General features: G+C 48.4%; 26 non-coding genes across 26 annotated transcripts; 11 read left to right on the top strand and 15 right to left on the bottom strand.

Moving 5' to 3' along the window:
- Positions 1 to 37,510: 37,510 nt before the first annotated feature.
- On the top strand, positions 37,511 to 37,583 carry TRNAV-CAC (transfer RNA valine (anticodon CAC)). The gene has a single exon. It is a non-coding gene; the product is annotated as a tRNA-Val (tRNA).
- A 534-nt stretch (positions 37,584 to 38,117) lies between these two features.
- Positions 38,118 to 38,189, bottom strand: TRNAW-CCA (transfer RNA tryptophan (anticodon CCA)). Its single transcript has one exon. It is a non-coding gene; the product is annotated as a tRNA-Trp (tRNA).
- A 736-nt stretch (positions 38,190 to 38,925) lies between these two features.
- Positions 38,926 to 38,998, top strand: TRNAV-CAC (transfer RNA valine (anticodon CAC)). The gene has a single exon. It is a non-coding gene; the product is annotated as a tRNA-Val (tRNA).
- A 534-nt stretch (positions 38,999 to 39,532) lies between these two features.
- On the bottom strand, positions 39,533 to 39,604 carry TRNAW-CCA (transfer RNA tryptophan (anticodon CCA)). Its single transcript has one exon. It is a non-coding gene; the product is annotated as a tRNA-Trp (tRNA).
- A 506-nt stretch (positions 39,605 to 40,110) lies between these two features.
- TRNAG-GCC (transfer RNA glycine (anticodon GCC)) lies at positions 40,111 to 40,181 on the bottom strand. The gene has a single exon. It is a non-coding gene; the product is annotated as a tRNA-Gly (tRNA).
- Positions 40,182 to 40,341: 160 nt separating this feature from the next.
- On the top strand, positions 40,342 to 40,414 carry TRNAV-CAC (transfer RNA valine (anticodon CAC)). Its single transcript has one exon. It is a non-coding gene; the product is annotated as a tRNA-Val (tRNA).
- A 534-nt stretch (positions 40,415 to 40,948) lies between these two features.
- On the bottom strand, positions 40,949 to 41,020 carry TRNAW-CCA (transfer RNA tryptophan (anticodon CCA)). Its single transcript has one exon. It is a non-coding gene; the product is annotated as a tRNA-Trp (tRNA).
- A 506-nt stretch (positions 41,021 to 41,526) lies between these two features.
- Positions 41,527 to 41,597, bottom strand: TRNAG-GCC (transfer RNA glycine (anticodon GCC)). The gene has a single exon. It is a non-coding gene; the product is annotated as a tRNA-Gly (tRNA).
- A 160-nt stretch (positions 41,598 to 41,757) lies between these two features.
- On the top strand, positions 41,758 to 41,830 carry TRNAV-CAC (transfer RNA valine (anticodon CAC)). The gene has a single exon. It is a non-coding gene; the product is annotated as a tRNA-Val (tRNA).
- A 534-nt stretch (positions 41,831 to 42,364) lies between these two features.
- Positions 42,365 to 42,436, bottom strand: TRNAW-CCA (transfer RNA tryptophan (anticodon CCA)). The gene has a single exon. It is a non-coding gene; the product is annotated as a tRNA-Trp (tRNA).
- Positions 42,437 to 42,942: 506 nt separating this feature from the next.
- Positions 42,943 to 43,013, bottom strand: TRNAG-GCC (transfer RNA glycine (anticodon GCC)). Its single transcript has one exon. It is a non-coding gene; the product is annotated as a tRNA-Gly (tRNA).
- Positions 43,014 to 43,173: 160 nt separating this feature from the next.
- On the top strand, positions 43,174 to 43,246 carry TRNAV-CAC (transfer RNA valine (anticodon CAC)). The gene has a single exon. It is a non-coding gene; the product is annotated as a tRNA-Val (tRNA).
- A 271-nt stretch (positions 43,247 to 43,517) lies between these two features.
- TRNAR-ACG (transfer RNA arginine (anticodon ACG)) lies at positions 43,518 to 43,590 on the top strand. The gene has a single exon. It is a non-coding gene; the product is annotated as a tRNA-Arg (tRNA).
- A 190-nt stretch (positions 43,591 to 43,780) lies between these two features.
- TRNAW-CCA (transfer RNA tryptophan (anticodon CCA)) lies at positions 43,781 to 43,852 on the bottom strand. Its single transcript has one exon. It is a non-coding gene; the product is annotated as a tRNA-Trp (tRNA).
- A 506-nt stretch (positions 43,853 to 44,358) lies between these two features.
- On the bottom strand, positions 44,359 to 44,429 carry TRNAG-GCC (transfer RNA glycine (anticodon GCC)). Its single transcript has one exon. It is a non-coding gene; the product is annotated as a tRNA-Gly (tRNA).
- Positions 44,430 to 44,589: 160 nt separating this feature from the next.
- Positions 44,590 to 44,662, top strand: TRNAV-CAC (transfer RNA valine (anticodon CAC)). The gene has a single exon. It is a non-coding gene; the product is annotated as a tRNA-Val (tRNA).
- A 271-nt stretch (positions 44,663 to 44,933) lies between these two features.
- TRNAR-ACG (transfer RNA arginine (anticodon ACG)) lies at positions 44,934 to 45,006 on the top strand. Its single transcript has one exon. It is a non-coding gene; the product is annotated as a tRNA-Arg (tRNA).
- Positions 45,007 to 45,196: 190 nt separating this feature from the next.
- TRNAW-CCA (transfer RNA tryptophan (anticodon CCA)) lies at positions 45,197 to 45,268 on the bottom strand. Its single transcript has one exon. It is a non-coding gene; the product is annotated as a tRNA-Trp (tRNA).
- A 506-nt stretch (positions 45,269 to 45,774) lies between these two features.
- Positions 45,775 to 45,845, bottom strand: TRNAG-GCC (transfer RNA glycine (anticodon GCC)). Its single transcript has one exon. It is a non-coding gene; the product is annotated as a tRNA-Gly (tRNA).
- Positions 45,846 to 46,005: 160 nt separating this feature from the next.
- TRNAV-CAC (transfer RNA valine (anticodon CAC)) lies at positions 46,006 to 46,078 on the top strand. The gene has a single exon. It is a non-coding gene; the product is annotated as a tRNA-Val (tRNA).
- Positions 46,079 to 46,612: 534 nt separating this feature from the next.
- Positions 46,613 to 46,684, bottom strand: TRNAW-CCA (transfer RNA tryptophan (anticodon CCA)). Its single transcript has one exon. It is a non-coding gene; the product is annotated as a tRNA-Trp (tRNA).
- Positions 46,685 to 47,190: 506 nt separating this feature from the next.
- TRNAG-GCC (transfer RNA glycine (anticodon GCC)) lies at positions 47,191 to 47,261 on the bottom strand. Its single transcript has one exon. It is a non-coding gene; the product is annotated as a tRNA-Gly (tRNA).
- A 160-nt stretch (positions 47,262 to 47,421) lies between these two features.
- Positions 47,422 to 47,494, top strand: TRNAV-CAC (transfer RNA valine (anticodon CAC)). The gene has a single exon. It is a non-coding gene; the product is annotated as a tRNA-Val (tRNA).
- A 534-nt stretch (positions 47,495 to 48,028) lies between these two features.
- TRNAW-CCA (transfer RNA tryptophan (anticodon CCA)) lies at positions 48,029 to 48,100 on the bottom strand. The gene has a single exon. It is a non-coding gene; the product is annotated as a tRNA-Trp (tRNA).
- A 506-nt stretch (positions 48,101 to 48,606) lies between these two features.
- TRNAG-GCC (transfer RNA glycine (anticodon GCC)) lies at positions 48,607 to 48,677 on the bottom strand. The gene has a single exon. It is a non-coding gene; the product is annotated as a tRNA-Gly (tRNA).
- Positions 48,678 to 48,837: 160 nt separating this feature from the next.
- TRNAV-CAC (transfer RNA valine (anticodon CAC)) lies at positions 48,838 to 48,910 on the top strand. Its single transcript has one exon. It is a non-coding gene; the product is annotated as a tRNA-Val (tRNA).
- The last annotated feature ends 19,791 nt before the right edge of the window (positions 48,911 to 68,701 follow it).

The following is a 68,701-nucleotide window of genomic DNA, read 5'->3' as shown; positions in this document are numbered from 1 at the left end:
GAGCAATTTAATGCAGGTTGGAGCTTGCACATTGCAGGCATACTGTAAATCTCAGCTTTCTGCAGCAGTGGGTATTGAGATGCTCTTCACTGAAAATGCATACACCAACATAAACATAAACAAGCTTGGCAGCTGCCTTCTGCCTCATATCTGGGGTCTCTTTAGAGCTTTTTAGCCTTATTGGAATCAAGTGAGAGGCCAAACTGGTGCTTTTCAGAGCTCTGCCCCCAGTTCATTGCTGTGGAATTTTCCTCATGAGGCTGCTCCCATTACAACAGGATGTTTGCCTAATTGAAGAGCACAGCTTGTAGCAGTCATCATAAGCCACCTTACACATTTAACTTAAATGGTGTTGATTAAAAACAACATCGGGGAGTGGGAGCAGTGGCTGAATCAATTATGTTGCAAATGCCCAGACAATTCAAGATAAATTAAACATTGAAAAATTCATCTTAAAGCAGAGAGGAAAGCCAACTTGATATTCACTGTGTGTTATTGGCTCGGTGCAAACACAGGCTGATTACTACCAGGAACTTTAGGAATCAGTTCAGAAGCAAAAAAGCTCCTCTTCAAAAAAGGTGAGTAAATTAGAATGAAAGAAACCTCTCTTAAGAAATCCTCTTCCACTTATTTGTGGTCCAAGTGGAGAAGGATCTACAAAAAGGCAGTTTGTATTCAGTATAACAGTTATTGTGACTAGACTCAAATGAAAATTAGGCTATTAAGGGCAAGATTCTGCTTGGAAGTTGGCCGTTCTGTTTGTGCACAGTCAGGGGGGAAGAGAGAGTAAAGAGCCACCAGAGGTTTCATTTCAGAAGAATTCTGGGGGGAGGGGGAAAGTTATGTCAGCATGTAGAACATGATATGTGATTATATTCTATCCTTCAAAATCTGGACGTAGCAAAAATGGAGCATATAGACCTATGAAAAGTCTAGGGATGCAACTGTTCCCCTTGCCCCATAGCAAATGATGCCCCTGATAGGGGCTCCCACCCACATACAGAGTAGGCAAGGGCTGGCCAAAACTGCTTTCCTTGTGCTCAGGGGATCGTAGGATCATTCTCTAATTACTTCCTTGGGGGGCCCATAGGGGAAGATGTTCAAAGGCATTTGTGCATCTAAAGTTCCCGGTAGCATCTAGTGGGATTTTCAAAAGCACCTAAGTATCAGTCAAAGTTAGGCACTTAACCTACTTATGTTGGATTGGGAGTTAGGCATCTAACCTATTTCGGCACTTTTGAAAATCCTGGTAGGTCCCAGATCTTTCAAGGTACCTAACGAAATACCTTGGGGCTCTGGGCCTAGATGCCTAACTGCATAGTTAGGCACCTAAATACCTTTGAGAATTTGACTCTGGGCTCCTTAAATGGCTGAGAATAGATGGAAACATGGCTCTGCTTCCCTCCCCTGCACTGTTCCCTCCCACTGGCCAGCAGAGTTGTGTGCTGACCCTTGTAAAGAAGGGGAGTAATTGGTGTCCTCCCTTGCACACCTCTTGGAGGCAGAATGGGGCAGTGCAGCTCCACACCATCTCCTACACCTGGCACAATCTAGCACTAGACACTGATAGTGTTATTTGTATCAGACCAACTCTTGAAGTCCTCCCTCAAGGGCCAGCTCTGCCAACCACACTCCCATTGTGCAGTAAATTCCTCCACAGCAACACCTTTGAAATTCATTGCACTACTTGAGGAGTGAGCAAGTACTTCACGTAAGTAAGGGGGGTAGACTTGGGCCCCGGGTTTGTTCAGTCCTTACTCAGGCCAAACTTTCATTGAAAAATTGATGGAAATCTGGTTGAGGGAGGAGTGATTAAGGATTTCGGGTTTCGGTCTCTTTTAGGGTTACCATATGTGTGGGTTTTCCTGGACATTTCCTCTTTTTTGATCCTCTGCCCTTGTGGATTTTTCAAATAAGAGGAAATGTCTGGGATTTTTGCAGAGCACAAGTTGCAACTCAGAAAGAGCCATCTCTTTGTCCTGATTGGTCCCTCCCCTGCATCTGCAGCTGCCGGGTCCTGCCCACTGAGGCCCCTGCTCCTGACCCTGGGAAGTGGGAGAGGCAGAGAGACGCTGATGGATTGGTTGGTGCTGTGTCCTGGGTCTGCACCAGTCACCATGACCGGGAGTGACACTGCCCCACACCTCGAGAGTGAGGCTGGAGAGTATCTCCTCCAGCACCCCCCAAATACTTCTCCCAGTACAGACACTCCTCCAGCACCCCACAAATACCCCACCCCACAAATACTCCTTCCCTTCCCCTCCTGGCAGCGTCCTCTTTTGGGAACCTGAAAGATAGTAACCCTATGATTAATCCTGTTCTAGATCATTCTGGCTCAAATAATACTTCACACAAATGTTGGTAGAAAAACACTGTAGTTTAGTCTATTGTATTCTCTCTCTCTCTCTCTAAAATATATATATATATATATATATATATATATATATATATATATATATATATATATATATATATATATATATATATATATATTTAGATGGAAGGCACTCAGATCCTACAATGATGAATGGCAGTATAAACCCTAACATCCATATAGTCATCTGTATTTTACTCATTTTTCTATCAAGCTATTTTTTTCCAATTGCATTGATAGCCCATAACTTAGCATATCATTCTGGGCTAACTGGGCATTTCTAGTGAATAGCTATTGTGTTTGTTGCTGGGACTGTGAGGCATCCTTATGCTGTTGGCCAATCACAGCTTCATTGGCCCAGGATTTCACCAAGGCAGTAGATCTGCTGGTGCCACATCTACACAGTCAATTTCCACTGTAGAAATGCAATTTAAATATGTATATTTAGCATATAGTATGTGAAGGTAGGCAAATGAATCACGTATGATTCGTATTGTTTGAGTCTGATCTTAAGTGATTTGAAATTCAGGAATTTTTAAATTTATTCGGTGAATTTTAAGAACTCTAAAACATGAATGAATAAATTATTGGATCAGCTCCCACCTCCTGTTAAACAAATAGCTCAGAAACATCCCAGCTGAACTGCACACTGATGACAGGCATGGCAGATGGTGAATAATCTGTTCCCATATGAATATTTTTCGATGGCTACTTGACCCTTGATAGACACCTTCTCTTTGTGCTAGAGCTAAATTTCTGTTTGTAATGGCCTCCTCATTCCCTACTCTGATGCCATTTCCCTCTCAGAATCTGGAAAACCCAAAAGAACAAAATGACAAGCAAGAAAAGAATTAAAAAGGACTGTTAGTTTTAAGAGAGACAAGGTAGGTGAGGTAATATCTTTTATTGGACCAACTTCTCTTGGTAAAAGAGACCAGCTTTTGAGTCACACAGAGGTCTTCTTCAGGTCTGGGGCATCACCATCTATTACTTTTAATGCTGTTTCGGGCAGGGATTGTTTTAGAACAGCACCTACTACTATAGAGTTCTGGTCTACGACTGGGACTTCTAGGTCCACCACAATACAAATAACTACTACTAATAAAAGTATTGATGACCCTGTAGTCATTTTCAGATTTACTTGAACTAAAGCTGTTACCTCATCACATGCACCAGTAGGTGGCAGGATAGTGCTGCCAATGCAGCTGCTGCGGCTATGACTGGTAGGTGTCTATCCTATGCCTTTTAAGGACCAGATTTTTAAAGTTCTCCCAGGAATTACTGTATCATGTTCAGAAGACGTGCGCCTATGGCAGGCATTCATGAGAGAGATCCAATATGCGCTCTCTCAATTTATTAAGGAACCATCACTCCGGACTAGAGATTGACCTGAACCAAATTCCCCAATTGCAAATACCCTTAAGCATTGGGAAAGTTCATATCCAGGTCATGATTTTCAGCTCAGGCTACATCTATTCTCCTGACTGTTCAGTTGCTAGCTCCTTAAGAAGCTAGAACATTCTTGTGCAGTTCCCATACACGATGCCAACCCACCTACCACCTGACCCTGGTTTTATCAACGCTGCTGTGCCAAAGAAGGTTGTTAGGATCCCTTTGTTAAAATTCTGCCACTGGATTTCAGAGAAGAGTGGGAAAAATTTGTGTCCTTTTGGACACAAAATCATCTCTAGTGGAGAAAACAAATCCCCTGTAGCTCAAAATAGTTTGAAATACAAGAAGAGGGGTGTGTGTGTGTGTGTGTGTGTGTGTGTGTGTGTGTGTTTTTAACCCGGTAATAATCTTCAAATATATTCAGGGCTGCGATAAAGAAAATGGTGATCAATTGTTCTTCATGTCTAGTGAAGGTAGGACAAGTAGTAATGGGCTTAATCTGCAATATGGGAGATTTAGATTAGATGTTCTAACTATAAGGATAGGTTGGAATAGGCTTCCAAGGGAGGTTGTGGCATCCTCTCATTGGAAGTTTTTAAGAACAGGTTGGACAAACACCTGTCAGAGATGGCGAAGGTTTACTCGGTCCTGCCTCAGCACAGGGGGCTGGACTTGATAATCTCTAAAGGTCTCTTCCAGTCTTACATTTCTACAGTTCTGTGATTGATTTAAAAATTGCTGGTGATGGAGAATCCACCATGTTGCCAGTAAATTGTTCCTATGGTTAGTTACTCTCATGGATAAAATTTATATCTTATTTCCAGTCTGAATCTGTATAGGTTTCAACTTCCAGTCATTGGATTACATTATGCCTGTCTCTGCTAGATTCAAGAGCCCATTAGCAAATATTCATTTCCCATGTAGGTACTTACAGAGTCACTGTAATCAATTCATCCCTTACACTTCTCTTTGTTAGATGCGAGGAGCTCAATATATTTAGTTTTTCACTGTAAGGCTGGTTTTCTAATCCTTTAATCATTCTCATGGCTTTTCTCTGAACCCCGTCCAGTTTGTCAGTATCCATCTTGAACTGTGGACACCAGAACTGCACGCAGCATTCCAGCAGCAGTCACACTAGTCTCAAGCGCCTACTTGAGATTCTCCTGTTTATGCATCCCAGGATAGCATTAGCCCTTTTGGGGTCATTTTCAGCTGATTATCCACCAGGATCCCCAATGACACCCATCAAATTCACTTCTACCTATGATCCAGGTAAGGCTATGGTAACCTCAGGTCTCCGGAAGTCAAAGGGAAATTTTTTTTTTAAATGTATGCTGATCATTGTTTTTTAACCCCTTCACTGGTGTGCTCACCTGGAGCAAGAATCACCATAGATTCTGAGGCTTCAATGGAAGGGAGACACTGTCAAATACTTCACCTTATACATGGGACAGCACCCTGGGTGATTAAGCATTCAAGAAGGTAAAATCTTCCGCTGTCTGATATTGTTATGGGATGGGTTACTTTGTCTGGATCAAGGAAGAAGAAAATGTGCGGTGCACATTTTTCAGCCCCAGTCAAGAAATGAATTACACAATAAGGTGAATTTTCAACTGCAGAATAAGTGTAAGGTTCCGGATGGATTAATATTTTTGCCAGATTGGACACTTGATAAATTAGGCCGTGCAGACAATTTGGAAATCTTGATTCAATTATATTTGTTAGGCACTCCCAGGCATTTGGGTGTGAGCGCCTTAGAAATCGGCCTCAGACCACATAAGGTGCCCCTTAATATCCTGGACGAGCCCCCAAAAATGTAACCCTTCTGCCTCTCTGAATTGGCAACAAGGGCTGGGTTCAGTATTTAGGGGTTCCGTTTCAATAACCCAATGCAAAACCGGCTTGAGCCCCCACCCAGTGACCTGGGACAATTACATACCACCCCCTGGGTGCCTCTTGGAGGCAATACTTCCCCTCTCGCAAGCATGGAGTCTGAGTGTAGCAAAAGCCTTTTAATAAAAGAGGGAAACAATGCGGCATTATGTTGGGGAAACACCACAAACAGGATTCATAACACAAACCATGAGCAAAAGACCCACCTCCAAGTAAGTTTGGCAGTGTCCTTTTCCCCTCAGGGGAATCACCCCAAAGTCCAACAACCCCAAAGTCTCTGTCCCGGTCAGTGCCACCCCAGAGTTCAAAAGTTTATCTGCAGAGTTTTACCCCCCCCCAGCCTGGGTGGAAATGGGGGGGGCACACGGGATGTTAAGGGGCACCTTACGCGGTCCGAGGCCAACTGCCCCACCTCTCCATGGAGTTCTGCTGCAGCTTTTACCATGAATGGCTCCGCTCTACCAGCCGCGCCGCTCCGCTCCTCCAGCCGTCCCCGCAAACTGCTCCGCTCTGCTTCCCGTTCTGTGGGCTGCTCCAACCGTCCCACAAATTGCTCAGCTCTGCCAGCCACTCCACTCCACTCCACTCCACCAGCCGTCCCATAAACGGCTCCAGCTGCCCCCACAAATGGCTCAGCTCCGCTCCACGCCGCTCCAACCGTCCCACGGGCCGCTCCAACCGTCCCACAAACTGCTCAGCTCTGCCAGCTGCTTAGCAATATATCTTCAGGCTCCCTCACTGGTTAACACAGCACTCAGTGATCTCAGCTCAGAAATTTTAGCTCTTTTAGTGATTTCAGCTTGTAGTAGGGGAGCCCCAGTGCTGGTGCACCATTGGCCCAAAGTGAATTCAGTTCAGCAACTTCTAGCTAGACTCCTAATGGAAGCAAACTTAGCTCTGCTATTCAACAGTGGAGAGAGGGGATAGTGCAATTGGTGTTCCAGGCCCTCAAAAGGGTCCCATACCATCAGGTACACATACCTATCCCCAACCTCTCTCAATTCACTGGGTTTTGTAACCCATGCCCCTTGTCTAGCGAGTGCTACTTAGTTACTGGTGAGTCCTTCTGTCATACAACAGTTCCACTGGCAATGGTGGGGGGGAATCAGGGAAACAACACTTTATTCTTCCTGCCTCAATAACAGAGAAACTGGGGATCCCACAGCAGCCAAAGTAACCACTTTCAGTTGTTGTTCCAGGCTAGGCGGGTGGGTGCGCCTATGCAAACAAGATCAGCCCCTGAAGTTCTTTTCCACCCTCGCCATAATTCACCACCAGATGTCAGGGTAGAGCTTATCCTGACCCTGCTTACAATTATATAGCAAATTATTAGTTACAATGAATAAGACACAAAAGGTCTGATTCCTGAAAATCACAGGGCACTCTTTGAAGGCACTCTTTGAAGCCAATGAAAATTGAGGGTTCTTGGCTCGAAGGACCTGATCCTTGACGTTTGAGACTGTAGGGCATTCAGCACCTTGCAGCGAAAAGGTCCAAATTAACAAACGCCTTACTAAAAAGAAGGGAGGCTTTTAGTATTATGTGCTTGGAGGGGACCTTACATGGGCAGATCTCCCCTCTCCATGTAAGAGGAGGAAGTGCTGACTCAGGGGCACTGCTCCCCCTTCACACTATGGAAGGCCCTCCCTGGGACTCCACTGGGTTTAGTGGATAAAGAGGTGGAGACTGAACTCCATGGCATTCTTCCTTGCAAAACCCCTTGATTTCTATGCAGAAATCCATATTGGAGCTAGTGCAGCTTCACTGAACCATCTTTCTTTGGGTCCTCTCTGTGACTGCTAATGGGGCAGCTGTATGGGGACCCAGCCAGTGACAGGATGATTTGATTGGGGGGGGGGGAAGAGGACCAGTTGAGTCACATGGAGGGACATGTTAACAGGGGCTTTTATAGCAGAGCAGGGAGCTCCTTCCCTGGCCCAGCATCTCTGGAGTTGGGGGACTTCCCATTAGAAATTCTCCTTTTTTGCAAGAAGATTTTTACAGGATATCCAATGCAGGGAGGCTGATGGAGTTTCCCAGCTGGTCCACAGTTTTATCTGTCTGTAAAGCAGCTATTTGGATGACCTTATGTCGCCAGGACAATAACAATGACTATCTGACAAAGAAGGATTTATTGACGGTTCTTGCTGGTATTACAGTACACACTCTGACACTTGCAAGAGTTATGATAAGACACAAGCTGTACATTTAGTTCCTAAGCACTGCACATGTTTATAGCTGCCACCTTTATATTACCCTCCTGCCAGAATCAGCACACAAAACCAGGGGTGGCTCTAGGCACCAGCAAAGCAAGCACGTGCTTGGGGCAGCCCATTTGCAGGGGCGGCAGGGATCCAGGATGGGAGCTGAGAACCAACAGGGGGCCCTGGGAGCTGTAGTTCCTTGGTTAGCTCCCTGCCTATAGAGCCAGCCCTGGAGCAGGGAAAGAACTACATTTCCCAGCCACTACCAACAGAAAAGAGGGGGAGGGAGTGGGGAAGCTGAGACCTCATGCTACAGTCTGCTATGAATGGAGAGCTGCACTGTGAAGGGTAGGGATACCATATTTTAACATTCAAAAAATAGGACACTCCACAGGGAGGGAGGGTAGCCCCACCCTGCCCCCATCCACTCCCTCCGACTTCCCCCAACAGAAACCCTAACCCATCCAACCCCCCTGCTCCCGGTCCCCTGATCACTCCCTCCTGGGACCCCTGCCCCAACTGTCCCCCAGGATCCCACCCTCTATCTAAGCCTCCCTTGTCCCCAATTGCCCCCTCCTGAGACCGCCCCAACTTCCCCCCTAGGATCCCACCCCCTACCTGTCCCCTGACAAATCCTCAGGATTCCCATGCCTATTCAACCTGACTGCCCCCCTGACCCATCTAACCCCCCATTCTCCCTGCCATTGACTGCCCCACCGAACCTCCGCCCCATCCAACCCCCCAGACCCCTTACCGTGCCACTCAGACCAACATGTCTGGCTCCGCACAGCGCCAGACACACTGCTACATACATGCTGCTGTGCTCCCCCGCGGAGCCACAGCCCCCTTCCCCCGGCCAGCACCTGCCTTCCAGATTTGAACACCTCAAAATTCAGGAGTGCTCAAGCTCAGTTTGGGCAGCTGTTACTTCATTTCTCCCAAATCAAATATACTGATCCACTGTAACTTGCTGTAGAAAAAGTAGGATAAAATTGAGCAAGAAATGCTTCCCAGTGGTTATTAGGATTGGAATTGCTATTTTCAACAGTGTTTGTTTGTTTAAAAGGGAGACAGTGATATTGCATTGGCAAATTCCCCATAGAAAGAAAGAGTGGAAGAAAAGAATAATAAAGGCAGCTCAACTTTTCCTCATTTATGTAGGACAGTCTTATAATATGCATCCAGATATCCTCCAATCACACAAGCTGAAAATTGTTCCACTTTACTGCAGTTCTGTAACCATATGGGAAACAATCCTGTCTGTGTTCTGTGCACATCTAAAATTCATGCTGAATGACCTGCCGTGGGAGCGAGTTACCAATGACCCAGGGCTGCAGCGGAAGGAGGGTGCAGGTGGGGGGTGGGGGAGAGAGCCCAGGGCTGGGGTGGCAGGAGGTGTGTGTGTGGGGCAATGGTGGGGGGGAATGAGGGAGCCCAGAGCTGGGGCGGCAGGGGGTGTGGGTGGGTGGGGAGAGCCCAGGGCTGGGGCAGCAGGGGGGTGCGGCGAGGAGCCCAGGGCTGGGACGGGGGGCAGCCAAATTTTTTTTTGCTTGGGGCGGCAAAAAACCTAGAGCCGGCCCTGCACAAAACTGCTCCTAAGCTCAGCATTAAGGCATTGACGATCATATTCAACCGAGTGGTGAGCACAGCTAAACTGCTCTGCTGTAGGAAAGGCACCAGGGCCCTTGGCAAAGGGAAAGCCTGTAGTAACATTAAAAGGAAATAGAGTTGCCAGCATGTCAACTTGCTTTAAATAGCCCAATTTACCAAATAGCCAAAGTCTAGCAGTAACAAAGGTAACCCCAAGGTGAGGAATACATAGATTGGGACATGGGTAGAAACAGTATTTCCTGTCCCCAAATAAAAGAGATCCCTGAAAAGACGCTCACATAAAAGGGTGCTTCTATTACACAAGTCAGCTGAAGTTAAATTGCCGGTAGTTATTGGAAAGACTTGTTTTGTCCCTTAATTGCTGGGGCCCAGTGGTGTTTACACTATACTAGGAACCCAAACTTAATTGTATTCCTATTTTGCTCTTGCACACAGACAGATTCAGGAAAAGGGAGAGGTTGTAAGAGTCAATTAGGAGAGCTCCTTCTGCCAGTACATAATGAAGGGGGCTGTATTCCACACTGGCCCTGGAAATCAGTTCATTAGCATGATCTCTGAGTTTTGTCTCAGCAGCACTTTCTTTTGTTCTGCTGCAGTTCTTTTTTGGTAAGCTTGCTCTTACTTTATTCAAAGGAATAGCCGTGCGTGCTTCTAAAAAGCGTGCAATGTTATTTGAGAGTAATTGCCCAAACCATGCTAGCATGCAAGTGATGTTGCTCTGTTTTGGGCAATGATTGGAGCGAATACTAGAATTTGTTTTATAAAGGATAAACTTGGGGAATTTCAGGAAATCTGTCAGTTGGGGAGCCAGCTCACATAAGTCATAAAAATTTGACTTACTGGTCATTTTTAAAGTACCAGAAAGTCAAGTCAGTCAGTGGGTGGGGGAAGGAAGCACTTAAATGTGGGGTTTTGAATAGATCAAAGTAACTAACCCAAGAATTGCACCTCTCATTAACATTCACCCATATCTTATGGCTAGATTCAGTACTGCCAACCGCAAGCATTCAGAAATCATGAGTCTAACATCCAAAATCCTGAGATTGGCTTAAAAAACACAAGATTCTTTTCAATTAAAAATAACTTTTTAGGTATTTTTATTTGGTGTCATAGCCTTTATAAGTTATATTTTCAAGCTTTTCTCTGCCACAGTAAGGGCTAGAAATCTGCATTCTTATGTAATCACATGAATCCTGGATTGTGAGCTTTAAGAAAAGTACAATATATCATAAACGATGGGAAAACTGTCTATTAGAATACAGAGGAACTCATTACTACGGCCTATGCCTAATCCACTAGATGAAAACAGTCCCACCCGCGGCAGGTAATTTTTTCTTTCAGCCTATTTTTCCAGCTGTAAACAGGGACAATAATATTTACCATTGGTAAATTCTTGAATGCACACAGTATTTAGCTATCTAATAATGACAGAAGATCAATGTGGCTGCTCTGAAAGACCCCAGCAAATAAGCGAAGTTTGTACAGACATTGGAGACCGAGTTATCTGATGTCCCAGAGAACTCCACAGATATTGATGCAACCTGGCAGAAGTTCAGAGATGTGACATATAATACGGCATCCAAGGTTTGTGACTTTGTAAGGTGGAAACACCAAGACTGTTTCGATGAGAATGATCCTGAAACAGACCAGCTACAGGAGACCATACATGCCACACACAAGTTCTACTCCTTGGACAAGAAATCAGCAATGAAGAAGGCCAGGTACCATTGGCCAAACATGCACTACAAATCTGATTAAGGCTAATGAAGAATCACTGGTGGGAGCAGAAGGCTGCAGGAAGCCATTGACAAGCATGACATGAAAGCCTTCTACGAATGTCTCCGTGCTGCGTATGACCCCAAGTCAAGTGGTACAGCCCCTGTCCTCACAGCAGATGGTAACCAGCTGCTCACAGACGAAAGTGATATTCTCTCTCGCTGAGCAGAGCACTTTGAAAGTCTCTTGGACAGTCAGTCCACTATATATGACAAAGCCATGACTGCATCATCCTATCCTGGAGGAACTGTCCATGGACGCTTCTTTAGACGAGGTTATTAAGGCCATCAAGCCCCTGTCCATGGACATGTCTCCAGGCCCTGATGGCATTCCATCCGAAGTGTACAAATGTGGAGGTATCCAGCTGGTCAGGAAACTCACCAGCCTTTTCAAGACTATATGGGAACTGGATATCATGCCCCAGGGGTATAAGGATGCCTTCCTAATCCCTCTATACAAAAGGAAGCATATCTAGCTGTGACAACCATCGCAGAATCTCACTGCTGCCTATAGTGGGGAAGATTCATGCATGGGTTGTCCTCCAGAGGCTTGTCTCTAACCTAGTGGACTTGGTGTATCCAGAGTCACAGTATGGCTTTCATGCTGGCCATGGCACCATGGACATGATTATTGCAGCCTGACAAACACAACAGAAGGCTCATAAACAGAACAAGGATCTGTACATGGTGTTTTTTGACCTGTCCAAGGCCTTCGACATGATGAATCAGGAGGGCCTATGGAAACTCCATAAATTTGGTTGCCCAGAGAAGACAATTGCAGTCATCCCCTCATTTCACAATAGCATGATGGAGTGTGGTGACTCATCAGAAACCTTCCCTGTCATCAACGGCGCCAAACAAGAATGAGTAATGGCTCCGGTCCTCTTTGCCATTGTCTTTTCAGCCATGCCCTTGTTCTCATTCCAAGACTTTGATCGAGGTATATACATCCAGTTTAGATTAGATGGGGGCCTATTCAATCTACAGCAACTCAGGGGCCATATCAAGGTAAATGAACAGCTATTGAGAGAACTTCTGTTTGCTGATGACTGTGCCCTCATTGCGCACACACACTCAAGGACATTCAGCTTTCATAGACTGCTTTGCCTATGCTTCAAAATGCTTTATTTTCACAATCAGCCTGAAAAATATGGAGGTCATGTACCGGCCAGTAACAGAGCACCAGCATAACTAGCATCATGATCCCATTGTGACAATTGACAAAACACCCCTCAACTCAGTCATGAAATTTTGCTACTCAGGTAGCATACTTTCCAGCAACACCATATTGGATGATGAGATCATTCATCGCCTGGCAAAGGCCAACTTAGCATTTGGCAGGCTCACCTACAGGCTCTGGAAGGAGCATGGAATTTGCCTCAGAACCAAGATAAAAATCTACCACATTGTTGTTCTCACCTTACTCCTCTATGCCTGTGAGACTTGGATGCTCTACCAATGTCACATCAAACAGCTGGAGAGCTTCCCCTTTGCTGCCTAAGATCCATCTACAACATCAAGCGGCAGGACAGGATTCCCGACACTGAAATCCTTGAGAGGTGCCAAATTCTTGGTATTGAAAGCATGATGATCAGGACTCAATGTCACTGACCCTTCACTGGGTCAGACACATGGTCTGCATGGAGGCTTCACATATACCAAAAGTGGTGCTTTACAGCCAACCGAGCATGGGAAGCTGCTCTAAAGGTTGACAAATCCTCATATTCAAAGATACCCTGAAGGTCAACCTCAAAGCATGCAAGATAGTTGTTAAAACCTGGGAACTCATTTTACTGGACAGACCCAGATGGAGAGGTATGTGCCATGAGGCTGTGTCCGCTTTTGAGGAGTGGCATGTGAGGTCTTTGGAGGAGAAGAGAGCACACTGTAAGGCCAACACCTTAAACCCGCCCCTCAACAATGACTACACTTGCAAGACTTGCAGCTGCATTTGCAAATCCAGGGTTGGACTTGCTTCCCAGGTGAGAAGCCATAAAAACAAATAAACCAACAACTTAAGTCAATACTATCTGAACACCCCTCCATCGAAGCGATGGGAGACTCCATCATCCTCAAGCACCTACTTCTCTGACAAGCACTTTCACACTTTCTACCAGGCCACCCATTATAACTGGAAAAAAAAATCCCAGTTCAAGTCCATCAAGCCACCAAACTTGTCCCTCTTCAAAAATGCATGCAATAAACTACAACTTGATAACAGCTAGGCAGATGGCAAATTGTGATTATTGCTCTTGATTGGCTAAGAATTGTACACAGTTTATTATTTGTTACTCTCTGTCCCTCATGCCCCAACCCCTTCTTCATCTCATCCACTTGTTATGTCTAGTCTTTTAGACTGTACAATATATAGGGCTTGGAGTGTCATCTTCTATATATTTATATAATTGCTAGCACAGAGGTTCTGACCTGGCTGATGCCCCTAGGAGCCATCACAATAAAAAGAATCCATAGGTATTTTCATGTGTTTACATATTTGAAAACTGATCATAGAATCATAGAATATCAGAGTTGGAAGGGACCTCAAGAGGTCATCTAGTCCAACCCCCTGCTCAAAGCAGGACCAATTCCCAGCTAAATCATCCCAGCCAGGGCTTTGTCAAGCCGGGCCTTAAAAACCTCCAAGGAAGGAGACTCCACCACCTCCCTAGGTAACGCATTCCAGTGTTTCACCACCCTCCTAGTGAAATAGTTTTTCCTGATATCCAACCTGGACCTCCCCCACTGCAACTTGAGACCATTGCTCCTTGTTCTGTCATCTGCCACCATTGAGAACAGCCGAGCTCCATCCTCTTTGGAACCCCCCTTCAGGTAGTTGAAGGCTGCTATCAAATCCCCCCTCATTCTTTTCTTCTGGAGACTAAACAATCCCAGTTCTCTCAGCCTCTCCTCATAAGTCATGTGCTCCAGACCCCTAATCATTTTTGTTGCCCTCCGCTGGACTCTTTCCAATTTTTCCACATCCTTCTTGTAGTGTGGGGACCAAAACTGGACACAGTATTCCAGATGAGGCCTCACCAATGTCGAATAAAGGGGAACGATCACGTTCCTCGATCTGCTGGCAATGCCCCTACTTATACAGCCCAAAATGCCGTTAGCCTTCTTGGCAACAAGAGCACACTGTTGACTCATATCCAGCTTCTCGTCCACTGTGACCCCTAGGTCCTTTTCAGCAGAACTGCTACCTAGCCATTCGGTCCCTAGTCTGTAGCAGTGCATGGGATTCTTCCGTCCTAAGTGCAGGACTCTGCACTTGTCCTTGTTGAACCTCATCAGGTTTTTTTCTGCCCAATCCTCTAATTTGTCTAGGTCCCTCTGTATCCGATCCCTACCCTCTAGTGTATCTACCACGCCTCCTAGTTTAGTGTCATCTGCAAACTTGCTGAGAGTGCAGTCCACACCATCCTCCAGATCATTAATAAAGATATTAAACAAAACCGGCCCCAGGACCGACCCTTGGGGCACTCCACTTGAAACCGGCTGCCAACTAGACATGGAGCCATTGATCACTACCCGTTGAGCCCGACGATCTAGCCAGCTTTCTATCCACCTTACAGTCCATTCATCCAGCCCATACTTCTTTAACTTGGTGGCAAGAATACTGTGGGAGACAGTATCAAAAGCTTTGCTAAAGTCAAGAAATAACACATCCACTGCTTTCCCCTCATCCACAGAGCCAGTTATCTCATCATAGAAGGCAATTAGGTTAGTCAGGCACGACTTCCCCTTCGTGAATCCATGCTGACTGTTCCTGATCACTTTCCTCTCCTCTAAATGTTTCATAATTGATTCCTTGAGGACCTGCTCCATGATTTTTCCAGGGACTGAGGTGAGGCTGACTGGCCTGTAGTTCCCCGGATCCTCCTTCTTCCCTTTTTTAAAGATGGGCACTACATTAGCCTTTTTCCAGTCATCTGGGACCTCCCCCGATCGCCATGAGTTTTCAAAAATAATGGCTAATGGCTCTGCAATCTCACCCGCCAACTCCTTTAGCACCCTCGGATGCAGCGCATCCGGCCCCATGGACTTGTGCACGTCCAGTTTTTCTAAATAGTCCCGAACCACTTCTTTCTCCACAGAGGGTTGGCCACCTTCTCCCCATGCTGTACTGCCCAGTGCAGCAATCTGGGAGCTGACCTTGTGCGTGAAGACAGAGGCAAAAAAATGCTCTGATGCTCAAGAAGGCTATTGGACTTGTCTAGGGTGACATTGTGGTCTAGGGCATTAGACTTGAGTCAGGATACCTGGGCTCATAATGCTAACTTTTACTATAGTTGTTTGAATAATATTTGTCACCCAATGTACTGATATTACTATGGTTTTCAAATACATTATTCTACAACCCTCCCAAAAATTACTGTTCACCCAGCTCTAGTATTAACACTGTCTCACTGTGTAGCCCAAGCAGTTCAGGGGAGGGATAGCTCAGTGGTTTAAGCATTAGCCTATTAACCCTAGGGTTGTGAGCTCAATCCTTGAGGGGGTCATTTGGGGATTGGTCTTGCTTTGAGCAGGGGGTTGGACTAGATGACCTCCTGAGGTCCCTTCCAACCCTGATATTCTATGAAAAGCAAGAAATTTTGTACTACTCATGTAACAAACATGTTATTCTTATAAAGAAATGGATATTTCAATACAACACACTTAAATCTGACTCCAAATACACACTATTTCTTCACCGGTAATCTCAAAATATAACCACTGCCAAAATATAAAAAAAATCCTCTTTTGTGTGAAAAAAATCTCGACCTGGTTCTTCAAAGTTTTGCACTTTGCATGGCCATTTTTGCTTGCGCAATGTGAGTGCAGAGTCGGTGTAAAATTCTACTATTCTGATTTAGTAGAGTTTTACCTCCTCTGTGCATGGAGGTAATGGCTACGGAAGGCACAAGACAACAAAGAATTGGGTTCTCCGTATGTACCTATTAATAATGCATTACCCAGACCCGCATGTAAATCCACATACATAAATAAGTTTACCATTAAGTAATGATATTCTGTGCTGTTTCTGTTGAACGCCATCTGTTTTCAAGAAATAGCATTGTTATCTACCAAAAATTATACCGTTCATTTATAAATATATTAACTGTAGAGATGCATAGCTCCCGAATCGCCAGTCCACAGGCACGGCAAACTGCTCCCATGGCTACGAGGCAGGAGTGACCTTCAATCCAGCGTTTGTGTTTGGGAAACTTATTTGGCTGATTTGATTGTACCCTCGCAGCTGGTGTTCACGCGCTCAAGAGATGGGTTCGTTATCTTATGTGCATGTATACTGCCTGGCTCTTCTATGCGCAAGAATGTAACCACTAAGAAGAGTTGTAAACAAAGTAAGGAGAGAAATAAAAACCCCAGGAAAAGTTTTCCTGGGAGGCTTTTTGCAAGAGGCTTGTAAAGCTCTCTAGCTACCACAGACCTGGCGTTCTGTTTCCTTTCCTGCGTCGTCACCACAGCTGGTGACCCCGACGTGATACCCCTCTACTCACCGGCTGGATACGCCGAGCGCGCCCGCGGCTGTTTGCCGCCCCTTATTCGTGAGTATGGGGGGGAAACTTTCCAGTGCCCAGAAGGAGCACGCAAGAGAGTTACAAGAGATTATACGACAGCGATCATGTGTCGCTGTCCCGGTCGCTCATATTGAGGACCTCCTAAGGGAAATAGATCGCCAGTGCCCCTGGTATCCAGACTGCGGGTCATTGCAGCTTTTTGATTGGATACAGATTGGGATCACCTTGTATAGTAAACCCCGTGCCCCAGTTCAGTGCCTGCTGCTCTGGCAGCGTTGTAAGGAGGCACTGGAGGGGATCGGCCCCAACAGCCCCAAGCCGGTCCCCCTTTCGCCCCCAGGTGATGGGCCACCCCCCTCCTGCCCACAGCTGACCCTCCCTGCGCCGCCGCCCGTGGCGGCGCCCCCCTGCCTACCGGTCGGGCAGGGGGGCGCTGTCGCCGCGGCGGTGCGGCAAGCGCGTGAGGCCGGTCTCTTGACCGATGAGGAATCCAAGTGTGGGTTCGAGGCGTTTCCCGTCTCTTGGCGGGATAATGGAAATGGGGGGCAGATAGTGGACTGGGAGGCTCTCCCCTACTCAGTTCTGCACGAGCTCCGCAAGGCAGTTCGTGAGACCGGGGTGCGGTCCACTTTCACCCTGGGGATCTTGGAAGGTGTGTCAAACGGTTACTTCTTGCTCCCCCAAGATTGGAAAGACATGTGTCGCATGGTGCTGTCTCCCGCGCAATACGTTGTGTGGGATAGCGAGTACCAGCGAGAGGCGCTTGCAGCAGCAGCGCAAGGTGGGGGGGCTTATCTTGCTGAGCAGTTATATGGCACAGGGCAGTTTTCGAGCATCCCCGAGCAGGCGGCGGGCACGCCCCGGGTAGCTTTTCCCATCATTGGCCAGTGTGTCCGTCACGCGTTCCGCAGGGTCCCCGCTGCAGGCGAGTCCTCTAAGTCCTTTGCGGTTACTCGGCAGGGTGCCACCGAACCATTCCACCAGTTTATTGACCGCCTCCAAGAGGCAGTCCAGAGGCAGATTGATAACCCGCAAGCCCAGACTGAACTAATGATAAAATTGGCTTACGAAAATGCCAATGCAGACTGCCGCCGTGCCATGCAGGCAGTGGTCGGGCGCCCCGGGTATACCCTGGCAGAATTGCTGCAGGCGTGTGCTGACGTAGGCACTCAGACCCATCAGATGGCCCTGCTGGCAGCTGCCCTGCACAAGGGGCAGAAGCCTCAGGGGAACTGCTTTAACTGCCAGAAGCCCGGACATTTTTGGCGGGAGTGTCGGGCCCCTGCGGGGGGCATGTGTAAAAACAAACCCAAGCCCCGGACAGACCAGAGGCCCCGCACGCTGTGTCCGAAATGCAAAAAGGGCTACCATTGGGCTGCGCAGTGTCGCTTGGCCGGGGGTGACAGCCGGGTCTTGGCTGCTAACCGAGACAACCCCCCGGGAAACTAGTAGGCGGGCCTGCGACCAGCCCGAGACCCAAGGCCGCGCCCCTCTCCGTGCACGACGCCCCCGCCGCCACAAGGGGCAGTGCGGGGATTGACCTTGTTAATCAGGAAAATATGGATATCACTCTCCCCGGGGAGGTCCTCCTCATGCCGTCCCAGATTCAGGGCCCGCTGCCGGAGGGCATGGTGGGCCTTGTCCTACCCCGCTCGTCCGCCAGCAAGTAGGGCCTGTTTGTGGTGCCTGGGGTGGTGGATTCGGACTATGGTGGAATTATCCATGTTCAACTGTGGAGTCATCTCCCGAAACGGCTGTTTCAGGGAGATGCCTGGGCGCAACTCATACTTGTGCCCTACTCCCTTCCGGCAGGGGGAAGAAACGTTCCCCGAACCGGAGGCTTCGGGTCCACCGACCAGCGCACTATTCACCCACAAGTGGCAGCAGTTGTTAAAGACATTGGAGCACCCCAACCCAAACGCATTTACTGCCTCAACGATCAGCCGTTCGAGGGTGTTATCGACTCTGGGGCAGACATTACCGTCATTGCCGCTGCGCAGTGGCCCGCCCATTGGCCCACAGAGCAGGCTCCGGCAGTTTGGGGTGTGGGCGGGGCACAGGACTCACAACGAAGTGCCCGATGGTTGGAGGTTAGGGCGCCCCAAGGCATCCGCCGCGCCCGTATCCGGCCTATCATTCTCCCCGTCCACCTCAACCTGTGGGGCCGTGATTTATTGACACAGTTCACTGCCACCATCCATATCAATGATTAGGCATACGGCCCTCCCCCTCCGTTGGCTCACTGACGAACCCGTATGGGTTGCGCAGTGGCCGCTTCCTTTAGAAAAGCTGGAGGCCCTCCAGCACTTGGTTAATGACCAGCTGAAGGCAGGACGTTTGAAGGAGTCCACTAGCCCCTTTAATACCCCCGTGTTTGTGATTAAAAAGAAATCTGGCAAGTGGCGCCTCCTGCAGGACCTTCGCGCCATTAACAAAATTATACAGCCTATGGGTCCCCTGCAGTGTGGTACCCCTAATCCCAACCTTATTCCCTGTGATTACCGGTTATTTGTAATAGATTTAAAGGATTGTTTTTTTACCATCCCCTTGCACCCTGAGGACCGGGTGCACTTTGCCTTCACTGTTCCGGTTTTGAATCACTCCCAGCCCACTCCACGCTATCAGTGGAATGTGCTCCCTCAAGGCATGTTGAATAGCCCCACCTTGTGTCAGCATTTTGTTGCGCAGGCCCTACGGCCCTTCCGCGCAGCACACCCAGATGCCTTAATTTACCACTACATGGATGACATCCTGGTGGCTCACCCCGTCCTCCCTGATGACTGGCTGGACGAACTGCGCCACCAGCTTGCGGCGTGTGGCCTGGTTGTGGCACCGGACAAGATCCAGCGTCAGCCACCCTTTTTGTATCTTGGTTACCGCATGCTCCAGTCATATGCCCGTCCAGTTTGTCCCGAGTTGGTATTGCCCAACCCTCTTACGTTTGTACAGCTTCAACAGTTATTGGGGTCCCTTAATTGGATTCGTCCTTTTTGCCCTCTGACTACCTCCATGCTGTCCCCTCTTTTTTCTGGCCTTCGGCAGGGCCGTCTCCCCGGAGATATCATTCCCGTTTCCCAGGAACAGCGCCAAGCGGTCACCCTCATTAACCAGACCCTGGCCCAGGTGTGGGTCGACCGCCGAGAAAGGGAACAGCCCCTTTTTGCCATTTTGCTTCCCACACTCTCACAACCGACAGCTGTCCTCGCCCAGGAGGGGGCGGCAGCGCGTCTTCGTTTAATTGAATGGATTTATTTGACCCACTCCCCTCCGCATACTATTCAGACACTCCCTCAACAGGCCGCAGAGCTGATTTTTAAAGTGCGAGAACGGTCCCGTACCCTCTTGGGTTGGGACCCCGTTGCCATTATTGTCCCCATCCCGGCTAAAGACTGGGAACGCACTGTCTCTTGCAGTGCCACCCTCCAATTGTCTCTTGCTGACTATGTTGGGGAAGTTAAATATCACATTCCCCCTGACCCCCGTCTTTCATTCCTACAACAACGTTGCCTTCACCTCCGGCCGTCCTTGTCAACCGTCCCCATTAAGGATGCACTTACCCTTTTTACGGACGGCGGCCCAACACGAGGTGCGGTCAGCTGGCAGGTGCAAGGCACTTGGCAAGTCCGCTTTACCCTGCCTCAGCGCTCCCCACAGCGCGCAGAGTTGGCTGCTGTCATCCTGGCCTGCCGATGCTTCCAGGATGACCCTTTTAATTTGATTACTGACAGTCTTTATGTTACTAATGTTTAAGTCTCTTCCAGGTTCCTATGTGTCGCCCTCCTGTGATGACAATTTGTTGGCCCTTTTTCTTACCCTGCAACAGCTCCTTTCCTCCCGCTCTAGCCCACTGTTTGTGGCACACATTCGCAGTCACACCACACTACCGGGCCTATTAACAGAAGGCAACACGGTGGCCGACCAGGCGGTCAAATCGGTGGCCTCAATTTTTTCCTCCCCAATCGAAAGCCACGCCTTTTTTCATCAATCCGCCAAGGCCCTTGCCAAGCAGTTCACTCTCCCATTGTATCAGGCGCAGGCCATTGTTCGCCAGTGTGACCTTTGCGCTTCTCTCTCCAATAGCCCGGAGGTAGGGGTTAACCCTCGTGGAACCTCGGCCAACCAGCTCTGGCAAATGGATGTTACACATTTCCCTCCCTTTGCCCCCTGGCAGTATCTTCACGTGTGTGTAGATACCTTTTCCCATTATGTGTGGGTCACCCCCCAGAAGGGTGAGGCCTCTCGTCATGTTATTAATCACATGATTCGCGCTATGGCAATCATGGGTCACCCATCCCATCTTAAGACCGACAACGGCCCCGCCTACTGTAGCTCGGCCTTTGCCTCCTTCTGTACCACGTGGGACATTGTCCACACGTTTGGTATCCCGTATAACCCCACAGGCCAGGCCATTGTGGAACGAGCCAATCGTGCGCTCAAACAAGCCCTGGTCCGCCAAAAACAGAAAGGGGGGATTCCCGTAGGCCTTCCTCCCCGCCAGGAATGGCTGGCTGCAGTGCTTTTTACCCTGAATCATTTGAATTTGACTGACAACTACTCTGCAGCAGAATGTCATTTTCGCAGCTACCAGGCCTTGCCCCGCCCCTTTGTTAAATATCGCAAGGCCCCAGACCCTCAGTGGCATGGCCCAGTGCCCCTTATAACGTGGGGACGAGGGCATGCTGCCGTTTCTCTTCCTACAGGTCCGTTGTGGGTCCCGGCGCGTAACGTCCGCCCGTGGCACGGCGATGGCCTGGCACCAGGGACTATCGAACCCCATTCCACAGTTCAACCTACATCTGCAGGATCCCGAGCGTCCTCGCCAGCGCCCCCCGCGGGGGCCCCCGCAGCGCATAACCTGGGGACAGGTTAAAGCCCTTTCATTGCAGGCCGAGCAGCTGCGAGTGCAGCAGCAGCTAGAACCTACTGCAGAAAATTACCTTGTGACATTGTTAGCTTGCCTTAATGCTAATTCACTCCTTATTTTGTGTGTATTGGGGAGTTTCCTGTTGGCCCCTAGCTGCCAAGGCGAACCCCAGATGGAGCAGCGGCTGCAGTTTAACACCTGGGTCCACCTGGCAGAAGTATTAAATCAATCTGATTTCTGCCTGGCCGTTGCCCCGGAAATGCAAGGTCTGTTAAGTACCTGCCTTGTTCCTGTCTGTAAACCACCCAGCAACATCTGGGGTGTGAGACAGTGAAAGAAATGTGCTGTTTTAAGCTTGCTGATAATAGTTTTGTATGCAATAGCAAATTGATATGCTGAAATGCTATGCTTAAGTCATCCGCCAAGACGTTTTTCTTCCTTGGTAGGATTATATTTAGTTATAGCCACCCTTAGAGTGGATGAAGACCCTTTTATAGTATGGGGTCCTAGTTTTGATGTTTGACGTTTTACTTTGCTGCTTTGTTTAATGTATACCCAATCTAGTGGCATTGTGTATGCTACCCTGCGAGAGTGTTTTGTTTAAACACCGCATTTATAAAATAAAACAGGGGGAGATGTAGAGATGCATAGCTCCCGAATCGCCAGTCCACAGGCGCGGCAAACTGCTCCCATGGCTACGAGGCAGGAGTGACCTTCAATCCAGCGTTTGTGTTTGGGAAACTTATTTGGCTGATTTGATTGTACCCTCGCAGCTGGTGTTCACGCGCTCAAGAGATGGGTTCGTTATCTTATGTGCATGTATACTGCCTGGCTCTTCTATGCGCAAGAATGTAACCACTAAGAAGAGTTGTAAACAAAGTAAGGAGAGAAATAAAAACCCCAGGAAAAGTTTTCCTGGGAGGCTTTTTGCAAGAGGCTTGTAAAGCTCTCTAGCTACCACAGACCTGGCGTTCTGTTTCCTTTCCTGCGTCGTCACCACAATTAACTTATAATATTTTCTATTTAACAGCATCCCTTGAAATATTTAGATACAACCTCCCCCCCAAAGATAAAAAAATACAGTAATAAAATGCAACAATTTGTGGGTCAGAGTTAAGAGTGTTGTGTTGTGATGACGTGGATTTATTTATACTGGGTAAGAATGTGTTATTTATGATGTGGGCAATGTAATATTTGTTAACTATTCATTTCCTTGCTTTTGTGGGCTTGTGTTTGTAAAAGGTTTTGCATGTGAAGCTTCGAGCTTTTTGATTTGGGAATTAAAAGATGCAATTTGTATTTTACCCAAATCAAATGTCTGTATCTGGATTCCTTTCACTGGAAGAGTCTTGTCAGTTTCTGAAATCCTGCCTCTCCCTCAGACTGTACCTGTAGCTTCTCAGTGGCTGCAACTCTGGTTTCAGCTCCCTTCCACAGGCTAGACCTCAGATCCTTTGTTCTCTGCTGTCCCTCCCCTCTGGAAGTTGGAACCTGGATCTACTCTGGATTTCTCAATGATTGACGTTAGTACCTTTGTCTTGTCATCACAAGATAGTGACTCATCTCAGTGCTGTAGGACTCCATTCTCTTGATTTTTATATGACATGGATCTAGTGTGATATTGAACTAAACTAGTTTCAATCCTTGGTATTAGATTGTGGCTCAGCTGTAATCAGGAATGGTCCTGTAAGACTGGAAAAAGGAAAGAGATATTCAGAATGAAGAGGCTCAGTATTTCCAGGCTAGTTCTGAAGCCTCAATGAATTTTTGCAATGTTCCCTTCTGCACCTTTAACTCCAGCCTGCAGGAGCCTAGCCTGGAGTGATGCTTATAAACATGCGCCTTGGTCTCTCCTAAACACTAATTTTATAGCTATAGAAAGGTATTGTTTTTAGCATGTTTTAAAGTATTATGAGAAAACCACAAATTCCTTCCTGCATTAACAATATGCTGCTGTTTCATTCTTGTTATGATAAAGAGTACCAACTGTTAGGGAAAAGCTGTTTTTGTTTCAAGCTGCTTTCAGTTAACAAGGTGGAACCATGCAATGGAGTATTTAAGAGATTCCTGATAAATCTTTCCCATTGTGCCTCTTTCAGATAGAAGCCATGCAGACATTAATGGAAAGATTATAATCATGGCCAGACTTCCTATGGTCTCAGTCCATGAATATAACATTGCTTAAAACAAGTTTTATGATTGTAAAAAGTGCTGGACTGTAACATAAGAAAATAGCAATTGTCAGACTAGATCAATCCCAAGGTCTATCTACCCAGTAGCCTTTCTCTGACAGTGGGCAGCACTAGGTGTATTAGAGGAAGGTTTTAATAGATTCCAAGACTAGAAAGGACCATTGTGGTAATCTAGTCTGACTTCCTGTATAACACGGGCCATAGAACTTCCCCAAAATAATTTCTAGAGCAAATCTTTTAGAAACACATCCAATCTTGTTTTAAAAATTGCCTGTGATGGAGAATACATTATGACCATGGGTAAATTGTTTCAATGGTTAATTACCCTCACCATTAAAAATTTAATCCTTATTTCCAGTCTGAATTTGTCTAGCTTCAGCTGCCAGCCATTGGCTCTTGTTATAATTTCCTCTGCCAGATTGAAGATCCCATTATCAAGTATTTGTCCCCCATGTAGGCACTTACAGACTGTAATCAAGCCAATATATTAACATTCTTTTTGAATCAGTGACACCAGAACTGAACACAGTATTCCAGCAGCGGTCACACCAGTGCCAAATGAAATAACCTATATATGCCTATGCAAGATTCCCTGGATTACGAATCAAAGGATCTCTTTAGCTCTCTTGGCCACAGCGTCACACCGGGAGGTTATATCCAGCTGATTATCCACCACAACCTCCAAATCTTTTTCAGAGTCACTGCTTCCGAGGATGGACTCCCCCTTTCATTAGAAACACACTTGCCCAGTGATGAGTCCCCATTTCAATTATATGTTGAGACCTATCAGTTAGCCAGCTTTTAATCCATTTAATATGTGCTAGGTTATTTTTATACTGTTCTAGATTTTTTTAAAATCAAAACGTCACATGGTTGCAAGTCAAATACCTTACAGACATCTAAGTGTATTACATCAACACTCTTACCTTTATCAACCAAACTTGTAATCTCACACACACAAAACCCCACATCAAGAAACCCTACTGCAGGCAGATGTGGGATAATCTGCCCCCCTGTGAAGGTCTTTTCCTAATTTCTAATAGCTAGAGATTGGTTTAAAGCCAGAAGCAGGAGGTTTTAGATTCCTTCCAAAATTTGTGACTGGGTTGGAAGCCTGGTGGAGAGGTGTGTATGTGTTTGTTTTTTTTAAGGCACAGAACAGCTATTGCATAGGCATTGGGCTTTTCCTCACACAGCATTTCTTTAGAGGTGATCGCTCCTGATACTGTCAACAAGAAGTTTAGTTAGTTCCATTTGTGAGGGTAGTTTTTTGCAGTGTGTATACCTGTGCCTCGTAGTCCAGTTTCCAATGGAATCATCTAATTTCACACAGGATATCAAACAATGTAAGATTAAATGATTTTTGGTTTCTACTGACCTGTGCTGGATGTGAACAGGATACGTAGAAATAAAAGACTATTCTCTCACTGACCTCAACACATTCTGTAGTAATTTTAACTGTTTTATTCACTGAAACTGTAATGCATGTCCATGCAGTAAGTGTTTTCCTAGGTTGCTGATCGCTTATTGCTGAAAATGCTTTGCACGAAGACCTCCATTCTACTCCCATATCAGGGCTGCTGCTGCCTGTGTAACTTTTACTGGCCACCCAGCTGCTCTCAGAATACGTAACATTCTGCTAGGTATTAAAGGCAAGCTTAGCAGCTGTGAAAGAATGTTATAAGCCACATTCACTGTAGCCTTTACAGAGGTTTCCCCCCTTCACACACTTTTTCATTCCTGTTTACAAACGACTCTTGTCTTCCTTAGAATCGTTTAACAAAACTTTAGCATCGTGTTAAACTCATCAGTGCCAACTACACAATTTTAAAAGCTGCTCCCTCTAAATCTTTTCCCCTCTATCTGAAAAGAGTCAGTTCAACAGTGCAAAATCCCCTTCCTTCCCAAGAAGCTTAGAAATAAATATAAACACAGAGGTGCCAACAGTGCAGCCCACGGGCAGAGTGTATCCTGCGGGGTTCCAAAATGTGGACTGCAGTTGTCCTTTCCAAGTGACTGAAGACAAATCTGATGAAACTGCATCTTTTATTACTAGGGAACTCAAACAAGAACCTCTACTCATTTTGTAGATGAAGATAGAAATACCAAGAAAATATGACTGCCTATATTTAATTTTGATTAAAAATGTTAAAGTTAGATACAAAGTTGTTTCAGCACTTGGGCACCTGGCAAATTGGTTGCGCCACATGTCTTACAATAGAGTGGGAAAAGCACCATAGCTAAGGTTGCACAAGACTCAATTTTTTCATCCAAAATATTCATTTTCACAGATGTCTCCCTCCTTATTTGTTCAATAAAAAGCCTTTCCTATTGTTTTAATTTAATCAGATTTCCTTAAGAATGCGATTTTAGAAATGATATTTTGGTTTGTTGTGTTGCCAACTGCAAGCAGTCAGAAATCATGAGTCAGGCCTCAAAAACCATAAGACTTTAAAAGATAGTAATAAAATGTGGGTTCTTTTTATTTGCCTTCTGGTTTTTGAGCTATTAGGTGATGAGTATGGTATAAAAACCTATATAGAATAGATATTCAGGCTACATTTTCAAGTTTTTCTCCATAAGCAGGTGGGCACAAAATATAGTTTAAAAGAAAATGAAAGCTAATATCTTCCAATGATCACCCAGCTCCAGGAGCAGGGGCTTTAAGAAAAACATCTAGTTTCATGAATTGGCAACACTACATTGTTGGATATTATTAGCTATTTTGCCACCTCGTCAACAGGTACAATTTCATAAGGTCCTTGACATTTAGTCTTTTTAGAGGATGTTTCAAAATGTTCGGGTTTCCCTGATTAGTCAAGGCTATAAGGCTCCAAACTTGCAAATATTTACATACATTTGTACACCTCTATGCTGTCTGACCAGGATCAATGCCAACCCAGAGTCTATTTCAGGCCTTTGCCTCAGGGAACAATTTATTAGACAGAAATTTGGGCAAAATACTAACAAGGGCAACAGTTCCCAGAGGCTTTCCCCTCACTGCTCTTAACCAGTGTCCTGACCCAGGGATTCCTACTAATTCTCACTCCCCGGGAGTATCACAACAGAACATACACACACATCCACCCCTCTCTTCCAGGCTTTTATAAGGACAGGTGCTCTTCAGGGTTTTACCTGACCCCTAAATCAACAGCCTCAGCTCAGAGGCAGATGATCATGGGTGGTGGTAATGGAGGTTTGGGGAGCTAATGTTCTCTGCCACGGCCCTGGGGCCAGGCTGTAGTGGGGCTCAGGGCAATGCAGATGGGTGGGTCGGGGCTTGGGGTGACTCAGGCGGGGGCAGCTCAGGTGGGTGGGCTGGGGCTCTGGGCGGCTTGGCCAGGCCAGCTGGGGCTCCTCTGTCCACGGGGCGGGGGGCTCAGGGCTCCTCTGGCCCTGGTGGGTGGGAGTGGGGGGGAGGAGGGCAGAAGGGGAGGAGTGAGGGCAGGGCCTTGGGTGAAAGGGGTGGGGCAGGTAGCTAGCCTCCCTGAACGGGGGTTCACATGCCACCCATGCAGCAGATAACTCACAAGGTGAACAGGTTTCAGAGTAGCAGCCGTGTTAGTCTGTATCCGCAAAGGAGTACTTGTGGCACCTTAGAGACTAACAAATTAATGAGCCCATTTCCCTTTAAAGGGGCCAGTCACACCGTAAACAGTACTTAACGTTAAAACAAGAGTAGCTCCAATGAAGCCAATGGGGCTATTCAGTCACATGCAAAATTAAGCATGTGTGTAAATGTTTGCAGGGCCTAAGAATAGTAAGGGCGTGCACAAGTATATTCCATCCCACTACAGGGAACATGAAAGACGAGATTTAAAAAATAAGATAGAGCTCATTTGATAAGGCTGGGACTTCCAGTTGCTCTCAGGGTTTTAGTTGCCTTACTGCCATTGAAGTCCAGTGAGTTTGATGTCTAATCCCCTAAAGTGTCTTTGAAAATCCCACCCAAAAATTTACTGAAAGACACAAACACACAGAAAAGAGTGGGAAGGAAGGGGGCAAATCACGCAGAACACTGAGCAACAGACAAATGTATTTTCATGGTCATTCTTTATGCTTAACTTATTGTTGCAGTTTGATACAAGTTCTTGTTCATTCCACACAATCCTGCAGTCTTTGATCCCACCCTCACCCCAAACTCCTACTGACTAGTGTAGGAGTTTTGGATGCGTAAGGACTATGATCGGGCCTATTGTAGCAATTGTTTGATTCTTTTAATGAAAGGATCATTATTTCTCATTACTATTATATAGGCCTCAATTCAGAAAAACACCCCCATTCATGAAAGTACTTAAGCACAGGCACAAGATTGTCAAAAGCATCTAAGTGCTTTAGGAACATGTATCCTTGTGCTCCTAAATCATTTACGTGCTTCTGAAAATCACACAGATGCTTACAATTAAGCATATGCTGAAGTCCCTTTGAAGTCAATAAGAATTAAGTGCTTTCCTGTATCAGGGCTGTGCTATCTTACTTAATATTACTATCATGTGTCTATTACCGAGTTGACAAAATCAATTTTACTTTGCAAGCATTACACAGTGTTTGAATTACTTAGTTATTGTACATTAGAACAACTGTTCATATATTTTATAATTTGCATATCGAAACTGTATCTGTCTTTTCTGGGAGAAGATTCAGATCGAATAACTGGTGGTGACTGAGAAAATTGGGATAAATACTCCAACCCATTGTTGGCGAAAATAATTTCTGCAAATGAAAGAGTGTATGAAATGTATTACAAAAAGCAAAACAAACAAATATGGAACATTAAACTAAACATCACATGTTTTATGTCCTGAAGAGTACTCCTCATCCCTAACTGATGCCTAGGGCTTTGTTTGCACTTGAAGTTACACATTTAATTGTGTGGTTCTACACCCTGATAACCCAGTTAAAGTTGGCAGCATCAAATGCTTGTTCTGGCCCATTTAGTTCTACTGAGACCCAAAGGGATGGGAGTGTGACTAATCCAGAATGCTTTGGCCAGTCTCTTCACCACTAGAGTCATAAAGCTGGATCCCTTTTGTTGGTTTTTGTGTTGATTTTAAGAAGTTAACTAGCCTAGAGCACATCCTTCTTAAACAAAGACAAGTCCGGTTTATATACCAAGGTTCTCAACATACTTTTCTTGGAGGTTAACAGCAGGTGGCTCAAAGGAGGGTTTATCACCTGGAGTAGTTATTTATTAATGAGAACCTGAAGACAATCGGTTGCAAAAACACAAATCTTATCAATAGAGCTAGGTGGGAAACAGTTTCCCATCCTGCAAAAATGTAGGTTTTTTGTTGTTGTTTCACAGCTAGATAAAACCAAGACCTTTTGCAGTTCTTCACAAAAACCTAGAGCGGGGGCCTGAGCCCCATGCAGAACATCCCAGGGGTTAGAGCACTCATTTGGAGTGTGGGAGAGCCAGATTCCACTCCCTACTCTGCCTGATTCAGAGCAGCAGCTTGAAGCTGGGTCTCCCACGTCTCAGGTGAGTGCTCTTACCACCAGGTGGGTATTGTCTCTCTCTTTGGCTTTGACCAATAATTTCCTCCTGCACATGAAAAGCCTTCCCAATGAAAGTTGTTTAGAAACTGATATGTTTCCACACAAAAAATTAATTTAGATGAAAAACCTTTTTGTTGGAAAATTCCTAGCCAGCCCCGCTCATAAACAGTTTTAAATACTTTCAGGTGAGGCCATTTGAATATACTAACAGTGGTTAGCTCTGGTGTCAAGAACCACCTTCTCTTCTGGAGATTAAATTAAAGGCTCTGAGGACTAGTCTCAGTCACATTAAAGAAAATAAAAAGATTCAAATACTCTTGTGAATAAAAGCAGCACATCCAATTCATTATGTTTCTAATAATCAAGTTAATTCATTTTTGAGTATTCAGGCAAGTGCTGGATAGTTGTGAAAATGTTTGTGAATCCCAAACATTCACAGATTTTAGCAGGAACAATTATTCTTTTGATTGTTTGTGCTGAGAGTGTATTATTAAGCAAGTTACCCATTGAAGGCTCTGATCACTTGTATTAGGGAAATCTGTTACCAATGTAATATCTAGTGCCTGACTCAATTTAAGTCAAATGTGTGTTTCTTGTAATAGTTTTAAGTAGATGCCCAGACTCATAGACTTTATAGAGACCGCTCATATCTCACCCCAGCCTTCTTTTGGTTAAGCTAAACAAGCCAAGCTCTTTGAGTCTCCTCTCAGAAGATAGGTTTTCCATTCTTAGGATCATCCTAGTAGCCCTTCTCTGCACCTTTTCCAGTTTGAATTGATCTTTCTTAAACACAGGAGACAAGAACTGCACACAGTGTTCCAGATGAGGTCTCACCCATACCTTTATAAGGATACTAACACTTCCCTGTCTCCACTGGAAATAGCTTGCCTGATGCATTATATGACTGCATTAGCCTTTTTAGCAGCCCCATCACATTGAAGGCTCATAGTCATCTTGTGATCAACCAGTACACTCAGGTCTTTCTCCTCCTCTGTCCCTTCCAACTGATAAATCCCCAGTTTATAGCAACATTTTTTGTTGTTAGTCCCTAAATGCATGAGCTTGCACTTTGCACTGTTAAATTTCATCCCACTTCTATTACTCCAGTTTACAAGGTCATCCAGATCTTCTTGTAGGATATTCCGGTTCTCCTCTGTATTGGCAATACTTCCCAACTCTGTGCCATCCTCTGCAAATTTTATTAGTGCACACTCACTTTTTGTGCCAAGGTCAGTAATAAAAATGTTAAATAAGATTGGTCCCAAGACTGATCCCTGAGGAACTCCACTAGTAACCTCTCTCCAGCCTGACAATTCACCTGTTAGTATGACCTGTTGTAGTCTCTTCTTTAACCAGTTCCCTACCCACCTTTCAATTCTCATATTAACCCCCATCTTCTCCAATTAACTAATAATTTCCCATGTGGAACTGTATCAAATGCCTTACTGAAATCCAGGTAGATTAGATCTACTTATTTCCTTTGTTTAAAAAATCAGTTATCTTCTGAAAGAAGGAGATCAGGTTCATCTGGCACGATCTATCTTTTGTAAAACCATGTTGTATTTTATCCCAATTACTATTTACCATTGTGTCCATAACTACTTTCTTTTTCAGAGTTTGTTCCAACACCTTGCATGCAAGTGAAGTCAAACTAACAGGCCTGTGGCTGCCTGGATCACTTTCCCCCCTCTTTCTTAAAAATAGGAACTATATTAGCAAATCTTTAGTCATATAGTATGACTTCTGAGTTTAAAGATTCATTAAAAATCCCTGCCATTGTGCTTCCAATTTCATGTGCCAGTTCTTTTAATATTCTTGGATGGATATTTTTCTAGGCCACTAGTATAGTCCCATTAAGATGTTTGAGTTTGACTTCCACCCTGGATGTGGTAACTTCAACTTTTCATATGTTCATTGCAATTAGCCACCCTGCCACTACCCCTAAGCTCTTCATTAGCCTCATTAAAAAGAGAGGCAAAGTATTTGTTTAGGTGTTGGGCCATGCCTAGATAATCTTTAATCTCCACCTCATTTTCAGTGCTTAGCAGTCCCACTTCTTCTTTCCTTTTACTATTAGTTTTAATTCCCTTTGCAAGGTCCAAGTCTGCTTGGCTTTTGGCAGTTCTCACTTTATACCTACATTTTTTGACCTCCAGGAGGCCGCTTTCCTTGCTGAGCCATGTAGGCTTTCTGCTTTCTCTTAATCACCTGTTTAAGATGCTTGCTCATTCAGTTTGGTCTGCATAACTTCCCTACAGTTTTTCCCTTGCTTGGGATTCAGGCTCCAGATGGCTTCTGAAACTTTGACTTAACGGTAATTCCAAGCCTCCTCCAAGTTCAGATCCTTGAATTCTTTGGTCTAGTCCACTTCCCAAACTAATTCCCTTAATTTATTAAAGCTCTTTTTTAAAATCAAGGACCTTTATTGTAGATCTGTTTTTGTTTATCCTTCCATTTAGTTTAAACTGAATTAGCTCATGATCACTCGAACTAAGGTTGTCCTCTACAACCAGTTCTTCTATGAGGTTCTCACTATTCACCAATACCAAATCTAAAATGGCATCACCTCTTGTTGGTTCAGCAATTATTTGGTGAAGAAATCGGTCAGCTTTCACATCCAGGAAAATCTTGCCCCTACTGTTATTAGTAGCACTTGTCCTTCAATGTATATCTGGGAAGTTAAAGTCTCCCATGATCACACAATTCCCAGTAGTATTTATTTCAGTAAAAGCATTAAAGAGCTCTCTATCCATATCCAAATCAGATCCTGGTGGTCTGTAACACACCCCAAGCAGTATCCCCGAGGAACCTCTGGTAGCTTTCTTCCCCAAAGTGATTTTGGTCCAAATAAACTCTGTCTTATCTATTCAATCACTTCTAATTTCTTTGCGGTCTACCTCATCATTAATACACAATGCTACTCCACCACCTTTGCCTTTATTTCTAAAGAGCACATACCCTTCAATACCTGTACTCCAGTGATGATTACTATTCCATCATGTTTCTGTTACCCCTATAATATCTGTTTTCACTTCCTGCACCAGTAGTTCTAATTTCTCCGTTTTGATACCCAGGCTCCTTGCATTGGTTGTACAAACATCTGAACTGTTGCTGCTTGTCTTCACCTACATTCCTCACCCGATTGGGTACAGTCATTCTCCTGCCAGAGTTGCATATCTGATAGTGCCGATACCAGTGAAGCTAATAATCTTTCCTCTTAATGTCCATTCTCCTACTCATTGCTGTTCCATTCTCCATTGCTCTATCCTTTCTTACTTGATTTTTCTCCCTCTCAATGTGAAAATCAGAGGTGGAAAATACATGAGCATCTCCCAACATTCTCCTCCGAGTTCCTAGTTTAAAGCTCTTTTAATGAGTTGTGCCAACCTCAATCCCAGAAGTTTATTTCCCTCCTTACTCAGGTGGAATCAATCCCAAGAGAACAGTCCTCTGTCGATGAATGCCTCCCAGCGGTCAGACATCCAAAAGCACTCCTTATAGCAACACTGCCTGAGCCATCTGTTGATCATCATCATCTTGCCTCACCTTCGTTCTCCTTTTCTAAGGACAGGTAGAATCCCACTGAAGATCACCCGAGCCTCCATTTCCTTAAGCGTCTTCCCCAGCCTGTCATAGTCTCCTTTGATGTGTTACAGCGAGAATGTAGCTGTGTCATTTGTTCCCACGTGGATGACAATCAGTGGATTCTTTCCTGCTGCCATTAGGATCCTCTTCAGCCTCAGGTCCACATCCCATAACTTAGCCCCAGGAAGACCGCACACCCTTCTGTTCTCCGGATCAGCTCTAGTAACAGGCCTGTCTGTTCTTAGTAGGGAGTCCCCAGTCATGTAGACCTGCCGTTTCCTGGTGACTCTACGGCCTTCCTCCTGTTCTTTCTGGCTGTGAGTCCTCTTGTCTTTTATTCTCCCTTGGAATCTTCTGAGAGTCATCCTGTGTCCTTCTGGGGCTCTGAACTTTGGGGGTGGTGGGTTCCCCCCAACAGTGCCACCTGGAACTGGGGTACCACTGAGCCCTCTGACCCACTAGCCTTGGCTACATTTCACACTGTACTGCTGTGACAAGCTGCAAAGCCCTCCAGCCTGCACTTCCACCAGCATTCATACAGGTAGGGACACATCCGGCTGCAGTTACATGCCGGCTGTCTGTCCGGCCCCTGCAATGAACCAACAATGGAAAGGCTGCAGCTAGGGCAACTCCCAACTCCCCAGGCACGCACCCCCTCTGGAGTATAAACCCAAAGTTATACCATCTTGCACTGCACAGGGAGCTGTACAGCGTAAGCTCATAAAATTCGCCCCCTCCCTCAGTGTGGAGGGGGATATGCAACATCTTTTTGCCTCCGAGCTAAGATTCCCATACGCTTCAAACCAACTCACTGGTTTAGATAAAGCAAAAACAAGTTTATTGACTACAAAAGAGGTGTTATGTGATCATACGTGATAGCAAAGCCAAGCCGATTACTTAGCAAATCAACAAAAAACACAAACTAAGCTTCATATACTAAATAGATTGGATATGATAGCTGATTCCCACCCTAAGAGATGATACAAGCAGACTGCAGATTCTTAAGGGGCAAGCTGCACTTGATTTACATCTTGGAATCCCTGGCCCCAGGTGTTTCATTCACAGACTAGAAATCCCGTTAGCCTGGATCAAGCACTTCCTCCACTTCAGTCTTTGTTCCTTAGGTGTTTCCAGGAGTCTTCTTGGGTGGGGAGTGAAGAACCCCGGATGATGTCATTCCCTGCCTTATATAGCTTTTGCATAGGGAGGGAACTCTTTGATCCCGAAGCTTGGTTCCCAGACCACTCTGTGGAAAAATACTGACATCCCAAGATAGAGGCCAGAGATATATGGTCTCATCACATGTCCTTCTAGAGTCATAACAGCCATTACTTGGAGATAGTCTCTAGTGTTTTCAAGAAGGCTCTGCAGGTGGGAGATAAGCTTCTCCTAAGACTTATTGTTTTTTTTCCTAATGGCCCATTGCCCTGAATAGGCCCTTCCCCTCAAACTATCTGGATTGAAAGTATTTTGTCTAGTGAGTGTTACTGAGATGTAACTACATTTGAAATACAGATACTTAGACAATATTCATAATTCCAGATACAAAAATGATACATGCATACAATAGGATAATCATATTCAGCAAATCATAACTTTTTCAATGCCACCTCACATGACTTATCTTGCATAAAATACACTATAATTATGTCATAATCACATCAAAATAATGTCACTGGGAAGAATATGGGGTGCAGTGTCACACTGGGTATCTCCGTTAGGTCTTCCCTTCTTCTTATAGAAGTAGATGCTCTGCTCTTCATCTGTGCTCTCCCACCTTCAGTTACGGTCTGCTGTGCCCCCTCTTCATTTTCCAGCTCAGCAAATCTGTTCCTGAGCTCTATTTCTCCTTAACTAGCCTGTCTTTTCCTCAGCCTGGTTCCTGTAGACACATGCTTCCACGGACCACTTTCCTGCCCAAGCAGACTCCCCATCCCCAGTCCAGCTTGCATCTGCAAGTCTCGACTTCTCCCTTCCTCCTCTTCTTGCCTTTCCTACATTAACTGCTCAAACCCACTTAGAAAGTGAGTCATAGTTTCTACCTGCATCTCTGAACCTCAGATCTTCTCTTCTATTGTAGTCCAAAAGCCTAATGGGGAGAAATTGTCTCAAGTAAAGTGTACTCCATTTTGCTTATTTTGTTAGCCTTCACTTAGTAAGAAGAAAATTTTTTGATTTTATTCTTTGCTCTATGTGTTAATTATTGCTTTTAGAAGGATAGAGGTGTCATGGCTGCAGTTCTTGCTTTGTGAATTATTTACATTCTTCACTCACACACAAAACAGTATGGCATGCTAACAGACACCAGCATAGATGGGCTGGATGGTTGAGAGGGGAGTGGAGAATCTGAGAGGCACTAACTGTACTATAAAAAATCACCTGGATATGAGATTGATGACCCTTGTGACGTTATTGATATAATCTGGGACCATATAGATCATAGTTGCAACTAAGGTCCTGTAGTGGCATGCAAATCTTGTATAAAGGGGGTCAAATGGGGTGTCTAAGACAAGGTTATGGTTTACTGGTTATGATTATGCTGTCTATATGTGTGTATCACTTTTGTAGTTGAAGTTATAAATATTGGCTCTATACTGTCTGTATTTCAAACTTATGCTATGCTGCTGGGTGACATCCCAGACAAACTGGTGTTAGCTCTGCCTAGCCTGCTTGATGGCCCATTAAGGACCATCAGCTATACAATGGACCCATTGAGAGAAGGCAAATATGCCTTGAGACTCAGCAAAGTATGCAGGAACTCGCCCATGTGACTCCAGACTCCATTTTGCTGTAATTTTCCACAGTAAGAACAAAGAGGTGTTCTTACACCTGGAAAAGACTATATAAGGCTAATGCCTCATCTCCATCTGGTCTTCAATCCTGCTTCATACCTCTGGAGGAACTTTGCTACAAGCTGAAGCTTTGAACAAAGAACTGAGGACCCATCCCAGCGGGGGATGTATTCCAGAGACATGATTTGAACCTGCAGTTTATTCCATCGCTGCTGCAAGCCTGAACCAAGAACTTTGCCATTACTGTATGTAATTGATTCCATTTAACCAATTCTAACTCTCATCTCTATATTTTTCCTTTTATGAATAAACCTTTAGATTTTAGATTCTGAAGGATTGGCAACAGCGTGATTTGTGGGTAAGATCTGATTTGTATATTGACCTGGGTCTGGGGCTTGGTCCTTTGGGATCAGGAGGACCTTTTTCTTTTACTGGGGTATTGGTTTTCATAACCATTTGTCCCCATAACGAGTGGCACTGGTGGTAATACTGGGAAACTGGAGTGTCTAAGGAGATTGCTTGTGAGACTTGCGGTTAGCCAGTGGGGTGAGACCGAAGTCCTCTTAGTCTGGCTGGTTGGGTTTGCCTTAGAGGTGGAAAAAACCCCAACCTTGGGCTGTAACTGCCCTATTTGAGCAATTTGTCCTGAGTTGGCACTCTCAGTTGGGTTCCACCAGAACCGCATCGTCACAACCCTAAAGAAAAGGCATATGCTCAAAGGACAAAGGAAGGAGTGGAGCCAGAGGAACAAGATGAGAAACAGCTGAAGGTGTTCCCAGTAACAACCCAAATTACTGCTGATTGGGAGCAACCCAGATTAACAGCTCCGGTGTGACACAGCAAGGTCCATACACTTGAATGGGAACTTATTACTAGAAAAGAAGGGTATATTGCCTTGGGACTTTGGGTTTGTTCAGCATCAACAGTAGAGCTTCTTATAAAGATGACAGCCAGAGTTCTAGCAGGTGGCACAGCACACAAACACACCTGCTTGGGTCATGTACTTGTGCGGCTTGCACATTTGGTCATCTACCCTGTATATTCCATTGCTTGGGTCACCACCGATGCTCCCTGCATACTGGCTGCGGCCCTTGCACCTATGCTCCTGTCACGGGGCAGTCAACAACAACAATGTGGCGGCCCATACTCGGCATACGTAGGCCTCCGTTCCCCGCACTCTCCTTCCGAACTCCCATTCAAACTCCCCTGTTTAAAGCTCTGTTTGCTGGCTCCTGTGCCGCTGCATCTGTGCCGCTGCCTGACCAAATTGCCACATATATAGGACCCCTGATCAAGGAAGCCTGAGGCCCTAATCACAGCCCTGTTCCTCTCCCAACACAATAAACCCTACACGAAGTACTAGCAAGTCTGAAAAGTGAGAGGCATGTATTGCAGTGCAGACTTCGCTCTTTGAATAATAAAAAGCATACACAGGGTCAAATGGTCTCTGTAGTTCTACACAAGGTCATTCAATATATTAAAGAACAAATGCAGCTCTGATTGAAATGATGGGCGGGGAGCCGCTGGCGAGCCAAGCACACCAAAAGAGCTGGGGCCCCCGCAAGAGAGGGGCTGCATTGGCTGTGAATCGAACATGGGCCTCCCGCGTGGCGGGCGAGAATTCTACCACTGAACCACCAATGCCCTGTTCCTTTGTGTCTGCAAGCGGAGGCAGTGCTTTCCGCCAAGGGCTTTGGGCAACGCCTGCCAGGCTCCTTCTGCCTCTTGCCAGGGCCGGAGGTGGCCTTCGGGCCAGCCAAAGGGGGCCGCTGCAGCCTCTGTCCCCAGTGGCGGCTGGCCCTCGGTTTCTGTAGTGTAGCGGTTATCACGTTCGCCTCACACGCGAAAGGTCCCTGGTTCAAAACCAGGCAGAAACAGCCTTGCTTTCACTTTTGCTTTTGCTCTCGCTCCCGACGAAGTGGAGACAAACAGGCTTTCACAAGGTGCGTGGGCCGGTGCTCGGCGCCCAGACGCGGAATTGCGTCCTCGCCGTTGCTGGTCTGTGCCCGCTGCTGCCTTTCCTCTTGCATTCTCTCCTGTGCTGGCGGGAGAGGAAAGCGGGGCTGAGAGAGAGAGGGGCTGCCCTCATGCTACCGTTCCACCTCTCTTAGGCAGCGCGGCCACACCAGGCAAAAGGCTGTGCCCTGGGGGCCAGTGGCGCAACGGATAACGCGTCTGACGACGGATCAGGAGATTGCAGGTTCGACTCCTGCCTGGCTTGTGGCACGTGCCCCTGCTGCCCATCTGGTGTGGTGGCCCTGCTTTTGCGCCTCCCTTTGACCTCTTTCAAAGAAAAAGCAAGCTCATTGGGCCCTGCACGGGGCTGCTAAAAGCCAGGGCCACAGCCCTTTCGGGAAGGACATTCTCGCCAAGTAAGGCGCACCAGGACAAAGGCGCAACAGTCACCTGCCTGACCCCGATGTGATTTGAACACACAACCTTCTGATCTGGAGTCAGATGCGCTACCCTTGCGCCACGAGGCCAGCTGGCGGCACGGAGAGCTTTTGGCGGTTGGGAGAGTGGGGGTGGAAGGGCAGAATGACTTTCCTTTGTGTTGCGTGAGCCAGGACTTACCATGCCCACCATCCAAGCAAGCCGCCGGGATGGGAACCGCACCCACAGGCCTGAGAAGTGACCCGTCGGGCCCTTCCCTCAGGGTGAAGCAGGCTCCTGAGCCGTATGCGGGTTGACCCGGTGGCCGGAGTTCTCCCAGCCCACGCACGTGCACATGCTGCAGCCCCCGGCTTAAGAGCGGGAAGGGGCTGAATACTCCACCTGAAACTGCATGCTTCTCAGCAAGCTGCTCTTGGCCCCACGGCAGGACTCCTCGAAAAGAAAGGAAAGGACAAAGAAGAGCAGCACCCCTGCCAAGAGGCCCCTTCAAGAACCTCAGCAAATAAAGCGCACCTTGGCGCTCAGAGGCATAGGGCGGGGAGCCGCTGGCGAGCCAAGCACACCAAAAGAGCTGGGGCCCCCGCAAGAGAGGGGCTGCATTGGCCGTGAATCGAACGCGGGCCTCCCGCGTGGCGGGCGAGAATTCTACCACTGAACCACAATGCCCTGTTCCTTTGTGTCTGCAAGCGGAGGCAGTGCTTTCCGCCAAGGGCTTTGGGCAACGCCTGCCAGGCTCCTTCTGCCTCTTGCCAGGGCCGGAGGTGGCCTTCGGGCCAGCCAAAGGGGGCCGCTGCAGCCTCTGTCCCCAGTGGCGGCTGGCCCTCGGTTTCTGTAGTGTAGCGGTTATCACGTTCGCCTCACACGCGAAAGGTCCCTGGTTCAAAACCAGGCAGAAACAGCCTTGCTTTCGCTTTTGCTTTTGCTCTCGCTCCCGACAAAGTGGAGACAAACAGGCTTTCACAAGGTGCGTGGGCCGGTGCTCGGCGCCCAGACGCGGAATTGCGTCCTCGCCGTTGCTGGTCTGTGCCCGCTGCTGCCTTTCCTCTTGCATTCTCTCCTGTGCTGGCGGGAGAGGAAAGCGGGGCTGAGAGAGAGAGGGGCTGCCCTCATGCTACCGTTCCACCTCTCTTAGGCAGCGCGGCCACACCAGGCAAAAGGCTGTGCCCTGGGGGCCAGTGGCGCAACGGATAACGCGTCTGACGACGGATCAGGAGATTGCAGGTTCGACTCCTGCCTGGCTTGTGGCACGTGCCCCTGCTGCCCATCTGGTGTGGTGGCCCTGCTTTTGCGCCTCCCTTTGACCTCTTTCAAAGAAAAAGCAAGCTCATTGGGCCCTGCACGGGGCTGCTAAAAGCCAGGGCCACAGCCCTTTCGGGAAGGACATTCTCGCCAAGTAAGGCGCACCAGGACAAAGGCGCAACAGTCACCTGCCTGACCCCGATGTGTTTTGAACACACAACCTTCTGATCTGGAGTCAGATGTGCTACCCTTGCGCCACGAGGCCAGCTGGCGGCACGGAGAGCTTTTGGCGGTTGGGAGAGTGGGGGTGGAAGGGCAGAATGACTTTCCTTTGTGTTGCGTGAGCCAGGACTTACCATGCCCACCATCCAAGCAAGCCGCCGGGATGGGAACCGCACCCACAGGCCTGAGAAGTGACCCGTCGGGCCCTTCCCTCAGGGTGAAGCAGGCTCCTGAGCCGTATGCGGGTTGACCCGGTGGCCGGAGTTCTCCCAGCCCACGCACGTGCACATGCTGCAGCCCCCGGCTTAAGAGCGGGAAGGGGCTGAATACTCCACCTGAAACTGCATGCTTCTCAGCAAGCTGCTCTTGGCCCCACGGCAGGACTCCTCGAAAAGAAAGGAAAGGACAAAGAAGAGCAGCACCGCTGCCAAGAGGCCCCTTCAAGAACCTCAGCAAATAAAGCGCACCTTGGCGCTCAGAGGCATAGGGCGGGGAGCCGCTGGCGAGCCAAGCACACCAAAAGAGCTGGGGCCCCCGCAAGAGAGGGGCTGCATTGGCCGTGAATCGAACACGGGCCTCCCGCGTGGCGGGCGAGAATTCTACCACTGAAGCACCAATGCCCTGTTCCTTTGTGTCTGCAAGCGGAGGCAGTGCTTTCCGCCAAGGGCTTTGGGCAACGCCTGCCAGGCTCCTTCTGCCTCTTGCCAGGGCCGGAGGTGGCCTTCGGGCCAGCCAAAGGGGGCCGCTGCAGCCTCTGTCCCCAGTGGCGGCTGGCCCTCGGTTTCTGTAGTGTAGCGGTTATCACGTTCGCCTCACACGCGAAAGGTCCCTGGTTCAAAACCAGGCAGAAACAGCCTTGCTTTCGCTTTTGCTTTTGCTCTCGCTCCCGACAAAGTGGAGACAAACAGGCTTTCACAAGGTGCGTGGGCCGGTGCTCGGCGCCCAGACGCGGAATTGCGTCCTCGCCGTTGCTGGTCTGTGCCCGCTGCTGCCTTTCCTCTTGCATTCTCTCCTGTGCTGGCGGGAGAGGAAAGCGGGGCTGAGAGAGAGAGGGGCTGCCCTCATGCTACCGTTCCACCTCTCTTAGGCAGCGCGGCCACACCAGGCAAAAGGCTGTGCCCTGGGGGCCAGTGGCGCAACGGATAACGCGTCTGACGACGGATCAGGAGATTGCAGGTTCGACTCCTGCCTGGCTTGTGGCACGTGCCCCTGCTGCCCATCTGGTGTGGTGGCCCTGCTTTTGCGCCTCCCTTTGACCTCTTTCAAAGAAAAAGCAAGCTCATTGGGCCCTGCACGGGGCTGCTAAAAGCCAGGGCCACAGCCCTTTCGGGAAGGACACTCTCGCCAAGTAAGGCGCACCAGGACAAAGGCGCAACAGTCACCTGCCTGACCCCGATGTGTTTTGAACACACAAACTTCTGATCTGGAGTCAGATGCGCTACCCTTGCGCCACGAGGCCAGCTGGCGGCACGGAGAGCTTTTGGCGGTTGGGAGAGTGGGGGTGGAAGGGCAGAATGACTTTCCTTTGTGTTGCGTGAGCCAGGACTTACCATGCCCACCATCCAAGCAAGCCGCCGGGATGGGAACCGCACCCACAGGCCTGAGAAGTGACCCGTCGGGCCCTTCCCTCAGGGTGAAGCAGGCTCCTGAGCCGTATGCGGGTTGACCCGGTGGCCGGAGTTCTCCCAGCCCACGCACGTGCACATGCTGCAGCCCCCGGCTTAAGAGCGGGAAGGGGCTGAATACTCCACCTGAAACTGCATGCTTCTCAGCAAGCTGCTCTTGGCCCCACGGCAGGACTCCTCGAAAAGAAAGGAAAGGACAAAGAAGAGCAGCACCCCTGCCAAGAGGCCCCTTCAAGAACCTCAGCAAATAAAGCGCACCTTGGCGCTCAGAGGCATAGGGCGGGGAGCCGCTGGCGAGCCAAGCACACCAAAAGAGCTGGGGCCCCCGCAAGAGAGGGGCTGCATTGGCCGTGAATCGAACACGGGCCTCCCGCGTGGCGGGCGAGAATTCTACCACTGAAGCACCAATGCCCTGTTCCTTTGTGTCTGCAAGCGGAGGCAGTGCTTTCCGCCAAGGGCTTTGGGCAACGCCTGCCAGGCTCCTTCTGCCTCTTGCCAGGGCCGGAGGTGGCCTTCGGGCCAGCCAAAGGGGGCCGCTGCAGCCTCTGTCCCCAGTGGCGGCTGGCCCTCGGTTTCTGTAGTGTAGCGGTTATCACGTTCGCCTCACACGCGAAAGGTCCCTGGTTCAAAACCAGGCAGAAACAGCCTTGCTTTCGCTTTTGCTTTTGCTCTCGCTCCCGACGAAGTGGAGACAAACAGGCTTTCACAAGGTGCGTGGGCCGGTGCTCGGCGCCCAGACGCGGAATTGCGTCCTCGCCGTTGCTGGTCTGTGCCCGCTGCTGCCTTTCCTCTTGCATTCTCTCCTGTGCTGGCGGGAGAGGAAAGCGGGGCTGAGAGAGAGAGGGGCTGCCCTCATGCTACCGTTCCACCTCTCTTAGGCAGCGCGGCCACACCAGGCAAAAGGCTGTGCCCTGGGGGCCAGTGGCGCAACGGATAACGCGTCTGACGACGGATCAGGAGATTGCAGGTTCGACTCCTGCCTGGCTTGTGGCACGTGCCCCTGCTGCCCATCTGGTGTGGTGGCCCTGCTTTTGCGCCTCCCTTTGACCTCTTTCAAAGAAAAAGCAAGCTCATTGGGCCCTGCACGGGGCTGCTAAAAGCCAGGGCCACAGCCCTTTCGGGAAGGACACTCTCGCCAAGTAAGGCGCACCCGGACAAAGGCGCAACAGTCACCTGCCTGACCCCGATGTGATTTGAACACACAACCTTCTGATCTGGAGTCAGATGCGCTACCCTTGCGCCACGAGGCCAGCTGGCGGCACAGAGAGCTTTTGGCGGTTGGGAGAGTGGGGGTGGAAGGGCAGAATGACTTTCCTTTGTGTTGCGTGAGCCAGGACTTACCATGCCCACCATCCAAGCAAGCCGCCGGGATGGGAACCGCACCCACAGGCCTGAGAAGTGACCCGTCGGGCCCTTCCCTCAGGGTGAAGCAGGCTCCTGAGCCGTATGCGGGTTGACCCGGTGGCCGGAGTTCTCCCAGCCCACGCACGTGCACATGCTGCAGCCCCCGGCTTAAGAGCGGGAAGGGGCTGAATACTCCACCTGAAACTGCATGCTTCTCAGCAAGCTGCTCTTGGCCCCACGGCAGGACTCCTCGAAAAGAAAGGAAAGGACAAAGAAGAGCAGCACCCCTGCCAAGAGGCCCCTTCAAGAACCTCAGCAAATAAAGCGCACCTTGGCGCTCAGAGGCATAGGGCGGGGAGCCGCTGGCGAGCCAAGCACACCAAAAGAGCTGGGGCCCCCGCAAGAGAGGGGCTGCATTGGCCGTGAATCGAACGCGGGCCTCCCGCGTGGCGGGCGAGAATTCTACCACTGAAGCACCAATGCCCTGTTCCTTTGTGTCTGCAAGCGGAGGCAGTGCTTTCCGCCAAGGGCTTTGGGCAACGCCTGCCAGGCTCCTTCTGCCTCTTGCCAGGGCCGGAGGTGGCCTTCGGGCCAGCCAAAGGGGGCCGCTGCAGCCTCTGTCCCCAGTGGCGGCTGGCCCTCGGTTTCTGTAGTGTAGCGGTTATCACGTTCGCCTCACACGCGAAAGGTCCCTGGTTCAAAACCAGGCAGAAACAGCCTTGCTTTCGCTTTTGCTTTTGCTCTCGCTCCCGACGAAGTGGAGACAAACAGGCTTTCACAAGGTGCGTGGGCCGGTGCTCGGCGCCCAGACGCGGAATTGCGTCCTCGCCGTTGCTGGTCTGTGCCCGCTGCTGCCTTTCCTCTTGCATTCTCTCCTGTGCTGGCGGGAGAGGAAAGCGGGGCTGAGAGAGAGAGGGGCTGCCCTCATGCTACCGTTCCACCTCTCTTAGGCAGCGCGGCCACACCAGGCAAAAGGCTGTGCCCTGGGGGCCAGTGGCGCAACGGATAACGCGTCTGACTACGGATCAGGAGATTGCAGGTTCGACTCCTGCCTGGCTTGTGGCACGTGCCCCTGCTGCCCATCTGGTGTGGTGGCCCTGCTTTTGCGCCTCCCTTTGACCTCTTTCAAAGGAAAAGCAAGCTCATTGGGCCCTGCACGGGGCTGCTAAAAGCCAGGGCCACAGCCCTTTCGGGAAGGACACTCTCGCCAAGTAAGGCGCACCCGGACAAAGGCACAACAGTCACCTGCCTGACCCCGATGTGATTTGAACACACAACCTTCTGATCTGGAGTCAGATGCGCTACCCTTGCGCCACGAGGCCAGCTGGCGGCACAGAGAGCTTTTGGCGGTTGGGAGAGTGGGGGTGGAAGGGCAGAATGACTTTCCTTTGTGTTGCGTGAGCCAGGACTTACCATGCCCACCATCCAAGCAAGCCGCCGGGATGGGAACCGCACCCACAGGCCTGAGAAGTGACCCGTCGGGCCCTTCCCTCAGGGTGAAGCAGGCTCCTGAGCCGTATGCGGGTTGACCCGGTGGCCGGAGTTCTCCCAGCCCACGCACGTGCACATGCTGCAGCCCCCGGCTTAAGAGCGGGAAGGGGCTGAATACTCCACCTGAAACTGCATGCTTCTCAGCAAGCTGCTCTTGGCCCCACGGCAGGACTCCTCGAAAAGAAAGGAAAGGACAAAGAAGAGCAGCACCCCTGCCAAGAGGCCCCTTCAAGAACCTCAGCAAATAAAGCGCACCTTGGCGCTCAGAGGCATAGGGCGGGGAGCCGCTGGCGAGCCAAGCACACCAAAAGAGCTGGGGCCCCCGCAAGAGAGGGGCTGCATTGGCCGTGAATCGAACACGGGCCTCCCGCGTGGCGGGCGAGAATTCTACCACTGAAGCACCAATGCCCTGTTCCTTTGTGTCTGCAAGCGGAGGCAGTGCTTTCCGCCAAGGGCTTTGGGCAACGCCTGCCAGGCTCCTTCTGCCTCTTGCCAGGGCCGGAGGTGGCCTTCGGGCCAGCCAAAGGGGGCCGCTGCAGCCTCTGTCCCCAGTGGCGGCTGGCCCTCGGTTTCTGTAGTGTAGCGGTTATCACGTTCGCCTCACACGCGAAAGGTCCCTGGTTCAAAACCAGGCAGTAACAGCTTTGCTTTCGCTTTTGCTTTTGCTCTCGCTCCCGACAAAGTGGAGACAAACAGGCTTTCACAAGGTGCGTGGGCCGGTGCTCGGCGCCCAGACGCGGAATTGCGTCCTCGCCGTTGCTGGTCTGTGCCCGCTGCTGCCTTTCCTCTTGCATTCTCTCCTGTGCTGGCGGGAGAGGAAAGCGGGGCTGAGAGAGAGAGGGGCTGCCCTCATGCTACCGTTCCACCTCTCTTAGGCAGCGCGGCCACACCAGGCAAAAGGCTGTGCCCTGGGGGCCAGTGGCGCAACGGATAACGCGTCTGACTACGGATCAGGAGATTGCAGGTTCGACTCCTGCCTGGCTTGTGGCACGTGCCCCTGCTGCCCATCTGGTGTGGTGGCCCTGCTTTTGCGCCTCCCTTTGACCTCTTTCAAAGAAAAAGCAAGCTCATTGGGCCCTGCACGGGGCTGCTAAAAGCCAGGGCCACAGCCCTTTCGGGAAGGACACTCTCGCCAAGTAAGGCGCACCCGGACAAAGGCGCAACAGTCACCTGCCTGACCCCGATGTGATTTGAACACACAACCTTCTGATCTGGAGTCAGATACGCTACCCTTGCGCCACGAGGCCAGCTGGCGGCACGGAGAGCTTTTGGCGGTTGGGAGAGTGGGGGTGGAAGGGCAGAATGACTTTCCTTTGTGTTGCGTGAGCCAGGACTTACCATGCCCACCATCCAAGCAAGCCGCCGGGATGGGAACCGCACCCACAGGCCTGAGAAGTGACCCGTCGGGCCCTTCCCTCAGGGTGAAGCAGGCTCCTGAGCCGTATGCGGGTTGACCCGGTGGCCGGAGTTCTCCCAGCCCACGCACGTGCACATGCTGCAGCCCCCGGCTTAAGAGCGGGAAGGGGCTGAATACTCCACCTGAAACTGCATGCTTCTCAGCAAGCTGCTCTTGGCCCCACGGCAGGACTCCTCGAAAAGAAAGGAAAGGACAAAGAAGAGCAGCACCCCTGCCAAGAGGCCCCTTCAAGAACCTCAGCAAATAAAGCGCACCTTGGCGCTCAGAGGCATAGGGCGGGGAGCCGCTGGCGAGCCAAGCACACCAAAAGAGCTGGGGCCCCCGCAAGAGAGGGGCTGCATTGGCCGTGAATCGAACACGGGCCTCCCGCGTGGCGGGCGAGAATTCTACCACTGAAGCACCAATGCCCTGTTCCTTTGTGTCTGCAAGCGGAGGCAGTGCTTTCCGCCAAGGGCTTTGGGCAACGCCTGCCAGGCTCCTTCTGCCTCTTGCCAGGGCCGGAGGTGGCCTTCGGGCCAGCCAAAGGGGGCCGCTGCAGCCTCTGTCCCCAGTGGCGGCTGGCCCTCGGTTTCTGTAGTGTAGCGGTTATCACGTTCGCCTCACACGCGAAAGGTCCCTGGTTCAAAACCAGGCAGAAACAGCTTTGCTTTCGCTTTTGCTTTTGCTCTCGCTCCCGACAAAGTGGAGACAAACAGGCTTTCACAAGGTGCGTGGGCCGGTGCTCGGCGCCCAGACGCGGAATTGCGTCCTCGCCGTTGCTGGTCTGTGCCCGCTGCTGCCTTTCCTCTTGCATTCTCTCCTGTGCTGGCGGGAGAGGAAAGCGGGGCTGAGAGAGAGAGGGGCTGCCCTCATGCTACCGTTCCACCTCTCTTAGGCAGCGCGGCCACACCAGGCAAAAGGCTGTGCCCTGGGGGCCAGTGGCGCAACGGATAACGCGTCTGACGACGGATCAGGAGATTGCAGGTTCGACTCCTGCCTGGCTTGTGGCACGTGCCCCTGCTGCCCATCTGGTGTGGTGGCCCTGCTTTTGCGCCTCCCTTTGACCTCTTTCAAAGAAAAAGCAAGCTCATTGGGCCCTGCACGGGGCTGCTAAAAGCCAGGGCCACAGCCCTTTCGGGAAGGACACTCTCGCCAAGTAAGGCGCACCCGGACAAAGGCGCAACAGTCACCTGCCTGACCCCGATGTGATTTGAACACACAACCTTCTGATCTGGAGTCAGATGCGCTACCCTTGCGCCACGAGGCCAGCTGGCGGCACGGAGAGCTTTTGGCGGTTGGGAGAGTGGGGGTGGAAGGGCAGAATGACTTTCCTTTGTGTTGCGTGAGCCAGGACTTACCATGCCCACCATGCAAGCAAGCCGCCGGGATGGGAACCGCACCCACAGGCCTGAGAAGTGACCCGTCGGGCCCTTCCCTCAGGGTGAAGCAGGCTCCTGAGCCGTATGCGGGTTGACCCGGTGGCCGGAGTTCTCCCAGCCCACGCACGTGCACATGCTGCAGCCCCCGGCTTAAGAGCGGGAAGGGGCTGAATACTCCACCTGAAACTGCATGCTTCTCAGCAAGCTGCTCTTGGCCCCACGGCAGGACTCCTCGAAAAGAAAGGAAAGGACAAAGAAGAGCAGCACCCCTGCCAAGAGGCCCCTTCAAGAACCTCAGCAAATAAAGCGCACCTTGGCGCTCAGAGGCATAGGGCGGGGAGCCGCTGGCGAGCCAAGCACACCAAAAGAGCTGGGGCCCCCGCAAGAGAGGGGCTGCATTGGCCGTGAATCGAACACGGGCCTCCCGCGTGGCGGGCGAGAATTCTACCACTGAAGCACCAATGCCCTGTTCCTTTGTGTCTGCAAGCGGAGGCAGTGCTTTCCGCCAAGGGCTTTGGGCAACGCCTGCCAGGCTCCTTCTGCCTCTTGCCAGGGCCGGAGGTGGCCTTCGGGCCAGCCAAAGGGGGCCGCTGCAGCCTCTGTCCCCAGTGGCGGCTGGCCCTCGGTTTCTGTAGTGTAGCGGTTATCACGTTCGCCTCACACGCGAAAGGTCCCTGGTTCAAAACCAGGCAGAAACAGCTTTGCTTTCGCTTTTGCTTTTGCTCTCGCTCCCGACAAAGTGGAGACAAACAGGCTTTCACAAGGTGCGTGGGCCGGTGCTCGGCGCCCAGACGCGGAATTGCGTCCTCGCCGTTGCTGGTCTGTGCCCGCTGCTGCCTTTCCTCTTGCATTCTCTCCTGTGCTGGCGGGAGAGGAAAGCGGGGCTGAGAGAGAGAGGGGCTGCCCTCATGCTACCGTTCCACCTCTCTTAGGCAGCGCGGCCACACCAGGCAAAAGGCTGTGCCCTGGGGGCCAGTGGCGCAACGGATAACGCGTCTGACGACGGATCAGGAGATTGCAGGTTCGACTCCTGCCTGGCTTGTGGCACGTGCCCCTGCTGCCCATCTGGTGTGGTGGCCCTGCTTTTGCGCCTCCCTTTGACCTCTTTCAAAGAAAAAGCAAGCTCATTGGGCCCTGCACGGGGCTGCTAAAAGCCAGGGCCACAGCCCTTTCGGGAAGGACACTCTCGCCAAGTAAGGCGCACCAGGACAAAGGCGCAACAGTCACCTGCCTGACCCCGATGTGATTTGAACACACAACCTTCTGATCTGGAGTCAGATGCGCTACCCTTGCGCCACGAGGCCAGCTGGCGGCACGGAGAGCTTTTGGCGGTTGGGAGAGTGGGGGTGGAAGGGCAGAATGACTTTCCTTTGTGTTGCGTGAGCCAGGACTTACCATGCCCACCATGCAAGCAAGCCGCCGGGATGGGAACCGCACCCACAGGCCTGAGAAGTGACCCGTCGGGCCCTTCCCTCAGGGTGAAGCAGGCTCCTGAGCCGTATGCGGGTTGACCCGGTGGCCGGAGTTCTCCCAGCCCACGCACGTGCACATGCTGCAGCCCCCGGCTTAAGAGCGGGAAGGGGCTGAATACTCCACCTGAAACTGCATGCTTCTCAGCAAGCTGCTCTTGGCCCCACGGCAGGACTCCTCGAAAAGAAAGGAAAGGACAAAGAAGAGCAGCACCCCTGCCAAGAGGCCCCTTCAAGAACCTCAGCAAATAAAGCGCACCTTGGCGCTCAGAGGCATAGGGCGGGGAGCCGCTGGCGAGCCAAGCACACCAAAAGAGCTGGGGCCCCCGCAAGAGAGGGGCTGCATTGGCCGTGAATCGAACGCGGGCCTCCCGCGTGGCGGGCGAGAATTCTACCACTGAAGCACCAATGCCCTGTTCCTTTGTGTCTGCAAGCGGAGGCAGTGCTTTCCGCCAAGGGCTTTGGGCAACGCCTGCCAGGCTCCTTCTGCCTCTTGCCAGGGCCGGAGGTGGCCTTCGGGCCAGCCAAAGGGGGCCGCTGCAGCCTCTGTCCCCAGTGGCGGCTGGCCCTCGGTTTCTGTAGTGTAGCGGTTATCACGTTCGCCTCACACGCGAAAGGTCCCTGGTTCAAAACCAGGCAGAAACAGCCTTGCTTTCGCTTTTGCTTTTGCTCTCGCTCCCGACAAAGTGGAGACAAACAGGCTTTCACAAGGTGCGTGGGCCGGTGCTCGGCGCCCAGACGCGGAATTGCGTCCTCGCCGTTGCTGGTCTGTGCCCGCTGCTGCCTTTCCTCTTGCATTCTCTCCTGTGCTGGCGGGAGAGGAAAGCGGGGCTGAGAGAGAGAGGGGCTGCCCTCATGCTACCGTTCCGCTCTATGGAGATCTCTGGAAAGCTTTCATAGATTTGCTCTCTAATCCTTTGTGAAAGGTTTTTCGGGAAGGCTCCCTTATTTCTTTTATTTTTGGTATGACATTTTCTGTTGTAACTACCATATTAACTGTATTGGGATCTTCGCGGTACAGAGTATAGCAGCATACAGCCCAGTTCTGCACTCTCATGATGACATCATCTGCTCCTGACAAGGCTCTTTTACTCTCTGGAGACCGATAGCACATGAGGTTGGCTAGGTGAGATGGTGGAAATTTTCTTTATAATTGCTTGTTCTGCAAACAATAGGGCTTGTGATTCCCCCACCCATGATGATGTCCTGGTCCTTGAAGCTCGATTTCTGTAACATGCCAGTGGTTTGTGTTGCAGAGATTTGTGTTGACCTCAAAATCTGGAAACCTCGGGTGACTGCTACCAGCAGCATTGAGGAAAGGAAGGGTGGGCTTCTTGTGTTCTCTACTTGCCGCACCGACACCTCTAGAGCTGCCTTAGCATATCCTGGACATCGACAGAAAAGATTTCACAGATTATAAGACAAAAAAAGAGAATGTAGAATGACTGTTTCAACGAGATAATGAACACCTCTAGCACAGCTGATACGGAGTTCAGAGCCATTGTCTGAAAAACTGGGCATGGAGAACAATAGAGCATCCCAGGAGCATGAGCAGGCCATGAAAGATGAGATGCTGTAGATTATGAAGGACCAATCAGACACATTGAGGTGTCTGGTTGAGCTTCAAGAACAGTTTGAAGCTAGAGTCCCTCTGCAGCTCCTACACAATGGCCTGCAAACATGAATCTGTTCCCAATCCCCCTCTCCCAAAAGTTCCAGGAGTCGGGTGTGGGGGAGGTGCAGTATGCCTTCCACTGAACACTGCAGGAAGGTACTAAGAACAAAATGCAGCCATTCGAATACCTTTGATTGGCAAGACTTCTGTGCTTTCACAGACAAGCTGACTTGTTTCTCCCCTCCCAGTTTTATCACACCACTTTTCCAAGGTTAAATTATTTTCTTATTCTTTCAGTTTATGTTTGTGCAATAAAAGTCAATGTTTCAAAAATGAAATACCTTTTATTTATTACAAGCATGGGGCTTTGGTGCAGGAAGGGGAGGTACAGGGAAACTGATGCAATGGCGGGGATGGTATGGGAAAGCACAATGCAGCTAAATGGCACACATTACAGTGTTACAAAAACAGGACAGGTGAAATATTATCATGTAAAGCAACCATAAACACATGAAAAGCCCTAGGTTTACAATTTATGATTAAAACTCTACTATCTACACAATATACATAGACATAAAATGTAAAAACTTAAATATCTTAGAAACAGTAGCCAATCAGTTGTTTTAATTGTCATATTTGAATTCAGCATATCAAAATACATAATAAATAGCATATTTTATCTCTGAAGCAGACGACTTCTCAAAAATTGTAGACCAGTGTAATAGGATAGAAAATATCATGTTGCCTCTATATAAATCCATGGTATGCCCACATCTTGAATATTGTGTGCAGATGTGGTCGCCCCATTTCAAAAAAGATATGTTAGAATTGAAAAAGGTTCAGAAAAGGGCAACAAAATGATTAGGGGTATGGAACGGCTTCTGTATGAGTAAAGATTAATAAGACTGGGACTTTTCAGCTTGGCAAAGAGATGGCTAAGGGGAGATACGATTGAGGTCTATAAAATCATTATTGGTGTAGAGAAAGTAGATAAGGAAGTGTTGTTTACTACTTCTCCTAACACAAGAACTAGGGGTTACCAAATTAAATTAATAAACAGCAGGTTTAAAACAAATAAAAGGAAGTATTTCTTCACACAATGCACAGTCAACCTGTGGAACTCCTTGCCAGAGGATGTTGTGAAGGCCAAGACCATAACAGGGATCAAAAAAGAACTAAATAAATGAATGGAGGATAGGTCTATCAATGGCTATCAGCCAGGATAGGCAGAAATGGCGTCCCTAGCCCAGGGGCAGACAAACTTTTTGGACTGAGGACCACATTGGGTTTTGGAAATTGTATGGAGGGCCGATTAGGCAAGGCTGTGCCTCCCCAAACAGCCAGGCGTGGCCCGGCCCTGCCCCCTATCCGACTCCCCCCCCTCGCTTCTTGCCCCTGATGGGCCCCCCCGGCCTCCTACCCCATCCATCCCCCCTCCCTGTCCCCTGACAGCCCCCAGAACCCCAGCACCTGACTGCCCCCCACTGCCCCATCCAACTCCTTGTCATGGAGTGTGGGGGAGTCAGGGCCCTGCACCCCACACTTCATGCAATTCACTGTGACTCTCAGCCAGACAATAAAACAGAAGGTTTATTAGTCTACACAAACACAGTCCCAAGCAGGGCTTGTAAGTACAACCAGAGCCCCTCAGCCAGGTCCCTCTGGGGGGCAAGGATCTTAGACCCTAGACTTGGATTCCCTGCCTCTTCCCAGGCAGCCCAAAACTGAAACAACAACAACAACAAAAACCCTCCAGCAGGCTCTCTCCCTTTGTCCAGTTTCCCAGGCAAAGGTGTTGACTCCCTGCCCCCTGCCCCTCCTAGCACAAGTTACAGGCTCAGGTACTGTCCCTCACCTAAAGTCATCCCCTGCTCTCCCATCCCCCATGCAGACAGTTCCAGCAAAACTAAACGACATTCCCAGGTCAATGCACCCCGCTCCCTACTGCATCACACCCCTCCTCTCATTCCTGACTGCCCCCCCCCACAGGACCCCTGCCCCATCCAACCACCCCTTCTCCCTGTCCCCTGACTGCCCCCAGAACCCCTGCCCCTGACTGCCCCCCGTTCCCCCTGTCCTTCCTGACTGCCCCCTGGGACTCCTGCCCCCATTCACCCCCGTTTCCTGCCCTGTGACCATCCTGACCCCTATCCACACCCCTGCCCCCTGGCTACCACCCCGAACTCCCCTGCCCTCTATTCAACCCCCCCCCCCGCTCCCTGCCCCATTACCACGCTGCCTGGAGCACTGGTGGCTGGCGGTGCTACAGCCGCGCTGCCTGGCTGAAGCCAGCCACGCCACCACACAGCACAGAGCACTGGGTCAGGCTGGGCTCTGCAGGTGCGCTGCCCCAGGAGCTCACAGCTCCGCCACGCGGAACATTGTGCTGGCGGCGCAGTGAGCTGAGGCTGCGGGGGAGGGGGGACAGCAGGGGAGGGGCCGGGGGCTAGCCTCCCAGGGCAGGAACTCAGGGTCCGGGAAGGAGGGTCCTGCAGGCCGTATGCGGCCCGCGGGCCATAGTTTGCCCACCTCCGCCCTAGCCTCTGTTTTCCAGAAGCTGGGAATGGGTGACAGGAGATGGATCACTTGATGATTACCTGTTCTGTTCATTCCCTCTGGGGCACCTGGCTCTGGCCACTGTCGGAAAACAGGATACTGGGCTAGATGGACCTTTGGTGTGTTCTTATGTTATAGTGGGGGTGCTGAGAGCCATTGAACCAGACTGTAAACCCTGTATATAATGGAAACCACTTCAAGTCAGGGGGTGCTGCCGCACCCCCCGCACCCATACTTCCAGCACCTATGCATGGGAGCAAGGATCCTGGGTCTCCCAGGATCACTATTGGCATTTCAACATCATCAGTGATTATTTTGCGATCTGGAAAGAAAGTCCCTGATTGGGAGCTTTCTGAACAGACCAGTCTTCCTAAAGATGTGCCCGTCTTGCACCTTTCCTGACCATCCCACACTGATGTTGGTGAAACACCCCATGATCCACTAGAGCAGGGGTCGGCAATCTAGGGCATGCGTGCCAAAGACCGCACGCGAGCCGATTTTGAGTGGCACGCAGCTCCCTGCCGCGGTCCCGGCCCCCAGCCCCACTCAGCCTCCCCGCCCACCCCTCTCCCCTGCGGGGGCAGGAGGCAGAAGCTTGGTCCTGCGGCAGCCAAGCTTCCCCCCTCCCCCGCTTCTTCCCCCAGCGTGGTGCTTTCCTGCCCCTCCCTGCCACCGATCAGCTCATGGCCCTTGCGAGGGGAAGGGGAAGGAGTGGCAATGTGTTCGCTGCTCCGTAGAGGAGGCAGAGAAGAGGTAGGGATGGGGCCTTGGGGAAAGGGGTGGAACAGGACATATCCCTTCCAGCCCCCTGCCATGAGCCGCTCAGGGCAGAGGGCTGGGAGCACCCCCACGAGCCGAGCACCCCAGACCTCTGCCCTGACCCTGAACCCCCCCCCCACACACCCAGCCCTCTGCCCTGACCCCTGAACCCCCCACACACACCCAGCCTTCTGCCCTACACCCCCCCATACACCAGCCTTCTGCCCTGATCCCTGAACCCCCCCACATCCCCACTGCCCTCTGTCCTGACTTCCGAACCCCCCCCCACATACCCAGCCTTCTACCCTGCACCCCCACATCCCCCAGACCTCTGCCCTGACCCCCCGCCCCCCCCACACACCCTTCTCTGGGTGATTCCACACAAACCGGTAGCAGTCTGGCATTGCCAGCTTTCACAGAACTATCGCCACTCGCTTCTCCACTATCAGAAAAGGTCTCATGTTAGTATTGCTGCACTTCTGGGCTGGGAAAAACTCTGCACACAGTTCCTGGAAAGTGACCTTCCACATCTGAAAGTTCTGTAGCCATTGCTTGTCATCCCATAGCTGCATAAGGATGCAATCCCATATCAGTGCTTGTTTCCTAGGACCAGAAATGGTGCTCCACAGCGACCGGGAATTGTTTCATTCGATGGCTTGCAACAGGGCTGCTTCAATGACATTGCAATGTTCCACATGGCAGCTCCTGTCTCAGCTCTGGAAATACTGTAGGATAAGGCATGAGGTGATTGTAATGCTCACATTAAGAGTACACAGCTGAGCGGGGTCCATGCTTCTCAGGCTATGGCATATGCGCAGCTAAGGTGTGAAAAAACATGGGTTGTTTGCCGTTGATATCAGGGGAGGGAGGGTGGAAACTGCATCATGGGAGGTCAAAGCCATGTTCCCATTTCCCCCTGCGACAATGTTTTGGTCCCATGAGGCATTGCAAGCCCAACCCCAAACTCCCTGCAACTAGTTGCACTGCTCCACCGACACAATGAGTGTGATGTGGACATGCCCGACTGACTTAATTACTGCAGTGGCTGGATGACGACTTAAATCAAGTTGACTTATCTTTGTAGTATAGACATGTCCTTTGTTAAAAATGTTATTTCCCTTGTGACTCAGTTTTAACTATGGTTTAGTTCTGGGGTCCCCAGTGCAGTGCCTGTGGGTGCCATGGTGCCTGCCGGGGCATCTCAGTGCGCCCGCGTACTGGCCGGCGGGGGAGCATCCGCCGAAATGCCGCCGAGAAGCAGCGTCATCCAGAGGCATCGTTGCCGAAATGCTGCCGATTTTCGGCGGCATTTAGGCAGCAACACCTCTGGATGACGCTGCTTGTCGGCGGCATTTCGGCGGCGATGCCTATTGACATTGCTGCTTATCAGCGGCATTTCGGCGGATGCTCGTCCGCCCCCACCGTCCTCCATGGCTCGTCATCTGGCGCCTGCCAGACAAAAAAGGTTGGGGACCACTGGTTTAGTTTATCACAGCTCTATAGGTTTTGTCCTACTCTTCTGTGATTAATCTTTCCAGTATTTTCCTGAGTGCTGCAGTTTAGCTTTGCCAGCTTTCTATTTCCTGGATCTCCCCTAGATTCCTTTGTGAATAAAGGTGTTATATTTGCTCATATTTTCAGCTCTTTGGGATCTTTCTTCTTTCTAAAGGAATCTGATATGGAGGAATCTATATTGTTAAAATGAAGCAGAGTGCTTTTGTAGTAGTTTTTTCTTCATTGTATCTGGACATGCACCAGGTTTTTCTAACAGTCCTTGCAATTTTAGATGAGTTGGAGGTCTGGTTTTCCTTTCCGTGGTCTCTCCTTCCCTGCTTTCCAGACCGACTTGGCATGTAAGCAGCAAAAGTTTACAGCAAGTGCCAACACTCCTACAGATTGTGCTTAGAAAGACTATAAAAGCTTTTAAGAAGGCCTATGAAAAGCTGGAGTGGTTTTTTTTAAAGCAGGTGATAACATGTATCAAGGATCATTTGCACAGTGCTCATTGTATTTAAATGGTAGCAAAGTGCACCCTTTATAAAAGCAAGGTTAGATCTTGAGCTGTAGTCTTAAGTTTCCAAATCTAGAAAAGGCAATGCCTGTGCCAGCTTGAGAAAACCTTACACTCCACCAGTGATGTGCTGCCAATATTTTAACAAGGGACTTAAAAAAATCTCCAAACATTTCTCTTACCCTGTGACAAACCACATGCACCAGGAGTTTGTGTGTTTGCACAGAGAACTGGTGAAGAACTGGGGAATCTGTTCATTTTTCTTCCCATATGAACAAAACTGCCTTGTTTGAAACCATAACCGAGAAGGGACAGCACCACAAGACTAGCACATCTAGCTTATTGGCAGCAATGTAGTGTTCAACTTGTGCAACCTGAAGAGGTTATATGTGTGTATACGAAGATCTTTTATGAGGGTTATAATTAATTTTGGTGAACTTGCTTAGGTATAATCACTAAGAAGTAAGTACTCATAAGAAAGTGATTCTCATTCAAGAGAGAGATTCAGTCAGAATGGGCTTCACTGATGATATATACTCACCTACTAACATAAATTGTAAACCAGGCATTTCTCCAAGGGCTAATTCAGACAAACAGAAAATACTTACCAGTAATATATTTCAATTGTCTTCAGTGCAATGCAGTAACTGGAAACAAAGAGGAGAACCAACATCATGTAGTCAGCCAGCTCTCTGAGTACCATCATACATGATCCATAGCATTCAAAACTTAGACAGATTCCAATTACTAGCAACTGGAGTAGGGTGACCCGATAGCAAGTGTGAAAAATCGGGACAGGGTGTGTGTGTGTGGGCGGGGGGGGAGGCAATAGGCAATATCAAGACAAAGCCTCAAATATCGGGACTGTCTCTATCAAATCGGAACATCTGGTTACCTTAAACTGGAGCAATGTAAATAAGTGCTTCTATGAATAATAAAGCTAATAATGATTGCATTTAATATCACTAGGAACCAAGATGCAATAATTTTATACTGGAGAAAAAGTACTGGAACAGCCTTAGACTGAAAATAATTTCTATTTCAGAACAGCTGATCCTGATCTAGTCAACCAGACAAATGAGTATCTGTCAAATGGTAAGTGAGACTAGACTGTCACCAAAGAGGCTAACCTCCGTTCCCCTTTGCAGCATCATCCTCTGGCGTCAGATAAACTCCTGAACCACATTGATGGTGATTTAGTTATAACACCTTGGTATGTGGATAACAATATAGCTTCTATCACTGAATTAATATCTCATAATGAAACCTGCATAATTACTCATTGTGCTTTCTTGGTTGATTTATTTTACCCTAAAAGTTAACTCCCACACCATCCCCAGCAATTGTGGGGTATTATTGGCACATGCACTTGGCAAAAAATATAGCCTATCAAGATGGAAAATAATCTGTCCTTCTTTATTGTTTCAGCTGAATGGTGCAGCTATTAATCCTACCATGGCATTGCCAGTTCATCTATGTGCTGGCATATACCCCACAGACTAACTTCCATCAATGGAAAAGGGGTGACTTCATGTTCAAAATCTTTTTGTATTAGCAGATCCCAGTGTGGTTTCCAGGATTTAACAGCTGGGTATGGTGAAAAAATTGCTGTCGTAGAGAAAGTGGGAAACTGTCTCAATCATTCTAACATATGCCCAGATGCAAGGAATTTTAAATTTAATATACTTTACCAGGGGGTCAAATTGTGCTCTTCCTATGGGCATAAGTCAGAACCAATTTAGCCCTAAAGATGCAATGATCTGGTGCATTTAAATGGCCAAATTCTTCTCAGTTGCACCCATGTGTAGAAGAAGGGACTCACTGCTGAGGCAACCCCTAAAGGCTGAGCTTTCTACACCAGCTCTTTCTTCTATAGCAGCCCCTGCTGACAGTCACTCTGATCTCGTGGTGGTTGGCCTCTTTTCGTGACTCACCAGGTCATGCTTTAGTTCCTCTCCTTCTGGCATAACAGAAAGTCCAGCAGAAAATCCGGTGTCCTTACATCTGATCCTCAGACCCCACTCTCAGCCCCCAGGACCTTACAAATCTTTCCAATCATCCTTATGCCCTGAGGTCAGGGGCTTCATGCCACCTTCCCGCTGGCTGGTTAGGAAAACCAGGCCCACCCTCTACACCAGCTGGGCTCCAGGTCAGGGACCCTATGATGGGCAGCCAAGGCCTATTCCATCAGACACCTTGCCGCTGCCTCCCTGGACTCCTTCCTACCACTAGCTTTTCCCCCATTCCCTTCCTTGGCTCTTTGTAATGAACAGCACCTCCCAGGGCTTCTCCCCAGAAGTCCAGTTCCTGTCCTTGTGTCAGGGTCTGTGATGAATGAGAGGTGGGGTAGCTCCCTTTTATGGACACCCAGCCAGCCAGTTAGCTATAAAGTCCCTCCTGGTGGCTGTTCTCTGCTTGTTTTACCTGTAAAGGGTTAAAAAAGTCCCTGCATATGTAAGCGGGAGAATGGTCCCGCTATTGTGGGGAACTTTCCTGGCTTCTGCACTACCCCGGTGAAGTGGGCTAGCGAAAGGATCTGAGTCCTCGCTCCCACTTCCTTTACCCAGAGGCCTCCCTGCCCATGAGGACTCCCCTTCCACTCTCCTGTCTGGCAGAGTCCTTGTAACCCCAACAAGGCTGGTCCCAGGATTCCTGTGGGGGTCGACCTCCAACCTTGCAATAGTGGTCACCTAGGACAGGGGCTATGGTGTCCCCACTCTGGGGTGCTCTCTCTGCACTGGACACTTCCCTGACCCACTGATCATTACATACAATTTAAAGCAAATACAATTTATTTAACCAGCAATTAATTTAAAAAAGAATAAGGAAAAATGGGAAAGGTTAAAGGAAAACACATCACCCCGCTCTGTGGCAGGGAACATTACAAACAGTGTCTCTGTAATGTCAAGCAGTTCACAGTCTGTTCCTTGTAGGTCCCAGGCCTCCTTCTCAGGACCTGGCTGTGCTGCAGGGATGCTGGGGGTTGGACACTTGCTCTGGTGGTGGCCACACACTTCCAGGCTTTGGGTGGCAGGACCCTTCTTCCCAGCGTCAGCCCCCTGTCGGGTTAAGATCCCCCTCCCAGTCTGGCCTTCAAGGACCCTTGGCTGGGGGTGTCTTTCTGCGCTGGGCCCTTTGTCCAGGGTCCCCCCTTGGCTGGCCCCAGTTGCTTACCGCACCCGGCTCCAGACTGCTCCAACCCCAGCCCCAGCTCCACTGTTCTAGCTCCGGCTCCATTCTGGCTCAGCACTGATGCTGCTGCTCTGCCTCCAGCCCCCTGGGCTGCTTCTCTTGCCCCTTTGGCTGCAGCCCTGCTCCCAGCACAGGATCTGCTCCCTGGGCTGCTTTTCTGGCCCCTCTGGATCTGGCACAGCTCTGCTCCCCAGCTCAGCTTGGGCCCCTGCTTTCTCCTTATCTCAGCCCCACTCTGTCTGACCCAGGCAATTCCAGCTCACACGGAGGAGGACGGGACCCCCTGGCCTCCAGACTCCCTGATTAGCCCGCCCACCCTGTCAATCAGGCTGACATGGAGCATTGGCCTCTCCCCATTGTTCCTGGGGACTGTCAGTCTCAGGGTCCTGATTTCCCATCGACCCCTCCCCTTTTAGTGCTGGGAGCTAGCCAACCAAAACACCCCCACTGAGTTTTAGTAAGGGGACAATAGTCCCCTTACACATAGGTAAAAGAAAGGGAGTGGGCAACTGACCAAAAGAGCCAATGGGCCATCTAGAACTTTTTAAAATTGGGGAAAAAAAATTCCCTTTGTCTGTGTGTTGTGGTTCTCCAGAGAGAGGGGACAGAGCAGAGACCAGGCTGGGACTATGCTGTAAAAAGCTTTTTGTCAGGTATGGAACTCATCAGATTCTACCTAAATCCTACTCATAAATCAGAAAATGTCTAGAAAGACGTGATTAGGTTTATTTCTGTTTATTTCTTATTAGCTTGTGGACTCCTCTGTGCTAACCCCAAATGCTTTTTGTTTTGCTTGTAACCTTTAAGCTGGACCTCTAGAAGGTTATTCTTGATGTTTAATTTTTGTAAGTGGGTTTTTAAATCTAGCAAAAGCCTAAGTTCCAGATGTATTTTCTTTTTGTTTTTAATAAAATTTACCTTTTTAAAGAACAGGATTGGATTTTTGGTGTCCTAAGAGGTTTGTGCATGTTGTTTAATTAGCTGGGGCAACAGCTAATTTCCTTTGTTTTCTTTCTCAGCTCTTCACCGGGGGGGTGGGGGGACGGGGGATGAAAGGGCTTGAGGGTATCCCACAGGAAGGAATTCCCAAGTGCTCCTTCCTGGGTTCCAAGGGGTTTTGCATTTGGGTGGTGGCAGCATCTACCCATCCAAGGTCAGAGAGAAGCTGTAACCTTGGGAGTTTAATACAAGCCTGGAGTGGCCAGTATTAAATTTAGAATCCTTGCCGGCCCCCACCTTTTGTACTCAAAGTGCCAGAGTGGGGAATTAGCTTTGACAGGGTCAGACACAGGAGCTTGCTCCAGTTCTGTGACTTCCACGTATCTTCCCCGCTGGGCTTCCTCCTCACCCTGAAGACGACTTCTTGTTCCCCACTGGTCTCTCTACTACCAAGAGTGATGGCAGATTTCTTCTCTTTGTCCCTGCACCCTCTCAAACTTTAGTTCAAAGTCCCCTTAGGTTTTACTGCCTCCTGGGTTTCACTGCTTCTGGCTTCCTCCTGGCTCAGGACAGTCCACCTCTAGTCCCAGGCTTCACTGTTCATGGCTGCCCAGGCTTCCTTGAGGCTCAAGACCCACTGCTCCAGGCTTCTCTCTGCCTTTAGTCCAATGGAAGAAACTCCCAGCTCTCTCTCTCTCTCTCAACTTGGTCTTGTCCCTGGCCTTTTCCCCACTGCCCTGTTCGCTTTCCTTTATGAAGACTGTAACAATGCTGGCTTTGGTGGGACACAACTGAGATTATCAATTCAGGACAAATTGCTTAGAGCAGGGCAGTTACAGCCCAAGGCTGGGGTTCCTTTACCATTAAGGCACACCGAACCAGCCAAACAGAGAGGACGTTGGTTTTACCCCACTGGCTAACGATAAGTCATACAAGCAATTCCCTTAGACACTCCAGTTTCGCAGTATCACCACCAGTGCCACTTGTTATGGGGATGAATGGTTATGAAAACCAATACCCCAGTAAAAAGAAAAAGGTTCTTCCAATCCCAAGGGACCAAGCCCATGACCCAGGTCAATATACAAGTCAGATCTTACCCACAAATCATGCTGTTGCCAATCCTTTAGAATCTAAAATCTAAAGGTTTATTCATTAAAAAAAAAAGAATTATAGAAGAGAGCTGAAATTGGTTAAATGGAATCAATTACATGCAGTAATGGCAAAGTTCTTGATTCAGGCTTGTAGCAGTGATGGAATAAACTGCAGGTTTAAATCAAGTCTCTGGAGTACATCCACAGCTGGGATGGGTCATTCAGTCCTTTGTTCAGAGCTTCAGTTTGTAGCAAGGTTCCTCCAAAAGTATGAAGCAGGATTGAAGACAAAATGGAGAGGTTTCCAGGGCTTTTTATATTCTCTGCCCTGTGGAAGGACACCCCTTTGTTCTTACTGTGGAAAATCACGGCAGCAAGATGGAGTTCGGAGTCACATGGGCAAGTCACATGTTCGTGCATGACTCAGTTTGCAGGCCGACGCCATTGTTTACATGTTAGTTTGAATGTTTCCAGGAAAGCTCAGATGTGGATTGGCGTCTGCCAAAGTTCACTGTTAAGTGTTTCCTGATTGGGCACTTACCTAGAATATTCCTTTCTCAAGAAGCTGACCAAATGCTTCACTGAGGCTACTTAGAATCAAAACACATTGAGATACAAGTACATAGCCAATATTCATAACTTCAACTACAGAAATGGTACACACATACAGATAACATAATCATAACCAGCAAATAATAACCTTTTCATAGACACGTCACACGACAACCTTTGTACAATATTTGTTGCAAATATATAACAGTGGTTGCAACAATGATCTATACGGTCACCGTTTATGTCAATGACATCACAAAGACCCAGGTCCTTCTCAGCTGTATTTGATCACCAGTTAGGCCTGACACCAGTCCAAGTGCAACCAAGTGGCTGAAATGGGCTCAGGATCCTGTTATCCAGTGCAGGGTTTATACACCCTATCACACCAGGCAACCCCATGGTTGCATGAGTATAACACACATTAGAACTTGGCCCAAAGGCTACACAGTTATCATAGATTTTAAGGCCCGAAGGATCACTAGTCCTTACCAGCATGAATTGCTTACTACACATACCTGTTAACAGTAACCGAACATAATGCAGTCTTGTTTATCCTCTGGAAAGCTGTCCTCAAGTGATCTCTGCTGAGGTGGCAAAGTTCTTTTGTGGAGGGACCAGAGATGCCTAGGTCCCTAACACCATTTCAGTTGGACAAATCGTTGCCAGAACCTGTGTAATTTTCCTTTTCCATTCAGAACCAACATTTTGGGAGAAACTGTACTCTCCCTTATGAGCATCGTCATGGAATGAATTATTTCTTGTGATCTTCTGGAGTTCTGTTTGGGATTGGGTTTTTCATGAGGGATTGTCATCTGAGGTGCTGCATTCCTATTCCTGAAGCACCATACTCTTCTAGTGTAGAATCGGACATTGCTATCGATCTGCCTTTGCCTTGATTATTCATTAATGCTATATTACACAAATGGAGGAGCAGTCTGCTCTTCCAGTACTAGGCAACACACTAAATATGTCTCAGACATGCATTTATTTTAGTGATAGGTTCTACCCCCTTGTATAGGGCATAGAGGCAACAAGGGTTGGTCTAAAAGTGTACACAATTAAGTCCTCTCAATCTTGATGTGTGGGAATGATAAGATAAAGGATAATTAATTTTTAAAACATCAGAACAACTTATGCATGTTTTTTAAATTCTCTGTTTAAGTAATATTCCATCTTAATGAGCATGTACATAGATGTAGAGTAAAAAATGTCTGTTACTCTGCAAAATAGTCCACCCACCATGATAAGCTTCTTTCAACCAAGAGCCTAGCTACGATATGAAATTTATACTCACACTGGCAAATACATTGCTAACCTCTTCATCCCCATAGTCTCCTTAGGTAGACCTGGCATTATAGATATATATGTAATTATTGTATCTTTGTCTTGTGTGTGCTGTGTCCTTTAAACCATCAAGGTCTTGGTAAAGATGACCATTTTGTGTTCATTTCAGGGAAGACTGTCTCAGACGCACACGCTGTGTGTTCTCTTCTGAAGATTTTATGTTAACATAAAGAATGATTGTGATGGGTTGGATCACAGAAACCCCCTCTGGGACTGCCACCTGATGTGCCAAGGCTACCTCTGAGCCTGGTTTTCCTGGCAGCTTGGGACTTCAGTGTCCTGCCTGGTTTGAGCCAGACATGCTAGCCTGCTACAAACACAGACCCAGGTCTGAACCATGTCCCCCAAGAGCTGCAGGTTTAACTGAAAACAGCTTAAGAAGTGTTCCTGTCTCCAGCACTCAGATGCCCAGCTCCCAATGGGGTCCAAACCCCAAATAAATCCATTTTACCCTGTATAAAGCTTATACAGGGTAAACTCATAAATTGTTCGCCTTCTATAACACTGATAGAGAGATATGCACAGCTGTTTGCCCCCACCCACCCAGGCATTAATACATACTCTGGGTGAATTAATAAGTAAAAAGTGATTTTATTAAATACAAAAAGTAGGATTTAAGTGTTTCCAAGTAATAACAGACAGAACAAAGTGAATTACCAAGCAAAATAAAATAAAACATGCAAATCTAACCTGATACAGTAAGAAAGTGATTACAGATAAAATCTCACCCTCAGATGTTTCAATACACTTCTATCACAGACTAGACGCCTTCCTAGTCTAGGCACAATCCTTTCCCCTGGTACAGCCCTTTTTCCAGCTCAGGTGGTAGCTAGGGGATTTCTCATGATTGAAGCCCCCTTTATTCTGTTCCATCCCCTTATATATATCTTTTGCATAAGATGTGAATCCTTTGTCCCTCTCTGGGTTCCCACCCCTCTTTATAAATGGAAAAGCACCAGGTTAAAGATGGATTCCAGTTCAGGTAACATGATCCCATGTCACTGTAAGACTTCAAGCCCTCATTCCTCCCAGCCTGATTCACAGGAAGGCCTGAAAGTAAACAGAGCCATCCACAGTCAATTGTCCTGGTTGATGGGAGCCATCAAGATTCCAAACCACCATTAATGGCTCACATTTTGCATAACTACAATAGGACCTCAGAGTTATATTTCATATTTTTAGTTTTAGATACAAGAGTGATACATTTATACAAATAGGATGACCACACAGTAGATTATAAGCTTTGTAATGATACCTTACAAAAAACCTTTTGCATGGAAGCATATTCCAGTTACATTATATTCACACTCATTAGCATATTTTCATAAAATCATATAGAGTGCAATGTCACAATGATACCAAAGGTAATTCTAATGAAAGTATCTGTTGTTCTTCGTATATGGAAAATATATAATGACAAAGAGTGGCATTAGTAACACAACTGTTACAGGAAACAACAACAAGTGCATGGCAGCATGTTAATAAAAGGCTGGATGAAGAATAAAAAACATACAACAAATCACTTGAGAAACAAACTCCATAGGAAATTTAAAGCAGACTCATGGTGCATATGGAAGCTGCCTGCCAACACCCATGATTTTAAGTGAGAATTACTTGTGTCACATTTTCCACTGTCTCTTTAAGCATCATCATCTTTACCACCATCAAATCTCTTAAAGAGCCACCAATGTCTACACCGGTTACACTGGCAAGGCAGGTGTAACCCATACAATGTGTTAGGTTAAGAAATATGTAGTAATTAGGCTTTGGCTGAAGTTAGGCTCAGTATAGAGGAGCCTGGGAAATTGAGTTTGTTAGTGTGAGCAAAAGTTAGAGATAAGTTGGAGACAGTACGATGGGAAAACTGAAGTTAGCAAGGACATGACCCAGGGTTATGTTGTGGGGAGGTTTTGGTCATAACTGATTTTAACAGGGTTTCTAATGAGTGTTTTTGAGAATTTGGAATGTTTTATTAAAATGCTATCAATATTGACAGTATGGGAAGGATACTGATGCAGATGTTAATTTAAATACTGTACTGTAAAGAGCCAATAAACAGGTGGCGGAAATGTGACTATGGTAATAGCTAGGTTAATGTTAATACATATTTTAATGGGGTATAAAAGGAGTACCCTTGCTAAATTGGAGGAGTCCAATTAACAACTTAAGGAAAACTTCATTTGGTTATCCGTGGACTGATCACCCTGTTACATCATTCCATCTTTTAATGTGAGTATAGTTGTAGTACCTGTGTAAAACTTAATTGTATGCCTGTTTGCATAACTAATCATTCTTTTAAATAAAGTTTGGTTTTATCATTCAAAGTGTCATCCAAGATCCTCTACTAAATTAAATTGTTTGTAACCAACCTAGAGGCTTGACCCCGAACAGCTAAGTTTAATTTATTGCCTCCTTAGATATAACAATTTAATATTAATTTGAACAATTAAAAATCAAGGTTACACATTGGGTTAGCAAGTTGGTATCCTCTGATTCCATTAGGGTTAGTTGTATTTATAGCTTTATTTGGGCCTCAATAAAAAGCCAAAAAGAAATGCCATTGCAGGTACTTTATGGTAAGGTAATTTACCTTACAGAGGACAGGGCAGTTATTGTTTCAACAACTCTATGAAAGCAAGAGCGAAATATCCCACAGCAGGATGTTTATTTCATTTCAGCTGGCAAACAGTATTCTCCTTGCTTCCAACTGAAATTGCATGGCAACAAGTTGCAGCAAACTAAAGATCTTTTGTGTTAACTTTAACTCTGGGAGATTTAATCTCTAACAGCACTCAGAGGTATTGGGTTCTCATATTCCTAGATTATGACTTGACTGTTGTGGTTTTGAAATATTCTCCCCCCTCCCCATATTTTTCCCTGAGTGAATTTTTAGTGCTGATGAGATTGTCAGATTCATTGCCCTAGGGCCTGAAGGCATCTATTATCCACAGAACAGGTATAGAATGGACAGCAGTAGCTCATCCATCCCCACCCTGTTCTACAAATATGCCTCAGCCTTGACCTGGAAGGAGCACCTCTAGAGTGTGAGAGGGCATAATTCAATCTCAAAATCCCTTCACACACTGGTTTCTCTACTAAAACTGCTAACAAGCAGTACAGTGCCAGTTGTGACTGTGGATTTTGTGTGGACATTTGTCCACTAGGAACTGTCAAATCACTGATGCATTTGATAAAGGCATTTGGATTATAATGACCTTCAGTCACACCCCATCAGAACTAGAAGTGAAAGGCTTCAGCATTTGTCTACCCTGCAATGTAAGCTCAGGGTTAGTAGAACTTGAGTTAGCAGAGCCTGGGTTTGTTAACCTAGGGCTTGAGTGTCTACACTCATTTATAGCCCCAGCTTAGGAACTGTTGAAGCCTGCGTTTACACTGCATTATGTGGGCCTGAGTCCAGCCACCCATATCCCAGACTTCCTAGTGCCCTCCCAGAATGTGGCCACCCTCGTCCTTTGTTTGTGATGTAGTGTGGGAAAACTTGACTCTCCATCTAACTCGATTATCAAGAGGACAAAGGAAGTCAGCCTGTGGGACTGTGGAATACTTTTGGTGAACTCCCAGAGCATGAGTCCAGTGGGGCTGCATCTACATTGCAAAGCAACAGGGCTTGAACCCTGGGTCCCAGCTTGACTCAGGCTCAGAACTTGCACTCCATGGGGTCCCAGAACCCTGGATCCAAGCTCTAGGTTAGGGCAATTTATGCGTAACAGAAGGGGGGTTAGGCTTGAGCCTGAGTTTGATCCCTGGGCTGACATTGCAGTGTAGACATACTCTGAGTGTATGTAAGCTTGTGCTTGAGCCTATGCTCAAGGCTATTCCCTTTAGTGTCTACACTGCAATTGCATTAACCCAGGGCTTGGACCCACGTTTCCCAAGACCCTGCAAGGCTGGAGGATCCAAGCTTGAGTCAAGCTGGGACCCAGGGTCTGAGCCCTATTGCTTTGCAGTGTAGCCACAGCCCTACTTGACTCAAGTCCCAGGACTCATCTGGAAGTATCCCTCAGTTCCATGGGACAACTTCCTTAGTCCTCTCTATCCCAACAATCTGCAATCCACTGTACTGAAAATAGAAGCCCCCCCCCCCCCCGATACCCCTGCCCTAGCAAGCAGCAGCAGCTCAGGTCAGTGTTAACCCATTATTTTCTGATCATCAATCTGCAAGCACACTATCAGAGAGCTTTCTCAGTTTGCAGTGGAGAGAGAACTAATCAAGCCTTTTGCAAAGTGAGCTGCTTCCAGGTAATGTGCAAGGCGGGCAGTAAAGTTTTCGCACAGTGCACCAGGATCCTAGGGATGGAGTGGCCACATTTCAGGCGGGAGTGGGGCCTCAAGGGACTCTGGGATATGGTTACTTTGACTTGGGTCTTGCACACTGCAATGTGGACACCAGAGCCTTAGATTCGAGCATGGGGCAGAAAATTCTTAAGGTAGGGTTAAAATACAGTGTCGGCACCCAAGCCCAGGGTTCCCTAACATGGGTCAAGGGGTACTTGAGTCCCACTAACTCTGGGTTTACATTGCAGTGTAGACATGTCCTCAGTGATGAATTAGCAGCCTTGTGAGCTATCCAGCGTCTTCCCTCTAACTTTTGGAGTTTTGAGTGATCATGATTTTGTGACCCAATCAGATGAAAATTCAGCCAATGACTCCTTTAAAAAAAATCAGGAAAAAAATGTGTCAGACTCCTTGACTTTCAAGTGATCATTAGAATACTTCCCACTGCATTCAATGCAAACATGCTGTGACTGGCTCAAAAAGACCTTTCTTTATGAGAAGTTATTTTTGAATTTTAACGTTTTAGAAAATGAATGCAACTCAATGGTAGAGTTTAAAAATTACTTATTATTTTTCAGAAATCACAAACTAAAGACAAACAGAGAAAACTTTGGAGAGACATCTCTGACTCTTTGTGAATAGTAAATAGAACCTAAAGTAACTTCCTTCACAACAAGCTCACCTTTTTATTGACAGGTAGCATCCCTCCTCATTTCTTTTGATGACGGAGGCCTCAAATCGCAGAGATTGTGAACAGGATAACAGCTAACACTCTTTGTTTGTTTAAATATTCTCTGAGGCAAAACTCCTGGCCAAACTAATCAAAAGCCAGTTTATTCTCTTGGAACTTGATTGTGCACCATTGAAATCAATGGGAATTCTGCAACTGACTTCTATGGTTGTTGGACCTGCTCCCTGGTTTTATTTGTGAGTTTTCTGTATAAAAACAATCTCAGGAACTGTCTAGGTTGTTATACAGATGCCCATCCTCATAGTATCTGACCATCTCCCAGATGTGAGAACATGAATGATATCTCTCTCCTCCTTCCCTGATGACAAGAGGTAGACTTAGTTTTCTGTTTCTCTGTTTGTTTTTAAATTAGTATTGAATGGGGGGCGGTGGTTTGGGGCGAGTAGAGGTACTGTTACAGGAAAGCTTGGGCACAGAGGTGGGTGTTGCATCCAGTTCTGAATGTTGTACGATTTACGATCATTCTTGTGGGTCCTATTCAATTCTGAAGAGGTCATTTTTCTTCAAAACTGCATTGGTGATGGCATAACTTCTTCATTACATTGTGAGGACAGGCATTTGGATGTTCCTGGCTAAAGTCCTAGCCTCAGCTATCAGGCATGATGCAGACTCATGGTCTCTTGACTGCCTGTTATCTTTAGTCTATCTGTGAGAATGACATGGTTCCCCTACAGATCTGAATTAAGAAAGGAGGGTGTAGGCAGCCTGCAAATTATTGCAAAAACCATCTTGGGAGCAGGAAATCCTTTCTTTCCAGTCCTGTGTCATGCATCTTCTTAAGCTCTTTCAACACCTGCACAAATGGCAAAGCTCGTCAGTGAGTCATGTGGTAGTGTAGAGTGTGTGTTATTAGAAAATGGGTGTGAGTTATTAGAAAATGGATGTAAAGTTGGCAAAGTTATGGTAACTTGCATGGATTTGGCATTCCATGAGATGCCACATTCATGTCAATGGAGTGTAAGAGGGGTAACTATCAGAAAAAAAGGAGATGTGATTGGAAAAACAACCTTGGCTCAAGGGGGAAGTTCTACTAAGCCTTAACTGCAATGGTGTAAACAATCCAAAAATGAATAATGAAAGCCACAAAATAAAGCAGCCACACAGCATTATGATCCACCAGTGCCACTGGAGACATCCCCAACCTCCCCAGCAGCAGTGCGCATGGTGGCTCTAGACGATGTGTATAATTCTCTATGGGATGTCTTTGAGAGTGTGATCTTCTGTGGGCTTGCTTTGTCCAAGCAGCTGCAAATGATACTTTTTCTTACCACATTAGTTCTTGGCTCACCACCAGCCTCTCTGAAATGTGATGCATCTGAGAACAGCTTTC

Source organism: Malaclemys terrapin, chromosome 3, assembly GCF_027887155.1.
Source record: "Malaclemys terrapin pileata isolate rMalTer1 chromosome 3, rMalTer1.hap1, whole genome shotgun sequence".
NCBI classification, from domain to species: domain Eukaryota; kingdom Metazoa; phylum Chordata; order Testudines; family Emydidae; genus Malaclemys; species Malaclemys terrapin.
Note: the sequence above shows the minus strand (reverse complement) of the source record. Positions and strands in the feature narration are given on the sequence as shown.